The sequence below is a fragment of the Castanea sativa genome, chromosome 1 (genome assembly GCF_040712315.1).
Source record: "Castanea sativa cultivar Marrone di Chiusa Pesio chromosome 1, ASM4071231v1".
NCBI classification, from domain to species: Eukaryota; Viridiplantae; Streptophyta; class Magnoliopsida; order Fagales; family Fagaceae; genus Castanea; species Castanea sativa.
In genome coordinates, this window is record NC_134013.1 from 28864505 (window position 1) to 28936593 (window position 72089).

A 72089-nucleotide genomic window follows, 5' to 3' on the forward strand; every position below is an offset into this window, starting at 1 on the left:
CTCTTCTATAATGTTGGAAGGCACAAAACCACTAATTAGATTGTTATATCATTGAAATTGACACAATATTTGAGTCATCAATGAGAATGATGTGGAATGTAAAATTTTTGTCATTGCACGATTTTCTACTATGGTTATTACTTAGCAAAAAATTTCTCATTGTAAATCTTATGTTAGAAACTTACAAACTCATATCATAGAAGAACTTAAATGTGATGTACCAGTAATGCTCAAGAAATGCAATGTTTAGTTCTGGCTTTTTATGCCGTGCTATACCTTCTCTACTTAATTATGAGTTTCATTCATTTCCTGTGCTTCATATGCCATGTATCTCCTGAAGTAGTGCTTCAAAGATCTTTGAGTTGTAAAGATCCTGAGAAACATCGTGCGACTTTTTGTTGGTCTGCTTTGGATGAATTAAAGATTTTATGTCTAATTAGGATGTCTTGGCTATGGTTAGAATCCTCTATTGAGGCCATGATTTTAATACCAAGTAAGAGCTTAAACATGATTTTAAGGAGCTAAGGAAGGTAATTATTGAGAAAATACTTGTCATGAATATTAATTTTTGTGGCTTGAAGCATAATGATAGTATGAAATTGGAAGCACCACCTCATTTGAGGCTTGTTCCAACACCTTGCTTTTGCCGCTCCTTGTATTTTTTATATCTTGGATTCTGGGCATTATTAATTTGCAAATTGTGCTAAATTTTACAGTTGCTTGTTGCTGGGGGTGGCATGTATGTGGAGGTATTTAACCGAGGGGTAATTCCACTGGCCTATAGCATAATGAAGAAAAACAAAGCTGGGGAATCTAACAATTACTTGGATGGTATCTATCTTCTCTTCACCTACTTCACAAAGCCTGAGTCCCTGTCAATTCTTGAGCAGAAGCTAAAAACAGATGATGATGTTATCCGATCAATGAGTTTCAAAATAAGGAAGAGGAAGTATTAGTTTGGATTGAATCATTTGTTTTAGCTTTGAGAGGATGACCATTAGGAAAGACAAACTTAATATGCACCATGTAATCTCATATCCTGTGGAACTTACTCTCTTTCCCTTCTTATTGGGATTTTTCATTTTTGTAATTATAGTTGGATTGGTGGCAATACAGAATCTATGCAGTTGCTAGAAGTTGCGGATGTGCAAGGTTGTGAGCATATATTTGTGGATATTATGCATCTTATATATGGGTGTAATTATTTTCTAGTTTCCTCTTTCTTCCATGATTGGATTGAAATGCACAAGGAGGCATCTTGTCCTGTATAATGCCAATAGTCTCATTGCTTTGAGTGCTAGTTTGGGATGATCCCCCTTTATTTAAAATGTAGTCGTATGTTTGCCTGTTGTCACATAATCATCTAAATTCTTGTCCTTGAAGCGATTCAGACAAAAGATACCCTTCAATCATCATTAAGGGATATTACAACCTCTCGCAAGGTACATGAAGTTCTGATCTTTTTGGACTATAGTAATTTGTGAAAAATGTTCATCCACTGTGTTTCATATAAATTCATCCTTATTGGCAAGCACTAATCATAAAACTACTTTCATTTGATCATAGTTAAATCATGAGAGCTTCTAGTATCAGCCCCTCCCAATGATATTTAACTTAGATGCCATCTTAGCATGTGTAGATTCAGCATCAGCCACCACCTGACAGTAATTGCATTCACCTTTTTCAACTGCACCTACAAATTTCGATGGTCGCTAACTTCTGGGGATATATTACTGGGAATAAAAGTGAGGGCACTTTCTTGTTTGTTCAGTTAAAACATGTGTTAACTAAGCAGCAACATTTTTTCAATAGCTGTTGGAGAATCTGAAAAAGTGCTGCTGTCTGAAATCTGATCTCATGCCCTTTGAACTGAGCGTCCCTAGACTTTTCTTATTATTGTTGTTTTTGTTGTTGTTGTGTGTGGAGACACACACACACACAGGGGAAGGGGATAAAATAACTAAATACGCTCACACGCCAATACCCAAACTGCATGCGGCAGTTAGTGTTGCGGAGCAAGTGATAAACCTCTTCTCAATATCACATCTTACCGATGTGGGACGACTCAAAACAGTGAGTATCTGAAAAAAAAAAAAACTTGAATTCTAATATACACATATTCTATAAAACTTTGTCCTCCATGTTGATTTAAAAAAAAAAAAGGGTTTGGTTTCAAACCCCAGATCGAACCAATCTAAAAAAAGGCTTATGTTATGTATGAGAAGTTAAATAAGTCTGGTTCCTCATTCTTCTATAGCACATTTTGGAAAAGCTTTGTATGTTATTTAGGTGTAAGAGTCATTTTCACATGTTTGAGAAGATGCTAAGGCATTGTTAAGACAAATTGCACAGTTGGAAAACGTTTCTGCTTTATTAAGCAATGGAGAGGATGACAAAATGTGTAAATTGAAGTGTGCGAGTGAGATAGAACATTATGCAGTTAAGTTGGAGTACCGGTTTGAAACAACATTTTTTCGAAGTACAACTTGCATGTGATTTTTAGGTCATGTGCTAACTGCTAAGGTGTAACGATTCACCAATGAGGAAGAGTGAATTGTTTCAAGTATAGGGAATAGAAAAAGGTAAAGAAAGACTAAAATAACATTGATAGAAGTAAAAAAAAAAAGGATACGTCAATAAAGAGATGACAAAGACTATGATTTCATATAAGGATAAAATAGAATGTTGGAAAATAATAGATGTTGCAAACTTTGATTAGGCAATTGATGATTTATACCCACAAATTTGGGACAAAGTCTTGTTTTTTTTTTTTTTTTCAATATACAACCCTTTGGGTCCCTTTCAATCAACCCCATTTTTAATATGATGAAAAATAAGCTATACTAAATGGACACCTGTTAATAACCTAGAATTAGATATTGCACTGTCTCAAGTTTTTCCTTTTCATGGAATGAAAATCTTTTTTGGATCCAATCTTTTTTCAAATGTTCGGGTACCTTAAGTAAAATAATAGCTCCTTGTCTTTTCTTTACCATTGGAAGACACAAGTCCCCTAATTAGATTGTTGTGTAATGAAACGAGAATCATTGAGTCATAAGTGAGAATGAAGATGTGGAATGTAAATTTTTTGTCATTTCATGATTTCCTACTATGTTTATTACTTAATAAGCAATTTTCTCATTGTAAATATTATGTTAAAAACTTATAAATTCATACAATATGTCTATTAGAACTCAACCTAATGCTCAAGAAATGCAATATTTAGTCTTGACCATGCCATGTTATACCTTTTCTACTCAATTATGAGCTTCATTCATTTCCTATGCTTTGTATACCACATCTCTCCTGAAGTAGTGCTTCAAGGATCTTTGAGTTGTAATAAAGATCCTGAGAAACATATATGGTGTGACTTTTTGTTGGTCTCCATTGGATGAAGTAAGATTTTACATCTAATTAGGATGTCCTGGCTAGACCATCATTTTAATACCTATCTATGATCTTAGGGAATGTAAATTTTGAGCAATTTTTTCTATCTACATAATGTCTAAAAGCTAAATTGTATTATTTATTGTTACTATGCTTTTTTTGAGCCACATCAGTGTAGTTTTTCAATCCATTCAAGTCCAATTTAGTTCACTTTGTTTAATTTGGTCCAATTCAATCTATTTTGGTCCATTTAGACTAATTAGACCTTAGATTGATTCTTTCTGTAGGTTTCCTTTTCAAGTTTTGGAATCAATTTCTCTCTCTTTCTCTCTCTCTCTCTCTCTCTCTCTCAATTTTTGGCTGGAAAAATATGAAATTTTATTATATTTAGACCTAACTCTTTAGTTTTGGGCTAAAAAATACAAACAAAATGGGCAATAGAAATTAAAGATATAGGCCCTAAAAAATCAATAAATATGATATATATTCACAACATTACTTTAAAATTCAAGTTTCAATAATATACGTATTATACTTATATTTGGAAAGAAAAAAAAGTGCTACAATTTGAAACTTATATAATAATTTAAACTTAATGCAACATGTTACATGTGTTTTATGTAATGAAGGCGTACTTTATAAACAATTCCTGAATATGTTCAAATTAGTCAACTGATTATGATATATTTAAAAAAAATCATTTGAATAACATCTTCTTCATTTATGTAAAACAATATTATAATTATGTAATTTAAATATTTTTATTAAATTACATTTTTCACACACACACACACATATAGTTGTTGAATTATGTTTTACTAAATATATATTAAATTAGGTTGGATTATATATATATATATATATATACATATATATAAAAAATTAAATTTTATTGTTGTTAAATGCAAAATACATTTTATGTTTCATAACATAAAAATTGTGGGGATCCGAGGATCGAGGATGGGAAGCACTGTCGTAGCTTTCAGCTGTTCCTCTGGAAGGAGCATCCACGGCTTGAGGAGTGAGGTGGTCTGAGGATAGAACGGGAAGTGGCGGAGCAATCGTAGGGATATAATGGTTGTAGATGGGTGCCTCAAGGGTTGAATGAGATCTTTGTAGGACGTTTTTTGTAAAGTACCACTTGTTTCTCTGCATTGAATGGTTGGCAACAGCTTTATCAGCTGCATTAATGAGAAAATGACTTGAACAATGGATCCATAGCTCAGCAGTTCCTTCCACCACCTTCACCAGGATTCTAGTGGGACAAGTGTCCTAAGGAGAATTGGGAAAATTAAAGATGGAGGGCTAGGATACAAGATGCTATGAAGTATATAAAGGAAGGAGATTCTTAGATAAAAGGGGATCCAGCAAGAATTGAAGAAAAGAGGGGAGGTAACAAAGAGAATAGTAGCTAGGAGAGAGTGAACAGTATCTGCAACAACCAATAACTTTGTCCTCGAGCAAGATTGTAAAACTCCATTCATATATTAAAACCTTAAGCTTTTGGTCTTTCTTTTTCTTTTTGTGACCTCGGGTAAAGCCCACACTTGTTCATCCCACTCTCTATACAAATATCTATTGTTTTGGGCCGAGTTTAGGAAATCCAACATCACTGTTCTTGGTGGGCTTGGGTTGCTTAAATTTCGCGCTCTTACAATTGGCACTGTCTATAGGAAACAAGATTTCATTGTGGCTTTGTCTTGGTAGACCATGGCTAACCCGGAGCACAACAAGGAAGAATATGTGGCTTCACAGAAGGTAAACCCGTTTGTGAATTTGGAACAAAGAAGAGATAGGCATCGTACACCTAATGTTGTGGTAGAGTCATACCATACTGAGTGCACTGGGAGGAGTCATTCAAGGTCAGGGAGTCAGGCGTCCCATGATCATGAGACGCGAAAGTTGCAACGTGAGATAGACCACCTGTGTGAGAAGCTGAGCCTATCACCCCCGTCTAGTGATGGGTCAGGGGAAAGCAGAGACCGCTCGTATCGCCATAGGCCCAGGACTCTGTCCAGTGAGTCTTTCTCGGCCTCTTCCAGCTAGGATAGGCTGGAAAAGAGCAAGTATAGGCGCGGGCAGGGGCCATCTCATCAGGGCATGGGGAACGATGCGATGAGCAAGGCGCTTCGGCAGATCTCTAAGTCACCCTTTGTTAGGAGAATTAACAAAGCTAAGCTCCCTCATCGGTTTTCACAGCCAACTTTCACTATTTATAGCAGGAGGACTGACCCTGTGGAGCATGTGAGCCACTTCACTTAGAAGATGGCGGTTCATTCTAGGAATGAGGCCCTAATGTGCAAAGTTTTTTCTTCTAGTCTCGGGCCAGTGGCCTTGCGTTGGTTTGATGCTTTGGACGAGGGGTCAGTAAGGTCCTTTGAAGAGCTGACAAGAGTGATTAGCGTTAGATTTATAACATGTAGTAAAGTCCCCAAGCCAGTAGATTCCCTTCTGTCCATGCTGATGAGGGAGGGAAAGACTCTCAAGGCTTACTCGGATAGATATTGGGAAACATATAATGAGATAGTTGGAGACTTTGAGGACGTGGCAAAGAGAACTTTTAAGGTAGGGCTCACGACTGAGCATGAGCTGAGGAAGTCATTAACAATGAAACCTGCCCTCAGTATGCGTCAGCTTATGGACCACATTGAAAAGTACAAATGAGTAGAGGAGGATCAGATACAGGGGAAGGGTAAAGTTAAGATGTTCCCCGAGAAGAGGGATCCTTGAGAATGAGGATATAACAATAATCGTCCCAAAAGGGACTTCCCTAATCAAACGCCATCTTCTGGGGCTCATGTGGTTAACTCACTGTTTAAGAAGCCAGTCTATCAAATACTAGATAAGATAAAAAAAAAATGAGACCTATTTCAAGTGGCCCAATAAGATGAGTGGGGATTAATCTAGGAGGAACTAAAGCCTTTATTGCAACTATCATCAGGACAAAGGGCACACCACGAAGGACTGCAGAACTCTATGGGATCACTTAAATCAATTGGTAAAGGCAGGAAAACTCAGTCAATTCTTGTATCAGCCTACGAGTCAGTATGGGCACTCAAGAGCTGGGTTTTAGAAGGATGGAGCTCCTCGGCCGGCATTAGGCACTATTAATGTGATCTTTGCCAGGCTAAGAAGTGATCTTGGGGCCTATTCGGGTGTTATGTCGGTGGTTGGGGGCTCTGATTTAGAAGACCAGAATCAGGCTCCTAAGAAAGTGAAGATGGTGGCTATCCCTACCTTAGGTTTTTCTAAAGAGGATAAAATGGGAACACTCTAGCCACATGATGATGCTTCAGTGGCCATTATAAGGATTGGTGGGTATGATGTAAAGCGGGTGTTGGTTGACCAGGGAAGTGGGGTAGAGATCATGTACCTTGACTTGTACAGAGGGTTAAATCTAAAGTTTGAGGATTTGGAAAAATATGACTCGCCCTTGGTGGGCTTTGATGGGAGGATGGTAGTCCCTCGTGGGATGATAAGGTTACCTGTGCGGGCAGAAGATGAGGAGGTGCAGGTCAGTTTCATTGTAGTTGAAGCCTACTCCCCTTACACCGCTATTTTGGCCAGGCCATGGCTTCATGCTATGGGTGCGGTGTCATCAACTCTTGATTTGAAAGTCAAGTATCCTACACAAGGAAGAGTATAAGAGCTGCTTGGTAGCCAGGCAATGGCAAGGCAATGTTTAGTGTCAGCCATCGCATAGCATCTTGTGGATCCTGTCCTGGTGGGAGAAGAGCGAATCCCGTAGCAGTTAAAGGGTCCCGTAGGGGGACTTGGGACTGAGGTGCCTGAAGTCTTTTCCGAAGGGCTGGAAAGGGTTGTGATTGGGGTCCAAATTGTCGTTGGTGGAAAAGGCAACGCTGGTGAAGTTTTTAGAAGATAATGTTGATGTGTTTGCTTGGAGTACTTATGACATACTCGGGATATATCCTGAGTTTATATGTCACAGGTTAAACATGAATCCAAAAGTAGGAATGGCAACGGGTCGGGTTCGGGCCGGGTTTTTGCATACCCGGACCCGACCCGCGGGGCAAAACCCGAAACCCGAACCCGGCCCGAATAATAATCGGGTTTTTTTATCGGGACCCAGACCCACCCCGCCGGGCCCCGCGGGCCCCACGGGCCCCGTTTAACTTATTGGGCCTAAATTTGGCCCAACCAAAAAAAAAATTTGAAGCCCATTAAATTTAACCAACATTTTTGTGAACTCAAGTTTTTTTCCTAACCACTGATATAATATAAAACTTCCAGTCACAAAATCAGAATTTTCTCAGCTTATTAGCCTGATCAAAACAAGCAACAATTCAAAAAAAGACAAGTTTGCGGATTTCTCTCCTTCCAATTCCAAACATAGGCATAAAGTTTTAACACAGAACAACAAAATTCATGATACCAACACCACTAAACATGAAATCACATAAGCTGAGAAATGAACCAAACTTTAACAGTAGTGAGAACAATTGTAGCGTGCTTCTCCTGCCACTCCGTCAGATCTTTACGCACATTCGACACCGTCGTTGTCACGTCAGACGCCTCTGCTTCCTCTGCAAATTTCAAAACCAAACTGGCTTTCGTTTTCGTTTGGGCTAGATCGGTTTTTGTTTTGAATACCGAAACACATTAGAGAACGAACACACAAGATCAGAAAGAGGCCGCGGGCCGTGGCCGTGCCGAGGCGAGGGCCGTGCGAGGCGAGGCGAGAGTCTTGCCGAGGCGAGGCGAGAGGGCCGCGCGGGCCGTTGGCCGAGGCGAGAGGGCAGGGCTGTGGTGCTGTGCTGAGGGCTGGCAAGAGAGGCGGCTGTGACCTCTGTGTGAGTAGAGAGTGGCTGTGTGAGTGTAGAGAGCAGAAACTTAGGGTTACAAAATCAGAAAAAATATTTATATATAAGGGGTATTTTAGTAATTTACTTAACCGGGTATTTAAACGGGTCGGGTTTCGGGTCGGGTCTGGATTTTTTTGATAAAACCCGGACCCGCTTCGGATTTTTTTTTTAAAACCCATATCCGACCCTATTTTTTATCGGACCGGGTAAAACCCGGCCCATTAGGGTCGGGCTAGACCGGGTATCCGCGGGTCGGATTTAAATTGCCATCCCTATCCAAAAGCAACCCCACGGAAGTAGCCTCCTCGGCTTTCATCAAAGGAGCATGTTGAGGCAGTGATGGTGGAAGTGAACAAACTTAAATAGGTAAGGGCGATCAAAGAAATTTTTTATCTCGAGTGGTTGGCTAATACCATGGTGGTAAAAAAGAAGAACGAAAAGTGGCATGTGTGCGTAGACTTCACAGATCTGAATAAAGTTTGTCTGAAGGACCCCTCCTTATTCCTTAGATTGATCAACTAGTGGATGCCACGGTTGGACATCCTCGGATAAGTTTTTTGGATGCATTCCAAGGTATCATCAAATACCTTTGGCATTATCCGATCATGAAAACACTGCTTTTCGCGCTTCTAGTGGAAATTACCATTATCGTGTAATGTCCTTTGGTCTTAAGAATGCTGGATCCATATATCAAAGAATGCTGACCTGGATGTTTGAGTCACAGATGGGAAGGAACGTGGAGGCGTACATTGATGATATGGTGATAAAGAGCAAACAGGTTTTAGATCATTTGGCAGATTTGGGGGAAGTGTTCTCGATGTTGAGGTAGCATGGGTTGCGCTTAAATGCATCCAAATGTTCTTTTAGGGTCAGTTCGGGAAAGTTTCTGGGTTACATGATAACACACCGAGGAATTAAGGTCAATCCTAATAAAATTAAGGCCATTGATAGCTTGCATCCTCCTCGGAATCCTAAGGATGTGCAAAAGTTAACAAGAATGGTAGAAACTCTCAATAGGTTCATTTCTCGATCAGCAGATAGGTGTCGTCCTTTTTTCAACTTCTCCACAAGTGGAAGAACTTTCAGTGGACCGAGGAGTGTGTATTGGCTTTTGAGGAACTCAAGCAGTATTTGTCGCGCCCCTAGTCCTTTCTAGGCTCGAGAAAAAAGAAGTGCTATATGCCTACTTGACCGTCACGGATTACGCCGTTAGTCTGGTTCTGGTCAAGAACGAGAGTGGAGTACAAAAACTTGTATATTATGTAAGTAAGTCCTTGTAGGAAGCAGAGACACGCTATTTACCTCTGGAGAAGGCAGTATTTGCCATTGTGCACGCCACCAGGAAATTTCCTCATTATTTCCAAGCACATACAGTGGTGGTACTTACTCAGCTTCCTTTGCAAGCCCTCTTACGAAAATCAGACTACACGGGCAGAATTGCAAAATGAGGAACCATGACAGGTGCTTATGATGTCAAGAATATGCCTCGTACTGCTGTGAAGGGGCAGGTACTAGTAGATTTTGTGGCAGAGTTCACTGATGGGGTGGAAGGTGAAGGAAAAGGAGCAATTGGTGTTATGATGGGGAACCATGCTAGGTGCTTATGATGTCAAGAATATGCCTCGTACTACTGTGAAGGGGTAGGTACTAGTAGATTTTGTGGCAGAGTTCACTAACGGGTGTAAGGTGAAGGGGAATGAGCAATTGGTGTTATGACCACCTCGACCTCTATTATTCCCCCCTCGGAAGTGTACATTGATGGAGCAGCTAACAAAAAATGAGTAGGGTTAGGGATTGTGCTGATAACCCTTGAGAAGTTGGTAATGGAGAAATCACTGCGATTAGGTTTCCCGACTACTAATAATGAGGCTGAGTATGAGGCTTTATTGGTCGGAATGGCAATGGTTACGCAGTTGAGAGGTGAAGTCGTAGAGCTGTATTCAGATTCTCGGCTGGTGGTGGGCCAGGTCAATGGGGAGTTTGAAGCTCGGGATGAGCGAATGCAAGGGTATCTCTCTAAAATTAGATTAGCTCAGGTCCATTTCAAGAGTTTCACTCTAAAGCAAATTCCAAGAGGGCAAAACTCTCATGTAGATTCTTTGGCTATGCTGGCAACTTCTCTAGGGTCAAATTTGCCCAGGGTCATTATGGTTGAAGATATGGTTAGTTCCAGTCTTGCAAACAAGCCCTTGGTTGAGATACATAGCATCCAAGTTAGGCCGAGCTGGATGGACCCCTTAATGAATTTTTTGAAGCAAGGTTTGTTACCTGAGGACAAGGGTGAGGCGGAAAAGGTATGGAGGAAGGCTCCCCAGTATTGGCTATTTGAAGAACAGAAGTTATACAAATGTTCTTATACGGTACCATACTTATTGTGTGTGCATCTTGAAGCAATGGAGCCCTTGTTAGAAGAATTGCATGAGGGTATGTGGGAGTCTTACATGAGGGAGGTCTTTGGCTCATAGGGCCCTCACCCAAGGATATTAGTGGCCAAACATACATAAAACTTCTCAGGATTATGTGAGGAAGTGTGATTAATGTCAGAGATATGCCCTAAATATTCATCAACCTGGGGAGTCTTGAATCCACTTTCTAGCCCTTGGCCATTTGCTCAGCGAGGCTTGGACATAGTGAGACATTTTCCCCGAGCTGCAGGAAACCGAAGGTGCCTCCTCGTTAGGACAGACTATTTTACCAAGTGGGTAGAGGCTGAGCCATTAGTTAACATCAGGGATGTGAATGCTAAGAGGTTTATATGGAGGAATATCATCACTAGATTTGGAGTCCCACACACCTTGATTTCAGACAATGGTCTTCAGTTTGACAACAAGGTTTTCTAAAGATATTGTGGGAGTTGGGGGGTTAGAAACAGGTATTCTACTCCTGCTTATTCTCAGGGGAATGGTCAAGCCGAGGCTACTAATAAGGTCATACTGTCTGGATTGAAGAAAAGATTGGATGATGCAAAGGGAAAGTGGGTAAATGAATTACCCCACGTGTTGTGGACTTATCGTACCACACCCCGAAGATCAACCAGAGAGACTCCTTTTCAATGACCTATGGGGCAGAAGCAGTAATCCCTCTAGAGATAGGGTTCCCAGCCCTGAGAATTGATCAGTTCAGCATTGATGAAAATAACCGTTTACTCTCGGGCAGCTTAGACGTGGTTGGCGAAAGAAGAGAAGTGGTTGCAGTAAGGATGACACATTATCAGCAGAGGCTTAAGCAAGGATATGATAAGGGATTAAAGTTAAGGCCACTGGCCCCAGGAGATTTAGTTTTGAGAAAGGTGGTGGGGACTGCAAAGAACCCATCCTGGGGGAAATTGGGCCCCAATTGGGAAGGCTATACCGAATAACGTCAGTAGCAGGGATTGGGGCTTATTATTTGGAACATTTGGACGAGAATGTGGTTCCACGTCCATAGAATGTAAATAACTTACGTCGTTATTAATATTAATGGTATGATGTTCTCTTCACTTAATACTAGTTTATTTCTGCATTATTGTATCTGTGGCTCAATGGCTAATCAATTAATGCTTTGATATCTTTCTAAGTGTTAAACAGAACTTTGGTTATGCCTGGCTCCTCAGACCATGTGCCTTGGCTAAATTAATACTCATATATCTCTAAGTGTTAAACAGAACCCTTACCTTGGGTAAATTAATGCTCTCATATCTCTCTAAGTGTTAAACAGAATATTGGTTACGTTTGGCTCCTCAGACCATGTACCTTGGGTAAATTAATGCCTTTCTTTTTATCTCAGTATTAAACAGAACCTTGGTTGTGCCTGGTTCCTCGAACCAGGTACCTTGGGTACATTAGTAACTGGTCTGTTTGCAGAAGATGACTAAGACCCTTGTCAAAATGACCTAATTGTAGAAATGCCCACAAGCATCACTTAAAGCATTTTTAAGTATATCCATGAGATATTTTTGGGCAAGTTAACCTTGGTGTTAAAAGTTCCTAAGTGTTAAAAAGAACCTCATTCTTGTTCAACTCCTTGACTCACAAACCTTGGATAAATTAACCTTGGTGTGAAGAGTTCCTAAGTGTTAAATGGAACCTCGGTCTTGTTCGACTCCTAGGGTCACAAACCTTGGGTAAATTAACTTGTATGTGAAATTGTCTAAGTACATATTAGAATTATGGACCAAGCTTGCTTTTTCGAGTTACAGGCACAATGCAGATGGGCCTTTTGGTGATCCCAAGTCCAACTTAAGGTAAGTGTTGTTGGAAATTTCTACAAAGTGCCAAAGCGTTGCCTTAAGAGTCAGTTTAGTAATTTTCTTAAACTTCGGGCCCAAGTAGATAGTAAGATAAGGGGAGTTAAGTTAGTTAATCAGAGGTCAGAACATTGTAAATGTTATAAGGAAAGGAAAGTAACTGGAAATACAATCAGATAAGTAAATCAGGGATAAGTGAGAGATTATAGAGTGAGAACTAATCATTTTCATTTAATTTGGAGAGTTGAGTTACATAGGAAGAAAAAGGGAGGGGGGGGGGGAGGGGGCATCAACTAAACTTAAGCCTTTTTACACAATTGGTTGTTTGCCTTTAAGCTTAAAGCTGAATTACGTTGATGCTTCATTCTCTTTTCCTTTCTTCTTTTCTTGCTCCTTCTCCTTTTTCTTCCTCCTCCTCATTTTTCTTCCTCTTCAGTTGGGCCACTTCAGCCACCTCCTCTGATTCCATATCCACCACAGTCACTAGGGTTGGCTATTCTTGCTCTTTCTCTGTGGCTGGTGTGTTAGATGGAGTAGTGGCAAGCTGGGCCGAGGAGGAGGTGGGGGCAGAGCTAGGGTCCACTTGGGGCCAAGTGCAAGGCTGGGGGGTAGTACACTTTATCAGAAGCCCTAAGCTCTGATTCAGTGTCAACCCCAGCTGCATTGAGGGCCTGACCCCATACTTCAAGGCAGAAAGCCCGAGCAACGTCCCTAAGTTGGGCAGTCTTGGTCATACCCGCGTCATAGGCCGCCCGCTCGACCTTAGTCATCTCAGCATCCTTGACCGCTAGCTGTTTCTGCATTTGTTTAAGCTCCACCATGGTTAAGGCCAACTTGTTTTCAGCCTTCTTTTGAGCCTCCAAAGACTTTGCAGCTTGTTTTTCGAAGTTGGACAAGGCAGTCTCAGCGTTTTCCCAAGACTTCTCTACCTTAGTCAGTTGGGTGAGGGTCTCTTTGAGCTTTTGACTAGTCTTGACATGGGCCTTTTCCGCAGTGTTCACCATGCCTTCAGCCTTACAAGCCTAATCCAGACCTTGGTCCACCCATTCTTCAGCCACGAAGGCTTTTTGTACAAACTGTAAGGTTGGTGCATGTTAGTATTTATGTTGTCTTTAGGGAAAGAGGGAAGTGATAATGTACCTTGGCAAGGTCTTTCTTCAGAGACAGGAAGACCTCGTATTTTTTGAAGGACCTGAGCTCCTGCATGCCCTCGAGTAGGCAGAAAGCTTTCTTCAGACATTCTGCCACGAGGCCTGACTTGCCCTTCAGGTCGTCTCTTAAGTTGGATTGTCCATGATCGGGCCCCCCCAAGCTCATCTTGAAGGAACATCTCTAGGCGGAAGGTTCGGGTGGTTGTTCCCCTTCGAACTCTTTAAAGGTACCAGTGGAGGTACCCTTTTTCTGTTGGGCCCTAGTTATTCGAGCCTCTTTGGTTAAGGGCTGTTGAGAGGAGCAAATGACTTCTCCTTCCTCAGTATCTTTAGGGCATTTGCCTCCTTGGCCCCTCTTCCTTTTCTTCTTTACTGCATCACCAGAGGATGCGAGCCCGGGAGCAGGAGTAGGTGGTTGGGGCACCACAGGCATCACTAGGACTGCTGGGGAAGCACTCCTAGCGTGGGCCTTGAGTAGGTCCATGAGGTTTGGAGTTTTTTCTTCGAACACCATCCCTTCAAGAATATCATCTTCTTCTTGGTTGGAGCTAGCTTGGGCAAGACGTGGAGGGTGGTGTAATGTACTAGGAGAGTCTTGGTGGTAAAAGACCTCGAAGTCCTTGTCTGTCACTTCTTGGACAAGTTCAGGGGTGGACTTTTTAGCTTCCTCGTCTGTAGGTAGGGGTTGTTCTTAGGAGTATAGTATTTTGATTACAAGCAAGGATGGAAGCTGAGCGTCTTGAGTCCCAGCCAGAGGAGGTTCTGTTGTCAGGAAGCCGGGAACTGCAACGTTAATCAAAACTAGTCTAGGATCCTTAGCTTTGATTATGTTCTTGGGACTTTGAAAGCATTTTGAGATGGGGTTGAACCCGAGGATCATGTGCACTGCTTGGAGCTGACCGTCCTTGTGAAGAAAGATCTCGGATTTGAGGATGCAATTTAAGTTAGGAAAGTTCACGAGGTGCTTGTTGGGGACTGTGTGATCTTCATCTACCAGAAAACATGCGACATTAGTTATGGGAGGATTATTATAGAAATTCTTATGTAAAAAAAAAAAAAACCTATGTGCATCTAGTGTCTGTGGGAACTCTACCTGGTTCCCCCTTCTTGGTGGGACAATGCAATCCATCATGCCAGTCTCTCGAGAAGATGAGAAAATCCTCGTCCATACCCTTATTTTATTCTGGCATGCATGAAATTAACCTAACGGAAGGAAACCTACATTTGATGTAAAAGTTGGTCCCTTTCCCTTTTTCCCCTTTCTGACAGTTTTATACCCAGTTTACGTCATGCCATGTGAGGTTGGTTCCCATTTTTCGGTTTATCATATCTACACTACCGAGGACTCTAAAGACATTTGGGGTACATTGGGTAGGGGTTAGCCTATAGTTCATTAAAAAATCCCTTGTGACCCTACCCATGAGGATTTCCACCCCACCTTCTATGAAGACGATCGTCGAAATTACTACTGACCTTGGCTCTCTATTCTTAACTAGCCACTCTCTTAACTCACAGTGTTGGAGTACAACATCGTCAAGGATCCTATATTTGGCCCTAAAGACGGCCATGCCTTCGGGAGTATCTACTAGCTTAGCAAATCTAACTATGGCAGTTTATGGTGAAGGTAATAAATAATTTAAACAAAAATTAAAGGAATCTGGGCGCACCTACTTGCAATGGAAGAATCTCTACTCGAACGGTTGTTTCAATGAAAGATCTCAAAGTGAATAAATGGGGTAAATTCCCCTCTAGCTTTTCCTTATATAAAGGTGAAAAATGAGCGGTAAAATTCCCGCTCATAAATGAGAGTAAATCAAGACCGTAGGATTATCATTGTACCATAGAACGTGGGGGGACAAGCAGTCGCCTGACGCCATAAATGTGAGATCGTGGATACTAAAGCGTCAAGAGTGTGTTGATGACAGGTGAAGAGACGTTACCGCGTGGGAACACACTTGGCATGTACGGAGTGTAGGAGTATCACTAAAACTTTACTTTTTACCTCGGTGGAAATAACGAGGTTTTAGGGGGCTAGTGTGGGGACTTGAGGATCGAGGATGGGAAGCACCGTCTTAGCTTTCATCTATTCCTCTGGAAGGAGAGTGAGGTAGTCCGAGGATAGAATGGGAAGTGATGGGGTGCTCGTGGGGGATATAATGGGTGCAGATGGGTGCCTCAGGGGTTGAATGGGATCTTTGTAGGACGTTTCTTGTAAAGTACCACTTATTCCTCATCATTGAATGGTTGACAACAGCTTTATCAGCTATAGTAATGAAGAAATGACCTGAACAGTGGATTCATAGCTCAGCAGTTCCTTCCACTACCTTCACTAGGAGTCTAGTGGGACAAGTGTCCTAAGGAGAATTGAGAAAATTAAAGATGGAGGATTAGGATGCAAGATGCTATGAAGTATATAAAGGAAGAAGATTCTCATATAAAAGAGGATCCAACAAGAATTGAAGAAAAGGGGGGAGGTAACAGAGAAAATAGTAGCTAGGAGAGAGTGAACCGTATTTGCAACAACCAATAACTTTGTCCTCGGGTAAGCTTATAAAACTCCATTCATATATTAAAACCTTAAGCTTTTGGTCTTTCTTTTCCTAACTGTGTCCTCAGGCGAAGTCCACACTTATTCATCCAACTCTCTATACAAATATCTATTATTTTGGGCCGGGTTTAGGAAATTCAACATCATTGTTCTTGGTGGGCTTGGGCTGCTTAAATTTCGAGCTCTTACAAAAATAATAGTAAAACTTAAGAAAATAGAAAATACTTTTAAATAACACATGCACTATTTAACTTACAAATTTTACATTATATTTTTATAAAATAATTATATTACATTTTTCCAAGCATCGTGTGAGTTTGTGATTAGTGAATTTTAATTTTTGCAGCTTAAAGCATGTTGACAGTATGAAAATTGAAGCGCCCCCTTATTTGAGGCTTATTGCAATATAGCTATTGCTTTTCCATGTATTTCTTACCTCAGAGATTCTGGGCAACTAAAATGCTTATTGTGCTAAATGTTCCTGTTGCTTGTAGCTGAGAGTGGCATGTATGCGAATGTATTCAACAGGGAGATAATTCAATTCTGGGCAACTAATTTGCTTATAGCATCCTGAAGAAAAACAAAGCTAGAGAATCTAACAATTATGTGGATGATATCTTTGTTCTCTTCACCTACTTCACGAAACCTGAGACCCTAGCAATCCTTGAGAGTACCTTAAAGGCAGATGAATAAGGAAGAGGAAGTATTAGTTTAGTTTGAATAATTTGTTTTGCGCTTTGAGAGGATGACCATTATCATTAATAAAGAAAATTTTAATATGCACTCTATAAACTCATTTGCAATGGAACAAACTTTCTTTCTCCATCTTGTCCTGTATACAATGCCAATAGTCTTGGTGCTTTGAGTAGGTTGGGTTAGTCCTGGTCCCCCTTGCTTTAAAATGTAGTTATATACTAGCCACAGACTCATGTGATGTGTGGGAATATATATACATACATACATACATACATATATATATATATATATATATATATATATATAAATACACACATACTATGCAATGGGTGTAGTATATAAAATGTAACACTTACTTCAAGTGTTGTCAAATTTTTAAAAAGATTTCTACAAGTATACTTTATCTTTTTATCTCTACAGATATATCATTAATGATATATCTATTATTTATCTCTACAAGTATATTCTATTATTTTTTTGTTTGTTTAATTAATATTTTTTAAGGTGAACCATATCCTTCTAATTTATGTTGTAATGTATTATATTTGCCTAATATACAACTAAAATTTATTAGTTTCAAATTTATTATTCAATTTCTCAAGCAATAAGGAAATTATCATGATAATCAAAATTCATCACAAAATTACAATGTTATCTTAACCAAAATTAAAATGAAACCAAAGGTATAAAAGATAGGCTTTATAATTATTTATTATTCAAAATTTTAAACAATTGGTAGACATATTCAAATTCATAGTCATGTAGACTATGTTTTGATAAAAAAATCAAATTCCTATTTTCAAAAAAAAAAAAAAAAACTAAGTATTAACCCAAATCAAAATTTAACCAAAGCTATAAAAGAGAAAGAGAGAAGACTTTTTCATTGGAAATTGAAACACAATACCAAAAACCATAATTTATAAAATAAAAAAAATCAACCTTTTAATTAGAGTTATAAGAAAGAACAAAAATTCACCAAAAGAAAGGAGAGAGAGAGTACTCACAATTTTTTGTGTGGAAAAAAAATGGATTGAATAGAGGAAATGATATCAAATTTATACAAAATAAAATGGGAAGAAGAATAGCTAAAATAAAAGAAAGAAAAAAGGATAAATGAAGTGTAACGGTGAAATAGAGAGTAGTGGGGGAGGTAAAGACGCAAAAATGGAAGGGAAATGTTGGAGAAAGTGTAACCACAGGTGTGAACTAATAGTTAGAAGAAGATGATTTTGTTGTGAAAGTAGTGAGATTTATTGCATACATTAATATATATATATATATATATATATATATATATATATATATAGAGAGAGAGAGAGAGAGAGAGAGAGAGAGAGAGAGACTTAATGTTGAAAAGAGCTTTTAATATATACAATAGACAATTAGAGTTTATGATGCTGTGTAGTGCATCACATTGGCCAAGAATAATTAAATTTGCAATACACAATCAATAAAATGGAAAACCACAAATATATATACATACACACACACACACACAGACACAGACACAGACACATATATATATATATATATATATATATATATATATATATATATATATATATATAGTCGCTAACCCGTGCGATGCATAAGATAATTAAATAAAAAGATAATTTATCAACCTCATGGTAAAGAAAAAGCTAAAGAACCAAAAAGAGACTAATTTGTCCAAGTAATCAACCTAAGTGGCATCATAGCTCATGTATAGAAGTCGTTGTTGCATTTCATGGCTGCATACTTGTTAATAATGGAAATTACCTATATAAAACTAGAAAAGGGTCAAATGAAGACAATATGAAAAACATTTCATAAATAACTTATTGATGAAAGGTATAGAGAGGAGATTCATGTAAGACACCAATGGAATTTGAGTCAGCATCTCATTGCAAAATGGAATTTGAGTCAGCATCTCATTGCAAATGAAATATAGCTCTATATTAAACTAAAAGTAAAATTTCAATAATTCTCTTTCTCTAAGGCTGCGTTTGGTTGGGTGTAAAATATTTTCCGAGTGTAAAATAATTTCAGGTGAAAGTATTTTTGGGAAAGGAAAATATTTTTAGGTGTTTGGTGGCATTTTAAAAAATACTTTGGAAAATATTTTCAAGTGTTTGGTAACATTCTAAAAATACAAATTTTTTATTGATTTCTCACATCTTCTCAACCATTTTCTCACATTCCAAACAAATTTTATAATAGAAAATTACAATCCATCAACTTCTAAACAAACAAAAATCAAAACAACACCATGGTCAAATCATTCGGTCCAACTGAGAGAGGGAGGTGAGACAGGGAGGAGGAAGAGAGAGATCGGTGGGTCACCGATCTCGCCGGCGCGATCACGCGCATCGATCTCGCCCGGCTCGAGCTTGACGGCGTGATCTCGCCCGGCGCGAACTCGACGGCGCGAGATCGCACCTCAATCTCGGTCGGCGCGAGCTCGACGGTGCTAGATCGCGCCTCGATCTCGCCCAGCGCGAGCTCGACGACGCGAGATCACGCCTCGATCTCGCCCAGCGCGAGCTCGACGGCGCGAGATCACGCCTCGATCTCGCCTTGCGCGAGCTCGACGGCGCGAGATCGCGCCTCGATCTTGCCCGACGCAAGCTCGACGGCGGGCCTTTGGGTTGAGGACGACGATCTTGGCTTCACCGGCGATCTCCCTCTAGCTCTCTCTCTCTCTTTTCTGGTGTGGGTCGTTGCTCTCTCCCTCTCCTTCTCTGTTTTCCAACGAAAAACTCTATTTGAAGGTAAAATAGAAATGGAAAATGTTTTCTGGGTGGGGAGGGATTATTTTACGGTCAATGATACTAATTTTCCGTTTGACCAAAATTTCAGGTGTTGCCAAACACCCGCAAACGCGTAAAATAATTTCCTGAAAGTGTTTACTGTCGAACCAAACACAGCCTAAAAGGTTATCAAAACTATAAGTAATTTACATCAGTTTCAAATAGAAATTACTTGAAGAAACAACTACTTTGAATCATTATCTAAAAGAGGAGCGACATAAAAACTAAAATAAGTCTCAAAGATGAAGTTTCTCGAACATATTTTAGCACCAATGTCCAAGTTCAGCTCTATGTATGGCAACCAATTACTCACTCTAGTTGAAAGCACAATGTTTGAAAGAATCTCCCAAGTATTTTAGTCACTTACAATTTTCATCTACCTCCCTAGATCACTAAACTATACATCTACCTACCCTAACTTCAATATTGAATACAAAGACAGAGCCAAAAAGTCTCATAGGAACAATCTGATTTATTTTTTTAAAAAATAAACCATTGAAGATTATTTCCTAGTCCATTAGCAACATAATTGATAGGCCAATTATGTATTGACCCCTTTTAATGAATTAAGCAATTAATTAGCCAAGTTAATTAATTAATCCAATTAACATGCAAAATGCGTAGTACAAACAAATCACCAAATAACTAAATGCAGTGGAAATTAAATTTGACACAAGTGATTACGAATGGGGAAAACCACCGAGACAAAACCCTACTGGGTGAATTTAAGGTCACCACTCCCAAAAATCTACTATTATCACAACAAGCGGTTACAAGTAAAGGAATTCTAGTACCTTATACCAACCTACAGTTGAACCCTTACCCCAATACACAATTGAACTTGTTCTATAGTGACAATCTCTCCTTGTATTGCATGACTCCTAGTACGTGACTAACCAATCGATGCGTGGATCCCAATATGCGGCTTACTCCTTTGCACGAATCCAAGTACATGACTAATAAGATAGCAACCTTTTGATTGTTGTAGTTGATTTGCAACAGCTTCACATAGAAACACCAATAAGATCTTCAATGTTGGTGCAAGAGACTTTGCTTGGTTACAGAACCCAAAGGCGTACAAGAAACGCAGTAAGAACTCTTTCTTCTGCAGGAGGAGGCTAGGGTTTCAAAAAGAAAACCTTATGAAACTTTTTAGAGTTAGGTTTTTCTTTTTCCACCCCCTTTAAATAGGAGCTTAATGTGCTTTCTTATTCCAAATAGGTTTACACAAACCTTGGGCTTTTCTAGTCCTATGAGAATTATACAAACCTATAAACAAATAGCTTTTTAGAATAAAAACGTTGCTGGCTATAGACTGAATCCCGTAAGCTCGAATAGATCGAGACATCTGTCTAGGTTTAATGAATCTCAACAGATTGAGCTTCTGTCGAGGAGGTATCGAGACCTGCAGATTGCACTTTTCTTGAGCAGTTCTTGAGTAATCTTCATGTCTTCAATTTAACCACTTGTAATGATTATCTTGAACCTACTTAGATTTACCCAAATATAAGTAAAGTGTGTTTTGTCAAAGTATATGCCAATTACATAAAAATATATCCCTAACAATAATAATATTAGCTATACCAGAGTATTCAATGTTCTTAACTATAGAGACATTAACACAGTTAACACTGTTTCAAGTGCTTGAATGAAGGAGAAAAATTGATATTAGCAACCAACTTTAAGTTATAATAAATTAATAATAAAAAATGACACATTTGTACATTATAGCAATTTCTGCATATGTACATTAGTCATAGTTTGGAACCTAATTTGGTGTATATTAGCCAAAGAATTGTAATGTCTTATAAATAAAAACTATCATGACCATAAGTATACAGTTCCATCTGATAGCTTCAAGTCTTCATTCACTAAGTTTTAGCTTTAGCACTCTTAGAGAATATAGATAATTGAATTCATTAGAGCAGATTGCTCTATCTAATAGCATGCACAAATAAATTGGGATGATAAATTCATCCAACAACCTGGTCTTGAATCTTAGTCCCACATTATTGAAGTCTATATATGTCCATGTGTCATCTTTTCCAGAGAATATGTGAGATTTGAAGAAGTCTCATGCATTTGGTTGGGATTGGTGAAAGTTTTGGTAGCCTATCAATTTCTATAAATCAATCAAGGTATGAAGCGATTGGTCAAAGTTTTGCTTGAGGCAACTTGTATTTTCAAAATTTGAAACCAATCCAAAATAAGAAAGATTTGAAGCATTCTCACAAAATAATAAAATCAACATAGAAACAAATCAGGATTAATTGTTAAAAAAAAAAAGTACTTGAAGAGTTTGTGTGCTTCTAAAAGAAATATATTTCTTTTTTAATCAATCAATGCTCCATAATTGTAAATTCATCCACAAAAAAAAAAAAGGTAGTACTTGAGTTTCAAGAAAGGCCTCAACCTCCATTGCAACAGGGGCCAAGACGTTACAACTACATGACCACCCTCCTTATTTGCCTTCCACCTAAAAGTTCTCCATGTATAAGGATTCTAGAATAAAACAAAAGATTATTTAGGAATTTTCTCAAATAGATTGTGTATAAAAATTTAAGTTGTTCTATTGCCTTATATTCAGAAAAATCATATAGAAGAAATAGAAAAAAAAATATTGTTAAAAATGAAGGCTTCAGATCTTCCACCATACTCACACTTACACATACTAATCATTATTTTTGAAAACCTATAAAACGAAAGAATGTACATGCCTCGATTCTGCTGCAAAACCTAAAATACCAAAGCAAACCACTATAGATAGTGTAGCACATGATGTAGCATCGATATCATCCTAGCAATCCAATTATCTATTTGATCCATTGGTCGTAGTGGTTGGCCATTGAATTTTTGAATATTTGTAGAGTCCTTGCTAATATCATAATAAATTTAAAATTTGATTGGATTGGTCATGATTTCAACCATTTTGCTGCATTACCTTTTCTAAGTGTAAAATGTTACAAATCTTGTAATGCATGGGTTATATTGCCACCGTAACATTGTATTTTAAAATGAATATGATTTGCATTTAATCTTTTAATACTGGAAAAAACTTCTCTCTTAGTTGCTTAACTATATATTATATCTAATTACGACTAACCTAATGGATATTTATATTTGCTAAATTATATGTTATAATCTGAGTTCAACCTCCTCAATTTAGCTGAACTAAAAAAGTCAAAACACTAAAATTATACAAATTTAAAGTATATGCACCACAAAAAATTAGATAGCAAGTAATCAACACCAATCCAATCAAATATGGTGATGGAAAGTATTTTTCTTCACTCATCGTATGCTTATCCACTTAGAGCCTTTTCCTTCTTCTGGTAGCAAATCTAAGTCATGAATGTGTATGGGATAAACAATATACAACCACTTTAAAAGGCTTAGACATAGAAACTTACCCCAAGAGAATAAACTTCTGATGGGATCATTGATTTCATAACTTCTACTTCTAAGAACCTTCCTCATGGACATGCAAGGCCCCAAATTTTTTGGGTTTTACATGTTTTCAAAAAAATAAACATTCTTAAGGAATGTTATAGAGACAAATCATTATGATCTTTTGCAATTCAGAATCAATTGGAAGTGATTGTTTCTTACATTAAATTTAAAAATCATAAAATTATACATAGACAGATTGGATATTGTACTTCCAAGCTGATAGACTTAATCGGGAAATTAGAAATCTCAAGTGAGAAGTTCATAGACTTAATTAGCAAAACAGATCTCTCAACTCGGAGTTGCAACAACTGAGGCAACTAGGGTTCGAGTACCAGAATCGGCAGAGAACAAATTTAAACTTTGTTTGAATAAAGGAAAAATTAAGTCTTTAATAGAAATGGAATGGAAAGCTCTATTTGTATAGAGGATAGAATTAAGGAAATGAAGGTGATATTACTTGAAATTGATTTACTTAATATTGAATTAGTGTAGGATATCTGTGGCTGTCAATACATGAGGTGAGCTTAGCCAAATAGGCAGTTTGCTTAGCTACAGGCTATTTGATTGGAGCATGGGCTTTAGGAGATGATGGCTAAAAGAAATTGACCGTTAACCTTGATTTTTTGGGTGCAAATTGGTTACATATGCATAGCAAAAACAAAACTAATGTCTGAAGTTAAAAAGGTGACCATCATAAGTACGATGCTAGGCTGGTGGCATTGAATTTCAGCCTCTGTATATTGTCTTATGTTGGGACATAAATTTAGTCTGTTTTTCATGTCAGCAGTAGAGTGTTTGGTGGCTATATATGTTGTTTTACATTTAATAGAAAATGTTCATAAAACTTGTGTAATCAGTCTTTTTTGCATTAATAATTTTCATCAAATCAATGATTCCAGATTTTTTGGTTTTACATGTTGCCAAAAAAATATCAATTAGTCAACAAATTACTTGAATGAGATTCAAGAAGCATGAAGTAATTTTACCCAAAAAAAAAACAGGGAGAGCCATTAAGGCATATTGCAAAAGCAGAGTTTAAAACAAATAAAATTAAATCAAGCCCCAAACAAAGTAATGAAGAAACAAAGACATTAAAAAATTATAGATTCAAAAAATGTAAGAACTATCACATCTATCCAATACAGACATATATGTCTAACCAGTTAATTAAAAAACCCAGCAAAAAGGAGAGTCATTAAGGCATATTGCAAGAACATGGTTTAAATTGGTAAGGATTATGTTGTAATGCAACTCGTATCCCAACAACCCACCCAACCAAACTTTAAATCAAATAAAATTAAATCAAATCGCCAAAGAAAGTAATGGAGCAACAATGACATTAAAAAATTATAGATTCAAATAGTGTAAAAACTATCACATCTATCCTATATACACATATACGTTTGACTAGTTAATTAAAAACCCCAGCAATCAAAAATTCAACATCCTAAAAAAAAATCAAGTATAAAGAAAAAGCAACATAACAATCATCCACACCACAACACTACATGAAGAAATCAGAGCTCAAGATCAATTGGGATTTAGAGATATCTGAATTGAATCATCTAACTTTTGTCAGTATTAATATATTGTGAGGAGAGGAAGAGATGAAAGAAGGAAGAGAGAGAGACTGGCGTTAGAAAGATGAAGTCTGAAGATTTGAAACTGTCTTTGGAAGGGAGAGAGGCTGGCATTAGCAAGTTGAAGGGATGTTGTTTAAAATTGAATCCGTGAAACACAAAGGGTTGCCGTTGAAAAATTGAAACTCTGAAGGGTTGTTGAATCTGTGAAACACAAAGGGTTACCGTTGCTAAAGGTTTTTTTTTTTTTTTCAAACCGTTAAATAGTAAACCAAAAGGTGGGGAGATTGAAAGCCCGTGAAACATAGGCTTGGGTTTGGGCTTAATGGTGCAATTAAAACTACAAAGATTGGGCTTTATAGTGGAGATAAGGCTGTGAATTATTTTCTTTTTAGTAATATTTTAAATTTTAGGAAAATTATTTTTAAATTGTTGGACAAATACAAAAAATAGGATAGAAATGACATGGCTGCTGACATGACTCAACATAAGCGTATCGACATTAAATGCTTCGCTTCAGCTTTTAGTAATATATAGAATATAGATATAGATATAGATATAGATAGATTTGTTTGTTGTCACATAATCATCTAATTTCTTGTCCTTAGACCACTGGGGGAAGCTATTTGGACGAAAGCTACACATCAATCATCATTAAGATTTAAGGGTTGTGCCAATGAGCAACAAAACTGATGAATTCAAGGTGATTTGGCTCGATCTTGTGTGGGGAATATGACAAACCAAGATAATATTAAGAAAAAAACCTGAAAACTCTTTTTTTTTTTGAGTAAATCCTGAACTCAAGTGAAAAAGAATGCTTTTTTTTTTTTTTTTTTTTTTGGGATTAATGTATTCTTTTGTTTGTGTCCTTGGTTATTTGGCCTTTAGTGATAGCTAATATGAGCAAGCCTCGGAGTTGGGACTGAGGTCTGGCGATGTTAAACATATTAACCTTTAGGGTGTTTGATTTGTGTTTTCAAACAATCATTTTTAGTTTTTAAACAACATTATACGTATTTTTACACACTTTTTTACCTAAATGTATTTTCACAAATATTTTCAAACAACAATTTTTAATTTTTAAACATATGTACCAAACGAGTCCTTAACCTATGATATAAGTTTTTGTCAAAACCAACTATTTGTAGGCTGTCTTATACATACTAGTCATCACCCACCACAACAAAGGATCCTTCCTTCATACTCCAGCGATGATACTAAAAGTTCTCACAAGGTATATGCAGTTCTGATCTTTTTGGACTCTTAGTAATTTGTGACAAATCTTCATACACAGTGTTTCATAAAGATTCATTCTTCTTGGCATGCACTAATCATAAAACTACTTTTATTTAATCATAGTTGAAATCATGAGAGCTTCTAGATTAAGCTTCTGCCAATGATTTTTAGCTTTGATGCCACATTAACACGTGTAGATTCAGCATTAGCCGCCACCTAATAGTAGTTGGATTCACTTTTTTTCAATTTCAAAACAAATCTTCACAGTTGCTAACTTCTAAGGATTACTTCAAAATAAAAGTGAGAGCACTTTGTTCAGTTAAAACATGTGTTAACTAAGCAGGAGAATCTGCATAAGTGCTGCTGTCTGAAATCTAATCTCATACCCACTTTCTGATAGAGACTTCACAAGCCACCAGCAGCAGTAAGGCCTCCTCAGTTCAAGTTTGGGACACTAGACACAGTGGAGGAGCCAAGAAATTTGTTCAGAGGGAAGCTAAATAATAGATATAATGAAACTGTTAAGTAAAAAAAAAAAAATTATTTTGAACATTTTTCATAAATTGTGCCCTACATTCTTCATTATACTAAACATTTTCTTTCCTTAAAATATACATAAATTGTGAACATTTTTCCCATAAATCACTCATATTTTGAAACATTAATATTAAATTTTATGAATTAGTTATTCAGTTAATTTAAAAAGGAAAAAAATGTCTGAACAATCAAGTCTACACTACTAATAAACTACACAACACTATTAATATTACATATATATGGTTCTTACATAACATTCACTTTTCATGTATCAAGTTTCTCAAAAAAAAAGTTTCAATAACACATCCTCTCAAAAAAAAAAAAGAAGTTCCAATAACACATACATTCACTCACGAGCAAGATCAACAACACGCCAGCACGTTAATATTATTATTAATATATTATATAAAAGTTATAAACAAAAAGGTAAAAAAATCACAGCCACAAGTTATATATGAAATCAGCAGACCCACCACACAAAAGAAACTCAGACAAGTTTAATCCTTTAAAATTTAACTGCTGAAGTACAGCAATACAATTGTAGAGCACACGGTATAACAAAGGCAGTAAATCACAATTAGTGTCTTTGCTTTGCATTACTTGGTGTCCGTAGCCTTCACAGGTTAAACAAAGAGATAGAAATAGAGAGAGGGAGAGATACCTGTGGTGCTTTGAAGGAGCTAGAGTCAATGGACGACCAAGGACTCGTGGCAAGGCAACTGGCGGCGCGATGGGTAAGATTTGTTTTGGGTCTTTTTTTTTTTTTTCCAAAGATTTTTGGGTCTTTAAAAAAGAAAAGAAAAATTTATGTTGATATTTTTGAAGGATTGATCCATGGCGATTTGGGATGTATTAAAAAGGAAATTTTGGGTTTTCTTTAGGTACTTGGAAGGCCATGGGCTACGAAATGGGCTATATCTTTGTAGTAATTATTTTTTTTTTTTTTTTGCACTAATTAAATTTGTTGGGTTTTTCTAAACTACTTAAAAATTTTGAGGGGCAATTATGCATTCTAAGGTCTAAATTTTAGATTTTGAAGGACCAAATTTTGAAATTTGAGAGGGGGCCAGTAAGTCATTTACTGTATAAATTCCAATTTTTTTCCTACTCTAATGGAAAATTGGAAATGCCATTGCCCCCCCCCCCCTAGCTCTGCCTCTACTCAGACATCAAAGGGCATTCTATATATAAAAGATTATAAAGAGAATAAGTTGCACCAAATAGGATCACAAGATAAAATTTGATACACTATAAAATAGTGCAGATATGTGAGAAAAGTTTGTGTTGGTCTCAAATCTTGTATCCTATGAATTATGATGCTTAATGCACTGCTTGTTTAAGTGGCTAATTTAAAGAGTGAGTTCGTACATAAGACACAATACAAGATGCTTTGCACTTGGACTCCATGCCACTATGCCTGCTCCAACTGTTGATTTCAACTCAAAATGTTGATTGAATTCTTAATATACACAGATTCTATAAAACTTTGCCATGTCTTGCGAATACAAATATAATTATCTTCCAAATTGATTTAGAAGAAAATTTCTTTAACCATAGCAACCATTAATAAATAATCATATAACTAATTTAGATAACTTAATAACCATGTCATAAAAATTACAGTGTGAATGGAATATTAATCGAATGGGAAGAAAACTTTATTCCGCAGTTATATAATGTAGGAAAAATAATAATAATAATAAAGAGAACAAATGGCTGGAAATAACTGACAAACTTTATTTGAGTAGTTGATGACTAATGCTGGATTAAGGAATTAAACAATTAACTAATGCAGGATTGAGGAATTGAATAAGCACAATTGTACGCATGAGCACTTGATAGCCATGCTTTATTGATGCCTCAGTGCTTGAATTGATCCCGTGTTTATGTAATGATAAAAAGTTCAAAGGAAAAACATCATCTATTTGGTGCAATGAATCGCAGAATTTTCTCTTTCATTTCCAGGACGAATAAGTTCTTTAGCTATATTATACTTAGTAAAGAGAAAAAGGCTGGCCCTAATAGCCACTCAAAGTGTAGGGCACACCCTATCTTTTTCCATGTTTCTGTCCCTCACCGTAAACTAAATTTGGGACAATATGTTATTCTTATTCGATTTCTTTTTTCTTTTCTTTTTTTTCCACTTGAACATGTTTGCAGTGATTTTACAAATATTGGACACATAGTAGAATCATTAACATTTAGTGTTATATATGTTTTTTTGTTCCAATAATAATAATAATTGAAAAAACACATATGACACCAAAAAACCTGATGTTCATAGGGGAACATACACGCTCAAGTATCTACTAATGGCCTTAGTTGCTCTTATACTGTCAAACCTATAAAGTAGAAATGAGTCAATTTATTGAAGTTGAGTTAAGCCAACCTTTCTAACCCAAGAACGGATCCACTAAGAGGGTCAATATTGCATAAATTATAATCATCAGGTTAAGAATAATCAATCTAGATATTCTTTGACCTAAAGCAATTAAGATTCACCTACCACTTTCACAAACTTTTTAGCAAGCCAAATATCTCTTAACAAGACATAATTTTGCAGAAGTTAGATCGTGGTTACCAACTGCTTTATTGACTAATTTAAAATCAGTCAGACAAGACCTATTTTTCTCTGTTTATAAATATCAACTAAGGAAATTTAAGATTAGCATTGGTCTAAGCACTAAAAGAGAATTCATGATTATGTTGGGCCCAGGCATGAAGGACTAAGACAAACGGGCCTAAGTGCTTGCTGTGGGGGCCTATAATTAGTGGAGAGTCATGGGCTCTTCCCATCACAGAAAGGGGGAGAATATATGCCATCGTGTAACTATGATCCCAAAAGTGCTCTTTGTTTATTATATTTAATTAACAAAGTTTAAATTAACTGCTAGTGAGCGTTTCCCAATACAGCAGTAAAGCAATCCTTCAGCATCTCTCTCTCTCTCTTCTTTGTGCTGCTGGGCATATTTTTTTTTTATAAAAACACTAGAAGATTCTTCTGCATAAATACACTGGCCAAGGCGTTTGCATCTCTTCTGTATCTTAAAAACTCAGATGGGTGTTCCTCAAACTCCAAATCCTCCACACCTTTCTCCGGCACTTCAACTTAAACTTTACCAAGCTTTCATATTCTCAATTCCTATCCTATTTTCCATTATTCTACTTCTCCTGTTTTACTTGTTTTACCTCAAGAGGAGAGCTTCTACTCTCTCATATCCCCCACCTATACTTTCAAGAAGTCCTATTCCAGCTAGTGCATATTTTACCTCAGTAAGATCTCTCTCTCTCTCTCTCTCTCTCTCTCTCTCTCTCATACACACAATAGTGCATACCCTACATGCAAGCACACATACAAATAGAAAAACAAGTACAATATGGTATCATGTGTTTTTTTTTTTTTTTTTGTATGTGTCATTGAGTAAAGGTACTTTTTTGTTTGATCTTTAATAATAAGCTCACTGAATTACCCCAACATAGACAAAGAAAATGTTATTGTAATGTATGGCATCTCTACTGTGATGATGTCAATCATGTACTATAAAATTTGACAGTACTCGTCCTGATCTTTTTCAAAGTTTTCAGGCAATAAAGAGATTCACAGATATTAGAGTTATACATGATATATAGCTTCTTTTTCAAGCCACTATTTGTCTAATTCTCTTTTGCTTCATATTTTCTACAGCCTTCTCAAGTGGGCTTGAAGGGGGAGATCAAGGATAAGCTTCCAACAATCTTGTTTGATGAGGAATTAAGGACAAAGGAATCACAGTAAGTATTTTTTGTTTTTCCTTTTACCTTTCAGATTTCCCCTATACTTTAATCCAAATAAGATTAGAAAATGAATATCAATTTTACATAAAAAATTTTAAAAAAAAACTTACAAAGTGAGTGTCATATAAATAACATAATAAATAAATTTCTTAATTATTATTTTTTTGTTTTGTATAAGAATTGGTGAACTAGCTGTTAATGTAAGAGTTATGTGGTTGTTGGGCAATTCTTATAGTAATTAAGGCTCTCACAAAAAGAGTGGGCTCCACACTGCTCTAGGGTTACCTAAGTTTTTTCCGTAGTTGTTAATCAGTTATGCACTATAGCACGTGCACTCGATGGCCTCAAATTTTTCACATCCGTCAACTTGAAAAGCCCCCTTCATAATAGATGAACGACTGAGAATGACCACTAAATTTTTTTTTCCTCTGTGAACTTCACAAAGGACCTTGATAGTGACATATCCTTGAAACCCCTATAGTCGTTACAGCTTCCAGATAGAATTCAATTCTTTTTCACACGAGTATCACTAATGACCTCCACTATTTTCCTAAAAAGTGCGTTTTAAATATGACACGATAACAGAGTAGAATATATGAGAGATGACATGTTTGGAGGTTATTAAATATGAATAAAGTTGAAAATAGAATTGTGCATTTGATTTCAATGTTCTTTAGAAAAAGTACCCCAACTGGATAAGATCAACATCCATTAATGTGCTATATGCAGGGTTTTTCTTTTAGGCATAGGAAGATCTGACTTGCCCTCCATGTCAGGTTGCATTTGATCATTATCTCTATTTGTTGCATGTTTTAAATAACTTTCTGCCAACGTTATCACTTCACCTGTGTAGATGATCATGAAGACTGATTAAGTCAATATAAAGTCCAGCAAACTCTGATTGCTCTTGGATCTCAATTTATATACTTGGTCTGCAAATTGCAGCATAAGTTCTCTAAAGTGCTAAAATGCCAAGGTTGAACAACCACAACAATTAAACTTAGTCTCAAAATGCCAAGTTTAAAAGTTCATTTTTAAAAACGAAGAACTATTTTTGCTAAACAACATATTACTAAGACCTCAGAATTGGCCGGCCCTAACTAATCTATTTAAAGATACATGGCCGACCCAAAAATTTGGGACTAAGGTTTTGTTGTTATTGTTATTATTGTTGTTGTAACATATTAGTAAGACAGAGGAATGTAAGATCAACATTTTGGAAAAATATTAGCAATTTTTCAGTTGAGGTGTAATTTGAACTGAATTTAAGAAGATTTTATGATATATTTTTCACAGATGTTGTGTCTGCTTGGGAGAATTCGAGATCAAAGAAGAATTGCTTCAAATCCCATCGTGCAAACATGTGTTTCATGTTGAATGCATTCGTCACTGGCTGCACTCAAATTTAACTTGTCCACTTTGTAGATGCTTGGTCACCCCAACCAAACTTGACAATCCAGCTGCTCCACCTAGTATATCCGAGCCCCTTCAGCAAGCTAGCACACCTTCCAACCAGCGCACACAGAATGAATCATCAGAACAACAGCTGCAACAACAACAAGCAGACAGAGCAAGCTCAAATCTCATTAACATTCCAATAGAACATACAACAATAGCTATTGAAGGATCGCCGAGTGAGAATACACGAATAAGGGAATCCGGCAGCTTACCTGACTTGTCCAATTGCAGGGAGAATGAGATGGCTCATAGTCCAGAATCAGTAGTTCTCCATATCCGAATGCAATAAATTTATGAAGCCTTCTTTTTCAAGTTGGAATAAAGTGATTGACTATACACCAGTTCTGAAGGCAAGCAGACAGGTCCATGCCTCTTAAAACATTCACATTTTTTTTGCTGTGTTATTGCTGCTATTCCAACTTTATGAAGGCGGCTATAGTTAGTGTTACTAAATCAGAGGGAAGATTGGTATAAGTTTTGGAAAGTCTCATTTGAGGTGTGTGTAGTAATTTGCTATTTGGCTTGAAAGAAAAAAAGAGTGCTAGTGCGGGCACAATGATCTTGAGCTCTTTTCTGTTGGGGTAGCCTGATCAAATACAACAAAGTAACATAAATACTGAAAAAAATATAAATACAATTTTACGCCCCCAACAACTTATGCAACGGAATAATTGGATTAATTGAACAAATAGCGTGTATTCCAAAAAAAATATTTTACTTAGCAATTTAATCACAAATATAATTACAAGATCTAAAATTAATGATCATCGAAAGAGTAAAAGACAAAAAAAAATGATAATCACGTGGAAAAGCAATTAACAACCTCTTTGGATTTTTTTTTAATTAAAAAAAACAAAAACCTTATCCAAGGGGATCCAACTTGTAGAAAATTCACTATAGAAGAAATAGTTACAAATTTACGACCAATCATAATATACAAAACTTTTGCGACCTAGAAATTTCTAGTAATACAACCTCAACAAACTCCCTACTTGCTTTCTTACTGCAGTGGCCTCAAAACTTTCAAAATTCTTCTACACATACTCTCTCCACGAACAAACTTTATCCACTACATAGAAATTAATTTAAAAAAAAACAACAATCCATTGTCAAAAAACTAACCATGCATCTGCTTTTCCACTGTAATGGCCTCAGAACTGTAAAATTCTTCTACATGAACTTTCCTCACTAACAACCCTCGTCTGCAACACCAGAACTAATTTGGACAATAACAACAACCCCTATTGAAAAACTAATTCTGTGGTTTCAAGAGTAACAATTTAGGCAAAAGAGTGAATAGATCACATGCTTATTTTATTTTTTGAAGGAATAACTAGAAAGACTTCTATATTGGCTTGTGCTAACTCTATATCTACCTTGAAAAATGTGCTTGTAGAAAAAAAGTTACAGGTTTATGTGAAAGTGATAGACAAATCATAGTCTATCACATGATATATAGAGAATGATATGATAAAAGGTATAGTCATAGAATTACTTTATCGGACTAGGTTATTTAAGACGGGTTATGTGTGTGGGTTTCCTTAGTACATTTTAGTTGTCATTCAATAATATGCTCTCAATTTTGAACATTCTATTCAATTTGTCACATATTTAGAACTTGGAGACTTTACGAGCCCCTACACAAAATGTGACCAGATGATAATTCCTTTGTTGCCAATAATGGCACAACATGGGTGATGAATTCTTCAAGAACTTTATAAAGTAATCGATGAATCCAAACAAGTGGCGTACGAGTCCCCTTATTATTCACATTTTGTGATCATTGCACCATCAGTTTGGATCATTTGTAGGAAAAAGTCAAAGAAATCTTTTGTCGGCAAGCCCCAAGCATGAGAATCACACAAGAGATCCCTGACATGCAACACATCTATCAGTTCACACAAGCCTTCTTAAATTTGATGCTGTTACTGATATGTCAATATTTGAAAGTTAATAATTCCAATTGAAGAGGTGGGAAAAAGAGAGGCCTAATATGGCTTAATAACTCATGAAAAAAGAGGCTCAATAATTTCATTGATAGTTGCGGGTTCTAATATGCACAACTAGTAAAATTTCTTGTCATTAAAAAAAAAAAAAACCCTCATTGATAGATAGCTAGGATTGACCATATGATCAATTAAAAAAAGCTGGTGTGCAGTTTATCACACATGCTGTGAAAGTGTGAATAGAGGGCCTTCTTTTATTTCTTTATTAGAGATGTCAAAGCAAACTGATATAGCTTCCAAGTGATATTTGAATATTTTGTAACTCTAATTGTAAACCCTGCGTAGTCCTGTTTTAATGTTTAAGAAAAAAAAAGAAAAAAAGAGAAAAGAAAAAGGCATTTTCAGTGATACTATTTATCTAAATTATTTCTTTCTCAAAAACAGAAAAGAAAAAAAGAATGTATATATATATTGTAAGGACTAGAATTATGGCCCAATACTAGAATGTATAAAACAGTGTAACCCAATACAATAAGCCCAATACAATAGATTTGTAAAAGAATGGGTTCTATGAGCCAACTACAATGCAAAGTAATTTCAAACTTGAAAATAATTGGGCTAACACAATTAATATGAACACAAGAGACACAAATTTAGCATAAAGTCTTCCTCGGGCAAGTCCAAGGATTGGTTGTTCATTAAAAGTCAATGCTAATCTTTTTACAATGAGTTTCAATTTTCTCTCACTCTCCTTTTCTTGTGTTAAGTGTGCATCCCCTTTTTTAGAGGAGTTCATTGCCTTATATAGCCCCTCCCATTGCATTTCAGCCCTCCATTTGTATATTTCAAGGGGATTGTTTGGATGCTTATCCCATCAGGACCCTTCTGGAGATGGTAGAGAGATTTGTGAGCTGTTGAGTCACTATTCAGATGTATTTCCCTCATTAATGTGGTCAGCTCCGTTGGTGTAGAGTATTGAATATGGAGGTGATGACCACCTTCCCAAATATTTACTTTTTCCATTGCTTGCATGACTTTGGTGTCTTCCGTAGTGCTTCACTTTCTGCTGCAGGGAACCAAATAAGGTTCTCCCGAGGTGCACTTGCTCCTCAGACGACATGTCATTCAGTCTTTTTTCCTAGGACCTCTTACCCAAAGTTTTAGCCTGGTTCCGCGTGGTCTTGACACCCTTCTCTCCTCGATCCTAGCTCACATGTCAAATTTGGGTTAACACATGTGTGGGCCTTTGATTATCCTCGGTCAAGGCTTATGGGCCTTAGAGTGTCCTCGGATCATTTGTTCCCCCCCCCCCTCCCCACACATACACATATATTAGCCTCTGAGCACTCGCTCACATGCATGTTCAGAAGTTTTTCTATTTTTTTGAGTAAAAGTTAATAATTTGCATCTATTATAATTTAGAAATATAATTTTTTTATTTTTCAAACAAATAAAAATGATAAATTTTAAAAATAAACAGTAACTATAATTTTTTTTTTTGAACTTGAAGGAAAAAATCCTAAATTTTAGAAGTTCTCTTTTTAATTCAAAATAAAATTTATTATTTGACATTTATAATTCTATTTCTAAACGAAGTTACCCTTTATTAATGAAAATATTTTTAAATAAAAAAAAATTGTAATTAAAAGAGGGGAATCCTCATATATATAGCAAGCATCTAAGTCGTTTAGATTTGCATAAAATGCACTTAGAAAGTGGGAAACTTCGAAAGGCCATAACTAAAATATATGGGTTTAAGAATTTGTGTGAGAATATATTAGTACATAAAATGATTAAACCCAAACAGGATTCCTATTAATAGTGTGTATATATATATATAAATTATTTTTGTTTATTTCTCTATGGTAGCCCAAACAAAGGCCACCAACTTTTCCAGGACACCTCTTCTGCTGGTATTGGAGTAGTTATAAGAGATTCTACAGGAAAGGTTTTTGCTGCTCTCTTGGAAAAGATTACGCTGCCTCCAACAGTTGATGATGTCGAAGCTTTGGCATGTTGGAAAGCGATTTCTTTTGCATTAGAGATCGGGCTGTAGCATGTGGTGTTTGAAGGGGACTCTCATACAGTCATCAGCTATCTTAAGAGTCAAGGCAGGTTCTTCTTGTCTGGCATCTTTGGTCATGTTATTGAGGATTCCCACGTTTTGGCTTTGCAGATCAGTTCTTGTTCTTTTTCCCATGTACGTTGAAAGGGTAATGCTGTGGCTGATAAACTAGCCAAATTAGCAAAGCATTATGTTGAACCCCAGATTTGGTTGGAAGACATCCATAGTGATGTTGCCCCTCTTGTATTGTTTGACAATAATTTTTCTGTTGATTGAATAAAATTCTTGACTGGTTTCTCAAAAAAAAAAAAAAGCTCCATACTTGAAATTGCATACAAGTAATGAAGTTTTCCACTAATTTAGCAGCAAGAATACAAACCCAATTCCTAATTTCTATTCCTTAAAGGAAGAGAAGCTGTGAAGCTAGAACGTAGAGAGCCAATGCCAGACATGTAGAAATTGTAGTAATCTTGAGTGGCATTCTTCCTTTATCTCTCCTTAAGACCATGGCTTCATAGATTGGCATGGAATTCACCACTACAAAACCTGCGATAAATATCTGCACAAATTATCCCTCCGAATTGCTTCCTTTTAAAACTTGCATGAGCCCCATAAAGAATGAGACTAAGTTGATTATTGCTGCCATTGTTATTGGCACAAACATGGGCGATGGGACTCCAAAGTCAAAAACACCTTGGTCATATCTTTTGCTTTGTTCATCATCAACAAATTTGTTGGTCAAACTAAAACCGTATGTGGAAATGCCTAGACACTTGAGAAAGTACTCCAGGGATGCAAACAGGTTGCATGAGAGTACTCTTATCATCCACATTCTTTGATCATTCCACCACCTTTGAACTGTTCCACCCTCTACTATAAATTCAAGGAGATCACTTCCATAGGCTCCAAGGAAAAGAAACACGTACAAGAAGAACCATGGCTCCGATAACTACAACTCATTTCTCAATTAAGTCAATTCATCAATTGAAAAATAACAATCAAGTAATGATGGGAACACGACTTTTTTCACAAGTTGTTAATGTGACAGGTTGTGATTGGAGTAATTTTACTTTAATATGGCTAGGACTGGCTCAACACATTTTTGGCTTAACACATTTTGGGCCTTAGACAAAAACTTCAAATGTAATACTTTCTTATATAAATAATTATTATTTTAATATTTATTTATTTTTTGAAATACTTTTCATCCAAATTGTAAGCTATGTTTAGTTTATCACTAGTAACAAATTTATCCAAAAATAATTTTTAAGATTTAAAAAAAAAAAAATCATACATAGGTGATATGAAGCATGATCTATAATAGGAAAGTATAGTTTACGATTAAAACCTAAATTATTAGAATTGGGATCCTAAGCAAGATCAATAAGGGTCCTTGTAGATCAAATTGTAGAATCAAATTAAGAATTGTAAGATTCTAATTTATGGCAAAAATAAAGTGAAAAATACTGGTAATAATGATTTATTTTAAATAATCATTGAACTAATCAAAGGAAAAAGGATAAATTTAAAATAATAGTATAACTTTCACATCCTTTCCCTACTAACTAAAGAAATTTATATATTTCTCAATATGAAAAATATTTTTATAGATTCATCACATGAGTATAAACATTGGTAACAAATCTAATTTTAATTTCATGTACTGTTGAAGAAGTAGTGTTTTGTTCCTTTGGAGGAGAAAATGAAAATGATATTAAATATCATTAGAGATCGATAAGCTCAAACAAGTATCAAAAAATATATACAGTAATTATGTATAGCAACACTACTGGTAGACAGCCGAGAAACTTTAATTACCTATTCATCATAATAATTTTTACAACAATTGAGTTGACACTTCGCAGGGTTTTATTAGTTCACATTTAGACTCATCACTAACTTTCTATTTCTCATTTACCATTCAAAACTTGTCAACTTGGCAGTTGTAAAATGTGTGGTAAAAATTGTTGTAACTCTAAGCTAATTGATGTAAAAAAATTGTGGAGTTTCTTGTGTTCTTATTTGCACCATATGTGCCAAGCGGCACACTTATCACAATGTAATTTCTACTTACCCTACCTTCTTTACCTTTCTCGTCTTTATTTCTCATATAGTCAGATCTTCATAGGATTTCACCTTCCAATATGTCCATCTCTTTCTTGATTCATTTTCCATGAGCAGGTATACAAGAATCATTGTTATGGTTTTTGTGGTTATAATTGATTTTGTAAGTGAACCCATTGGCTTTTGACAAACAAGCTCTCTCTCCCTCTCTCTCAACCATGAGATGATAGATTTTCAAAAATAATTTTTATTAATTAAAATTTTTATATGTAGCATAGCATTCAAAGAGATGATAATTTTTCAAAAATAACTTTTGTTGATAAACAATGCATTATATTGGCCAATAGAGCGAGCCTTAACTTTTTTCCCCTAGGTGAGGTGCCTTAATTTTTTTTTTTTTTTTCTTTCTATATTGCACGGCTAATTAAATATATCTTGTTGGTGAATAGGGGTCTTCTTTTACTGGGGGAGCTAGGGCCATTTATTGTCTAAAAGTGGCTTAAGGGTTAAATTGCTCTACACATGGCCCAATCTCTTACACTATTTTTATTATATACCAATCATAACAGGACACACTAGTAATTGTAAAAAATTGGCCTCCATAGACATATTGATATAAAAATAATAAATCCATTAACATTAATGAATGACATAATCTTGGCACCAACACTTCAAAAGTTTAGCATATGGACTATATTTCAAGGACTTTATTTCAAAGACTCTAACATTTAAGTAATTATATGGCTAAATTATTCTATCCAAAAAAGAAAAACCAAAGTAATGACATGAAATTTGTGAAGTGTTTAGATACATACCTTTGGGAATATACTAACTTCATTGAGAAGAGCTAGTTGGGGGAGGAAAGCATATATGATGTATGGAATAAGCCAATTGGGTAACAGAACATAATATGCATAAGTAAGGCCCATAATTAGGCCCATGGACCTAGTGCCAAAGGTTATGGGGCTATATTTTGAGAACCCAACTTGTATACCACCAATGGCCCATCTTTGGCATTGGATCAATCCATCAATAAGGCTGATTGGTGCGTCACCCAAAAAGGCTGGCCTTTTAGGATTGCAAAATATGGACCTCCATCCATCACATTTTTGCCAATAACCCGTGTAGAAGTCCTCAACCAATGATCCATATTTGAAGCCCATCTACGTATTGCACAATGAATTTATTGATCATCTATTAGTTATAACTAGCTTGTAACCTCATGCATATGCATGTATAGTGAATACATTTAAAAATATACAATAAAATGCATTATATAATTCCTAGATATATAATTTGAATACTATTGATAGTCATTTTTATATTTTATTAACCCTTTAAAATTTTTTGTAAGGATATTATTAGGTATAAAATATAAATTGTCTATATTTTTTTTAAAAATTATTGTGAAGCATATTTTTTTTTTTATGATTCATTTATTCTACTCTTTGATTTTTGTACTTAATAATTTACTTGGATGAATATTTATGATATGATCCTACAGTTGATTCTAAAATTAAGAAATAAAACTCTTTAAGAATAAAAAATTTAGGACACATGCCACAAAATTGGAACTTTAATTTAGAATTCTAATTTGAGTTTCTCTATTTATATATATATGTATGTATGTATATGCATATAGATATATAGATTACAATGAAATGTGACTTTCACTCCTTTAATTAAGAATTGAATCCATGTAAGATGTTCAGCATTTTCTAGATGAAAATAAGATTTCGACCCTAAATTTTAATTATTATATAATACTTAGTTTGCAGTTGGATTAGTTTTTTGCCGAAAAATTTATTTGTTTATTTATTAAAAGTTGAAAAAAGAGTATGCGTGCAAGGAAGTGATATCCCAATTTTAAACTAGATTATACCTCTTGCTATTCATGAGACACCTCGAAAACCTCAAAAATCGACCAATAGAATGATGGATTGAATTTAAGACTAGTGAGTTTACGCCATATCCCAAACCAATAAACTCACTACCTGAGTTCCCTATGGAAATACAAAAGTATAGTTATACTTAAGAAAAGTGGCGATTTAATCAATCATACATAAGCAAATGATTAATTTTATTTTAAAGGAAAAACTAATCAAAAATCACACTAATCAGTTATAAGTTATAAGCTAGGTAAATATAAACAAACTCATAGGCTTACCTCGAACCCCCATTTGGTATTGTTCTCATAATTGCATCCTGCAACCTTGTGTGCCAAATCCAGAATTTGTTGGGATTGGATGGGATTGTTCACTAAATTGTATGGGCTAATTTCTGTGATTTCTGGTGAAATAAAAGTTGATGGGCCTCCAAAGAAAACCCGCCGATTGAAATAGCATCCGGTTCCAACATAATTTGGGCCCAATAGTCCGTCCATACCCATTGCATTAGTCTGAAAAACTTGTTTATATTCACTACCATAAGTGTCATTCTTGTTGATCCCATGAAACATTTGAGGGAATTGAACATATCCTAATTTGGACTGATGTTTAGGATCTGATAGATAACACAATGTACGAAGAGGTGTTTGTGGATCATTGGAGTATGTATCACAATCCAAAGTTAGGATTATAGGTGCATTGGTCATGGCAGCAGAGACTCGAAGCTTTAAAACAAAAAGCGAAAACAAGTAGCAACTGATGAACAGAAACACAAAAAGAACTATAAAAGAAGTAGTAGCATGTGTAACATAGGACATTTTGGCTCAAATATAAGAAGGCTTACCAGGACATTAAGGGCACCAGCCTTGAAATGGTGGGATGAAGTTTTGCTCTTTTCTCTAGAGAGATAGATGAGATTTGGCATCAAATGATCTGTGATATCTTTGTTTTTGCTACTCTCTAATAAGACCTGATCATGGTACAAACCAATATATTAGATGCCCACTAAAGTTTTAATTACCTAAAAATAAAAAGGAGTTACTATTTCAAAATGGGAATTAGATGCCCAAAACAAATTTTTTTGCTACTTTTTTGGCTGAGCAATTGTTTCTATTACCAATTCCTATCCCAATGCTGTTCTATAATACGTGATGACCCCTGGATTAATTTCTTTGGAATGAATAAAAGGGTCTATGGATACAATTTTTTTTTTCACAACAATTGATGTAACCTCTTATAATTGATGTATAATAAAAGTAGTGTTAGTGATTAGTTAATGTGAAAATGATAACTCTGATTATAATTTGTTACCTTCATAAGTTATAAAAAAAATTATTAAAGTAATTTGTATCACTAACATTGTCTAAGACAAAAAAGAAAAAAAATGCTTAACAATGAATACACTGATCTTCTTTAACACAAATAGTAAACCCCTTGATATAAAACAAACCTCAATGATAGTGGAATGATCTTGTTGTGTAAATTCATCTGTCCATTTGCTCAAAGCCCTGCGCTCTGACACATCAGTGACATATTCTTCGCTAACTTTCCCAAGCACAAGAACATTCTCTATCCTAACTTTCATCCTTTCATACATTACCTGTAGGATTGTTAAGAACAAGAATGTGATTAAGCTGATGGTTAGGGTTATTGTTTGATAGAACTCTTCAATGAGGAAATCGTATTAATTTTACAAAAGATCCATGAATAAATCTTCCCTACAAATTCTAATTTTAAAGGGAAATCAATAAGTTTTAGAGGAGATTCTATTTCCCTCCCATCTAAATTGGCCATTTGTGCAATAATAAGTGTCTTCTTTCAAAAACGATAGGTCGTGAGTTCAAATTCGAGAATTAACCTTTTCAAAAATATAGGAGTAAGACTGTCTACTACTTCTCTCAAATCCCTCAAAAGTATGAGTTTTGTGCATTAGGTATGAATAATGCTTAATTCCTAGTGCAATTTTGTACAATCATTTAATCGAATGAATAAATGATATGCACATATCCTACCATCAATATTACAAAAAAAAAAAAAAAGGGTTCGATAATATTGTATGTTTTATTTTATTTTCACTTCATGCCTTTATGATATATCCAATAGATATGTGAAGGGTTATAATTTTCTTTCTCCAATGTAACCATCAAGTTATCTATAAAATGGAAAAGAAATATGCACATAGGTTAAAGTAAGGGGTTCAATCCGTTTCTCACTCATACCCAAAAGTGCATTGTTTTAAGAGGAAGGGAGTTATATATATATATGAGAGAGATCAAATATGAGATATGTCCAATAAATTAGAGCAATACTTTGTATATAATATTTTCCAAAACAAATTTCAATTTTAAAATAAATAAATTGTTATTAATTCTCAATAGGTGAGTTAAAAATGTTTAAAGTCTATGTTGTGTATCCAAAAATTAGGCCGTAACTTTAGAATATATATCACTGTAAGTTTCTTTAAAACCTTCTTCCCTCTCTCTATATGTGTGTTAAAAATACTTAGTATTCTAACAAAAAAAAATTCTTAACTATCATTGCTTTTATTATCTCTTATTTAAGGCTTGTAATTGTGAAAAAGTTTGTAAAAAATTTTGTTATGCTTATTCAAAAAATTAAGGCTAAAATGAAAATTACATCCTCTCAATTTGTATAATATTCATTTTAGTTCTTTATTTTGCTTTAATTCAATTAAGTCTTTTTAATTTTAAATTTATTCAATTTAGGTCTTCTGTCCAATTTCGTTAAAAAATTAGTATCACTTGAGAAAGTACTCCAGGGATGCAAACAGGTTGCATGAGAGTACTCTTATCATCCACATTCTTTGATCATTCCACCACCTTTGAACTGTAGCACCCTCTACAATAAATTCAAGGAGATCATGTCCATAGGCTCCAAGGAAGAGAAACATGTACAAGACGAACCATGGCTCCGATAACTACAACCCATATTAATTGAGTCAATTCCTTAATTGAAAAATACCAACATGGAGGGGACACTTTTTTTATTCATTACAACTTGCTAAGGTGGCAAGTTGTGGTTGTAGCAATATTACTTTTACATGGTCCCAAGAGCGGAACCAGAAATTTAGTTTAGGGGCCAACATATGAACCAAAGAAATTTAGAATTCAAGAATGAAAATTATGCTAAAATCGAAAACAAAATATACAGTGAAAAATAAAACTAGTATTTATTCAATATTAACAATATGTTAATAAAGAAAATACACAAAATATTTGTTTCTTCATACATTTTAAATCTATCAATTTATCAAAATTGAATTTAATGTTATTTTAAATTCTTAGAATAATTTATAATTGATTCTAACTATGTTCTCAGTAATTCTCCTTGCAATTTATAAAATCAAGTAGTTTTTTGAAGAAAAAAACCATATTCATTTTTATTTCGTAGTCTTAATTTGTAAGAATTTATTATTGAAAATGCATAGTTATAATAGATACATAGAAACGAGAAGAGTAAATACAAGTTATGACCAATTTATGTAGGTTATTGATATTTTAATTCTTGTCAATAATTTGACACAATTTGGAAAGAAAAGATGAATAAAAAAAGAACTTTTGTGTGCTTTGAAAACATGAATGCACACACATATACACACATATAGCATTCGTATCAACTCATACAATTTTTTTTTAATATCTATTTTAGCATAAGATTTTTTTTTTTTTTTTACATACTCACTTTTCAAAACACTTCATATTAAAATTGTCTATTTTACACTAAATTTTATTAAAATATCTATTTTTCTTGATTTTTTTAATTGTTTATATTTTTTTCACACACAACAATTACAATCCATTTTCTTCTTTCATTCTCCGAATATGTAAAGAAAGAATAAAAAACTAAATGCAAAATAAATAACGTCATTGTAAATTTAGACAGTTACTATAAGTGCACAATTGTATCCGGATCTAAAAGCGAATGTTGGGCTCAGGTCCAATGAGCCTTATACAATGTAATTTGTAGAGTTTAGGTTGAAATCTAGGTTTGGGATGTTGGAGGTTTGATTAGCAAGCTAGAATGTTACAATCTGTGCAAGTGATAAACGAATATGACAAATAGATCTCCTCGAACGTAAGCCAATGACGATTTGTATAAATATTCTCTTTCTAGGCCAAAGCTTACAATTCTTAGTTCTCTTTTTTGTTTGTCAAAGCCCCCCCTCTTTCTCTTTCTTCACTCGTCTCCTTATATACTTCTTCCTCTTCACTGTTCATCTACGTGTCATATAAATCTTCCCCTTAGATACACTCCCATTCACCACCTTCCTGAAGTCTTTTTATAATAACAGGAAGGTCCAATTCTATTGTTCAGAGGTCACTTCCCCATTAATGCGGTCAGGGAGATAGATGCAGGGTCTTTAATGTGGAGGTAACAGCCTTTTCCCTAGATATTTCTATCACATACTTGCGTCTAGAGGGTGCTTGGATCACCCTCTTACCCATCGGTTTTTCCAGAATTCTGCCTTTAATCTTCTTGACGAGTCTCAGGGTCATTGCCGAGCCAGTCCGAGGAGACATTCCTCCTCGAACAACTCCTCGAATCTTTATAATGCATACTGACTTGTGGGCCTGGAGGCCTTAATCAAAAACAAACTGATACTTGTCAATAAAGCCCAAAACCCAAATGTTTATTTGGAAATTTTTACCTCCCACAGTTACCATAGCAAACTTCTAAATTTACACATTATACAACCACTAATATGGGTCATTTTTAGGCAAAAATGTATAAAGTTTACACATTTTTCTATTATACTCTCAATGATGTGAGTGCGCTAAGGCAAGAAACTAATTTAAATAGAAATAATTCTTAAAGAATAGTCTCTCTCTCTCTCTCTTAAATTTTTTGATGAATTAAGAAAAGATTTTTTTTTCCTAAAGTTCTTCAGCGCTACCAAAAAACGTAGAAAACAATTTTAAAAAATGTTTCAGGTTAAAAAGTTTTCATTTAAGGTAGAGTCACAAGTAACAGACTAACTTACCAAATTTTTAAGCCTTTTTGAACTAATGAAATTTCAAGAAGATAAATTTTAAATATTTATTATATAAAAAAAGATTTTAAGAAGATGGGGTGAGGCGTTGGACTGGGCCACTGGGGGGGACTTGGGTCCACTACAATAAAATAATTTAATTTTATGAAATTAAAAGGGCTTGCGTTGGGTAGGAGCCATGGCCCGGGCCTCTCGTCCCAACGTAGGTATGTCTTGTGTACAAAGTTTCAATAGTTATAATAAGGAGGGAGATTTGATTCATGGATATTTTGAAGATATCAACTATCAAGAAGTGCCAACTAATTAAACTATGAAGTTTTTAACATGTACTGAGTAATAATAGTGAATAATTTTGTGTCCTTTGACTTATTGATATAAAAACAATAAATCCAATAATATTAATAAATAACATGCACTAACACATCAAAATTTTAACGAATAAAGGTGAAAAAAAAGAAAAAAAAAAGAAAAGAAGAGAGGCGCATAGTGAATAATTTCAAAGACTAACATTTATGTAATGACATGAGTCACATGACTAAATCTTCTTTTTTTTTTTTTTTTAACCCAAAATAATGACAAGAAATCTGTAAAATGTTTAGATACATACCTTTGGGAATGCACTAACTCCATTGAGAAGAGCTAATTCGGGGAGGAAGGCATATATGGTGAATGGGATAAGCCAACCGAGAACCGCACAATAATATGCATAAGTAAGGCCCATGATAAGTCCCATGGACCTAGTGCCGAAGCTTATGGGACTATATTTTGAGAACCCAACTTGCATCATGCCAATGACCCATCTCCGGCCTTGGTTCAACCCATCAATGAGGCTGATTGGTGCATCACCCAAAAAGGCTGGCCTCTTAGGTTTACAAAATATAGACCTCCATCCCTCACAGTGTTGCCGCTAACCCGTGTAGTGGTCCTCGATAAGCGATCCATATTTGAAGCCCATCTACGCAATACACATTAAAATTATAGATCTTCTATAAGTTATAATTAGTTTTTTTTTTTTGTTGTTGAGGAAAGTTATAATTAGTTAATTACATCTACTCAAAAAAAGAAGAAGTTAATTACATTGCTAGAATGTGGCTTTTTAGGCTTGCTTAATTAAGAATTTAATCCATGTAAGATATTCAGCTTTTTCTAGATGAAAATAAGAATCCGATCCTAAGGTTTTTATTTATTTATTTTATTTTATTACATGATACTTTAGTAGGATTAGCTTTTTGTTGAAAAATTTATTTGTTTATTTGTTGAAAGTGGCAAAAAGTATACATTTATATATTTTTTTGATATAAGAAAGTAGTATCTTAGCCTTTAGCCACTCTATTCCATTCACAACCCATGAGATACTTTAGGAACCTAGTAGACTATTTAATGTGGTGGATTGAACTTGGAACTTCTGCGTGTATGTCAAATCCCAGACCAATGAGCCCACCACCTAAATACTTCCATAGGATACAAAAATATAGTTATACTTAGGAAAAGTGATGATTTTATAAATTGAACATAAGCAAATGAATAAGCTAACAAAAAAATAAGGAAAAACTAATTGAAATGCATACTAAATTGCATAACAGATTCATTACTACCTTTTTTTTATTTTTAGAATCAATACTAACTTTGATGTGCTAGGGGTATAGAAACAAACTAATAGGCTTACCTTGAACCCCCATTTGGTATTGTTCTCATAATTGCATTCTGCAATCTTGTGTGCCAAATCCATAATTTGTTGGGATTGGATGGGCTTGTCCACTACATGGTATGGGCCAATTTCTGTGATTTCTGGTGAAATAAAAGTTGATGGACCTCCAAAGAAAATCCGCCTATTGAAATAGCATCCGGTTCCAACATGACTTGGGCCCAATAGTCCATCCATACCCATTGGATTAATTTGAAAAATTCGTTTACATTCACTACCATAAGTATCATTCTTGTTGATCCCATAAAACATTTGAGGAAATTGAACATATCCTACTTTGGATTGAAGTTTAGGATCTAATAAATAACACAATGCACGAAGAGGTGTTTTTGGATCATTGGAGTACATATCACAATCCAAGGTTAGGATTATAGGTGCATTGGTCATGGCAGCCGAGACTCGAAGCTTTAAAACAGCGTGGAAAAAAAAAAAAAAAACTTTAAAAGAAGTAGTAGCATGTGTAACATAGTGCATTTTGGCTCAAATATAAGAAGGCCTACGAGGACATTAAGGGCACCAGCCTTGAAATGGTGGAATGAAGTTTTGCTCTTTTCTATAGAGAGATAGACGAGATTTGGCATCAAATGATCCGTGATATGTTTGTTTTTGCTACTCTCTAATAAGACCTGATCATGGTACAAGCCAATAGATTAGATGGCCATTAAAGTTTTAAGTACCTAATGATAAAAGGAATAACTATTTTATCATAGGATTAGATTCCCAAAACTAAATTGTTTTACTACTTTTTAGCACCCCAATATTGTCACAGAGTTGAAAAAAAAAAAAAACATTGTTAAGAATGAGTACTTTTTTTCAACACAATAATCCCTTGATAAAATAAGAGTAATGCTATGGACACATAAAAATACATAATTTTGTACCATAACTCATTACGTGATGAGTTGTGAGTGGTGGAAGTGTATCCCTTCATGGCCTAGTATCACACATCTACCTATTACAACTCGCCACGTGGCGAGTTATGGTACAAAATTATACATTTTTATGTGTCCATAGCATTACTCATAAAATAAACCTGAATGACAGTGGAATGATCTTGGCGTGTAAATCCATCTGTCCATTTGTGAAAAGCTTTATGGTGAATAACTCTTCGCTAACTTTCCCACGCTTAAGAACATTCTCTAACCTGACTTTCATGCTTTCATACATTATCTGTAACATTGTTAAGAACAAGAATGTAATTAAGCTGATAGGAGCAATAGTATTAGGTAATGTAAAAAAAAAGATATTTTGGCACATCAAAAAGTTACATTTTTTATTTTAACATGCCACTTTATAAAACATCACATATTTTATTCTTTTACTGCGTTATTTAAATATTTTTCTTTATTCTTTTTTAAATAATATTTTTAATAGAGGAGAGAGAAAATTTATTAAAAAATACACTAAAAATGAATACAACATATGCCGTACAATTCTATTATTAGAATTGTATTGTAACAAATTTGAAATTTGACACATCTCATGAGGTATGGTTTGTTGTTTTGGTGTGCTAAATTCTAAAAATTTAACATTTGGCACACTTGATGCCAATGCTTGTCATTGTGTTATAGAACTTTTTCAATGAGGTAATCCCATTAATTTAAAAAATTAAAGATCTATGAATAAATCTTCCCTACGAAAATAATTTTAAAAGGGAATCAATAAGCTTTAGTTCAAATGAAATATTCTCTCTTTATATGAGTAAGGTAGAGGTTATGTTTAAGAATCTCCCAATTAATAGTGGAAAGATTAGAATTGAAAAAGTGAAATAAGAATAATCATAGTTAGAAAGATTGATTTACTAGAGGTCGAGCATTTGTGCAATGACAAGTTCCTTCCTCCAAAAATGATAGGTCGCGAGTTCAAGTTCAAGAATTAGGTTTTGCAAAAATTTGGGGATAAGGTTGCCTACCATAATCTCTCCAACCTTTTCAAAAGTGCAAGTTTTGTGCACTAGGTATAAATAATACTTAATTCTTAGTGCTATTTATGCAATCATTTAATCGAATGAACAAATGTCATGTACATATCCTAGTTGTGATGTATCCTGCCAGTCTGCCACTAATATTACCCAAAAAAAAAAAGGGCTCGATAATATTGTAAGTTTTATTTGATTTTCACTTATCTTTGGTGTTTAATTACTTAGTATATCTTTATGCAATGATTAGAAAGAGAGAAATATGTGTCAACCAGCACTTTACAGTATTTCTAACATATACGTAAAAGGTTAAAATTTTCCCTCATAGTGTAACAATCAAATTATCTATAAAAAAAATTAAAAAATTAAAAAAAAAAAGAGTTGAAATATTCATATATAGGTTAAGGGGTTCCATCCCTCTCTCACTCATAGCAAAAAGTGCATCATTTTGAGAGAGAGAGAGAGAGTACTCCACACACAATATTATTCGTAACAAATTTCAGAATAAATGAGTTGTCAAAGTTGTTATTGATTCTCTTTTGAATTCATTACTAATATTGCTTTATTATCTCTTTCTTAAAACTCGTGATTGTGAAAAAATTGTTACCAAAGGATTATTCAACAAATTAATGGTCCTTTTGGTAACAGTGTTTATGTATTAGTTTTCAAAATTATGTGAAAATTATGATCTAAAAACTGTAGTGAAAAAAAAAAATGTATTTTGAGTATTCATAATACAAAAAAAAAAATGTATTTAGTATAATATATTTATAACATTTTTTTTTAAAATGTAAACACACATAATTAAGTGCATGTGTGTGTGCTCAACCGTTGGTTTGTTTCTTAAAAAAAGTGTTTTATATATTGTCAAAATCATGTAGGTCCTACAATTTTCAAATAAATTACAATAATTCTATTTTGCTCCTCAAAACTATTGCTAAAAATTGAAAAACAACTATGATGTGTAATTAAAATACCGTGTTAAAAAACTTATATGACTCAAATACTCTTTACTAAACACTATTATCAAACATGTTTTTTTTTTAATAAAATAATATTTTGGTCCTTGAACTTTACAAAAAGTTTGTTTTTGGTCCTTAAACTTTAAAAAAATTCTTTTTTCATCCCTAAACTTTGTAAAGAGTTTTTTCAATAGTTTAGAGGCAAAAATAGGGATGAAAAAAAAAAAACTTTTTTAACAGTTTAAGGATGAAAAACAAACATTTGGTAAAGTTTAAAGACATGTATAAAAAAATTTCAATAGTTTAAGGATGAAAGCTGAACTTTTCAATAGTTTAGGAACAAAAAAAGAAATTCTTAAAGTTTAGGGATGAAAAACAAACTTTTGATAAAATATATGGACCAAAATAGTATTTTACCATATATATATATATATATATATATATATATATTGAAAGAGGAAAATTGTGATTTAAACTCTTTTACTAAAATAGGTCCAATAAAATCATGTTAACCATGGTTTTAAAAACCGGACCGAATCGACTAGTTTGACCAGTTCAATTGGGAACCGGCCACTAATCCAGTCCGATTATGACTAAAAACCATAAAACATTTAAAAATTAAGAATAATTTGGAACTGGCTGGTTCAACCATAAGAACCGAAAACTAGTATGGTTGAATCAGTTATTGACCGGTTGTGTTGGAAACTAAAACTATACATTTTTTTTCCCTTCAAATCCTCCAGCATAAAACTCATAAGAATGATGATCCAAACTGTGAGAAGGAAGAAAAACTCAATGAACAGAGAGATAGGTAAAGAACTAAAGATTAAAATGTGATTCTCTTTTTTTTTTTTTTTTAGGTAAATATGAATTACCTTGACAGCATCAACTTTATGGAATTTTTTATTTTGCAGCAAATATACTTTGAGATTGAGAGTGTGAGAATGAGATTGTAATGTAAGAGACTTCAAAGTTAAATAAAAGAGGATAATGACTTTAGTTTTCGGATGGGACAAGTTTGAAAGGAGGAACGGAAGTTTGAAAGAATGGATAGATGAAGTATTAACGAAGAGAAGAAATAGGTGAAGGATTGAGATCAGGTGTAATATCTATTATACCTATGCAATCCACCCAATTTCTCTTATAAACTTTTTTTTACATTAACTTTTTAAATTTCTTTAATATATTTCACTTAATAGTTAAGAATGAAAATTGTTTTTTCAACTTGCAAACTTAACCATTAATTACAAGGTGAATGACTTTTTTTTGTTTTTTGTTTTTTGTTTTTTTTTTTTGTCTTGTCGGTCCTTTTTTCTGTCGGCAAAATGACGTGTAGTCAGGGACCAAGAAATAGCGGCAAGCCTGTCATGTACTTTTTTTTTTAATTTCTTCTTATTGGTTTTAGTACATGGTGCAAATTTGGTTTTTTATTTTTTTATTTTTAAGTTCATGATGCAATTAGTACTTGGGAGTTCTTTTTAACATTTGAGATTCATTTTTTTTTTTTTTTGAAAAACTATCAGGTTTCTCTAGAATATGCACTATATGTCTCTCCTTAAAAGGGAAGACAAATGTTGTTTGCACCTGGCTTTTTATATAGAAAATGGGGTTATTTGATTAGAATGAAAAAGTGAGGAGATAAAAGAGATTTTAATATCATGTATTTATATTTAATTGAAAGCTGAAAAATTTAAGGTATAGAAAATTAAGTTTGTATCAAATTTCTTTTTTTGAGAAACAAGCTAATTGTTTAACACACACTTAATTACATTCTCTCACCAACCTCAATTTCATTAAGTTTAAGACTATTGGAAATTTAACCTTATACTTTTTCTACTTTGAAATCAATACTTAAACTTTTAAAAATTATATCCATTTAAATTATTGTTTGATTGTGAACTTTATATTCATACCATTTTAAATGTCCAAGATTCAATCTGAAATTAAGGAAACAATATGACTAAATTTTAAATATTTGAAAAAAAATTTAATTTTTTAGGATTTAATATGAAACTTTAGAAATTATATGTTAATTATAAACAATTTATAAAGGATTGAGTTTTACATATAATTGCTAACAAAAAGAGAAATTTCTTTGGGAAGCACAAATAATCCACCTGGAAATTTGCTCAAAACTTGCAACAGGAATTATGTACAGATATAATTCATGTCATGTTAAGCAGTGTAACATTTCTATATAATAATAAAAAAATTTAGTTACATGAATCTATTCCTTTCCGAGAAACATAAGTAACATGAATCTAACTCATTAAGAAAAGGAAAATTTGGCTAGAGAAAAAAGAAAACGTGAGGCATTAGTAAAATTTAGCTCAATATGAGTGTAGCAAAAAGATTTAGGCTAAACTTATATACACTTCCTTGACTTTTTTAGATTCCATAGTTAGTTTTAAACATTTGATCAATACAATTATATGATTAATTTAATTATCTTTGGGTAAGATAATACTGACAATAGAGTCATCACAAAGTTTTTTTTTGAGAGAGTTTCATCACATAGTTGAATTTAAACATTTAATTAGAAAATAATATATCATACCCACCTCATCACATGCCATTTGCACGTGAGACTTTATATATATATATATAGTGAAATAATGTTTAAAAGTTAAATAAAGATTATGACTTAATTTTTAAAATCAGTTGATAAAAATTTGAAAGCATGAAACTTAAGAAACTTTTTAAAAAACAGTAAATAAACTTGAGAAATTATAACAAAGTTTTGGGCCTTTTGGCCCAAATGTTTTTCTCAATACTATTACCTTAATCTTTTCAGCATCGGATGACCATGAGTGCTTTGATGCAAAATAGGCTTCTGGGCTTCTATCTATTATGTTCGTCTTCCTACAAAATGGTAACCAATGACTTGCAAACTTTGCAGCTTCCATACAAGCAAAGAGAGTGAGCTGTGAACCACCATCATCTGATACATAGACCGAAATCTTCTCTGTTGGATAGTCATAAGCCATGACTGATAAGGCTGTGCTCACCAACCTTATTGGTGGTTCCTTGTACGGATCTGCTGTGCAAATGAACACGTCTAATGCTGGAAAATCCGATTTCTTCACGACCTTTTCAAGGTTTTCAGGGAATTCACTGCCATAAACAACGGCCACTCGGAAACATTGCTGCATGACCCAAATGATGGCAAGGATAATATTAGAGATGAACAAGGAGAGGGTGATAAAGAAGGAGGCTAAGGTAGTGGAGTGGATGAGTTTCTGTGCATGGTGATAAAGATGGGCTAAGATAGCACAAGTGTAAACTACCATAAACACATGGTTAAAGGTTGTGCGACGTGCGTGTCTAAGTGTGTGAAGGGGAGGGGTGGAGGTTGTGGAACTTGTGTTGAGCCCTCTCAGTCTCAGATCCTCCATTTTTGTGGTGGTGAAGTATTGTGTGCAGGGATAATAATAAATATCTAAGAGCAACCACATCAGCTCTTTTAAAAATTTCCTCTATTTTACACAAAAAATCTACCTTTTCTATTTTACACTATCACTTTTACAAAATACCTACATCAGTTCATCTATTCTAACCCATCTTTTAATTAAATAATCAACTTTATCAAATTTTTTATTATTTCTCTTTTAACTACCACTATACATACGCACCTCATTCTCTCTCTACCCATTCTGAAATTGCTCTCTCTCTCTCTGTCTCTCTCTCTCTCTCTCTGTACCCATTTTCCAGATCACCTCTCCGATTCGAGCTCCGACCAACAATCCACCATAGCTCCGACGAGCTCCGATCCGACGATCCACCACAGCTTCGAGCCACGAGCACTGATCCGATGATCCACCACAGCTCCGACGAGCTTCGATCCGACGATCCACCACAACTCCAAGCCACGAGCTCTGATCCGACGATCCACCACAGCTCCGAGCCACGAGCTCCAATCCGAGGATCCACTACAGATCCGAGCCACGAGCTCCGATCTGAGCTCCGATCCACCATCCACAGCTCCGATCCGAGCTCCGACTCACGATCCACACTCCGATCCACCATCCACACTCCGATCCGAGCTCCGATCCACCATCCACAGCTCCGATCCAAGTTCCGACCCACGATCCACACTCCGATCCACCATCCACGAGCTCCGTGTTTGTGTATCTCTGTCTTTTTTTCTTTTTTTTTAGCAAGTGTATCTGTGTGGATGTGTTTGTGCGTGGGGATGAGCAGTTAACTGGGAGAAGAGAGAGAAAAAAACGAGCGAACTGGAAATTATTAAAAAATTGGATAAACGAGCTACAGTACCCGTGTAAATTTACATGGTACTGTAGCAATTTGAAGGAGCATGTAAAATATAGACGGTTATGCGCGAGCTGATGTGGGCTGTTTTTTTATAAAAAATGTGTAAATTTGAGCATTTCTTTTATTATACACCAACTGATGCAATTGCTCTAAGATGGGTACATTTAAACAGCTTCAGAAGAAACGTGGAGCAATTAATGACTGTTACTTCTATCAAGGATGATGACATGTATACAGGTTCATGAGTGATCTACTACTCATTAATCAAAGGGTCTTGTTAACGGGTGCTGTGCAGCACCCGTTAATGTGGTATAAAATGACAATAAAATACTCGTGTTTGATGGAGAGCAGCCAAAAGTTGAATGTGTTAGGTGTGTGCTAGCTTTTATTGAAAACTTAAGTTATTTTGCACTAAACTAAACTTTTGACTTTTTCCAATACTTTGATCTAACCGATTGGCTTTATGCCTTTATCTCAGGAGTCACTAACTTTTTTTTTTCTTTCCAGAGGAGTGGAGATTCCCATTTATTTATTTTTTTTTTAAGGGCAATGCTAGGCTCCCATTATTTTTAAAACAAAACTATAATGAAAACAATTTTTTCATAACAAATTTTATAATAATTTTTAAGTGGTCAATTAGATGTGACAAATTCAATTTCCCATTATTTTTAAAACAAAAATATAATGAAAACAGTTTTTTCATAACAAATTTTATAATAATTTTTAGTGGTCAATTAGATGTGACAAATTCAATTTCACATTATTCATGTATATATTCCTTTTTTTTTTGTCACATCTAATTGACCACTTAAAAATTATTATAAAATTTGTTATGAAAAAATTGTTTTCATTATATTTTTGTTTTAAAAATAATGGGAGCCTAGCATTGCCCTTAAAAAAAAAAAAAATGGGAATCTCTACTCCTCTGGAAAGACAAAAAATAAAATAAAAGTTAGTGACTCCTAGGATAAAGGCATAAAGCCAATTGGTTAGATCAAAGTATTGGAAAAAGTTAAAAGGCATTTTAGTCTAATGCTAAAATAATTTAAGTTTTCAATAAAAGTTGACACACCTGACACATATTCAACTTTTTCTGCTCTCCATCAAACATGAGTATTTTATTGTCATTTTATACCACATTAACGGGTGACATGTAGCACCCGTTAACAAGACCCTTAATTCAAATAGTTCAATAAGTTTATAAAAAAAAAGTTCAATAAGATCTCGTAAAAAAAAAAAAGTTCAACAAGATTTTATCTTCTTTCTTTTATTTTAATTTATTTTTCTAATTATAAAATTTGATAATTATAGTATTCATTAATAAACATTTATTATAATTTTGTTTATATAAGAAATTATCTTTTTAGTGGGTATATAAAATTTATCCATTCTATGTAGCCATTGACAGGAATTGAGTCAGAACTTTGAGTTAGGGGTGGTTTTGCTGCAATTTCAATCTCTCACTTTTGCTACTACTTAGTTGCTAAGATTTTTTTTTTGTGGGTAAGAACAAAATTATTTTTGTTTAAAATTTTTTAAAGGGCAGGGTTCTTTATTTTGGATAAAATTGGTTACTTGAACTTAATTTTTTAAGTTTTACTATTAGTAATTTTTGTTATTGAGCTATATTTTTTGAGCTTGTATATCTTGTTTTAAATTTTAGATTTAGATTTTTTTTTATCGTCACTAAAATGAGAAAAATGCTAGAGCTACAAGCCTACAAGCTTTTATTATTATTATTATTATAAATTATTCATATAATAAGTGGTTACTAGTAAGTAAAAAAAATGATGTGAGTGGTGGATCTATTATGCAAACCAATAAGAATTTACAACCAAAACAATTTGTAAAAATGTTTTAAAAAAGTTTGTGAGCATAGCATTACGCTTAAGAAGAATCAATGATATTGTTTAAGGGAAATAATATGTAATTTTATAAAACAAAATAGCTAAAATTAGTACATGTATATATAATAATTTTTTTTTAAAAAAAATTAGGGGGCTTGCCCCCTAGTCCAATGATAGCTCCGTCCATGGCCATTGATAAGTTCATAGATTTGAAGACAAAACCTTAGTTGAAAGTTGAAACGGTGAAAGACTAAAGGATAAGAAAGCAAAGTACAAAAGAGAGAGTTTAAAGTTAAAAAGGAGGAAGATGAAGAAGAAATTAAGGGTGTGTTTATATGGAGGTGAAAGAGGGTAGATGGAAAACTTTGGAGAGAAAATGAGGAAGGAAAAATTTTTGGAGGGTGTTTGGTTGAGAGGGGAAAATGATGGCTGAGCCCACAAAAAAGTTTTCTCTTCAAAATGGAGAGAAAACTTGGTGGGGAAAAATCTTATAGGTGAAGGACAAAAATGCCCATGTGCAAGTTGCACGCAGGCTTCTTCAATACATTTTTTTTTTTAATTCCAATTTTAATAAGTTGTTAAGTGTTTCTTTTGTTCAATGTCTCATTCCAGTTTTTATTTTTTATTTTTTTATTTTAGATGTGATTTTTTTTTCTACACATGATTTTTATTTTTTATTAAATTTGGGTGATTGTATTTTTTTGGTTGTTTGTTACTTTTTTGTTTCAATTTGGTATCATTTTTTAACAAAGATATATGAGTAAATTTATATAAACTCACTTTTTCTATCCTCCCATTTTTTTCACTCCTTCAACCAAACGGACCTCAAGGAGGGGGAGGAGGAGGTGGGGTAGGTAGGATTGGAGAATGAGAATATAATGATTAAAAGTTGTGGACCTGGAAGTGCCGCGTTTTGGGTTTTAACCGCCTAATCTTTAGAAATTAATGTCATCAATCATAATATGTTTTTTGATATATTTTTTTATTATTTGTCTTATGTTACTGCTATTTACCGATCACAATTATTATCGCATCAATTTACAAAATGTTATGTTATAAAATTTGTAGTATCTTTAGCATTTTGTAGAACATTTAGTTTAGTATGTATATAACAATAATTTTGAAACATTACACTAGTTTTGATCAGTACCAAAATATATTGTTCCCTTAGTTAAATCGAATTGATCTTGGTCAGGGGCAGCTCCACATAGAGTCTAGGGTGGTGACAGGACCACCCTGACCTGGGAAAAAAATAATTATTATGTATAAATTTTAAAAAAAATTATGATTTGTTTTATCCTTAAAAAAACTTTTTGACCACCTTAAATATTTTTTAGGCCCAACATAAATTTTGGACAAAATTTGGCAATAAACTTAGTTGTAGACTAAGGCTACAACTCCACTTAATATTTTTTTTTATTGGATGTTAATTTTGACAAATCCACTATTTAATTACATTTTCTTTTTATATTCTCCATACTTGCAAAATTTCAAGAAGATCAAAAATAAATGGCTATGTCATCAATCAAATGTTTAAATTTCGAGATTTTGTAGTTTAAAATTATGCAAAAAAAATAAGTTTATTAATCGAAAAAATAAATAACATCTTATTGGCATGAAATTGACATTTAAAAAAAAAAATATGGACAACATGCAATTTAACGGTTAGATTTTCAAAATATGTAGCAATGTTAATTTTTTTTAGTAAGAATTGTAATTTTAGGCTACAACTAAGTTTGTAGCCAAATTTTTTTCCTTAAACTTTAGTCCTCTTGACAATATATTAGGTCCTTATAAACAAAAAGAAAAAGTTCAAGAATTTTTTTTTAAATTAAAACTTTGAGAGAGATGTAACTTGCAACATTAATATAATGAGACATTCCTGTAACAATTTCAAAATAAGAAAATTTGTACAAGGAAATTGTAGGACTTTATGTGTTTGCGTGTTTTTTTTTTTTTTTTTGTCAATATATGAAGTTCTCTTTTTATTAAATCTTGTATAATTTAAGTTTCTTAATGACCACTCTCAAAAAATTTCTTGGAACTGCCACTGGTCTTGGTACAAAATTGACTCCCTGCAATGTACAACATGTGTCTGACAGAATGTCTTACTTATGCATTAATTTAAGTTAACTTCATGGTTTGTTCCTCTTGGTTTAATTTTTCTCTTGGTTTTTTTTTTTCATACGCATTTAGGCATACTAGGCTATAACATAATTGGTATTTTCAGTACATTAGAAGTTTCATCATAAAAACCCAAGTTGCAACATTAGAATAGTATTATTCTTGTTTACCAAAAAAAAAAAAGAATAGTATTATTCTTTTCTCAAAAAAGGAATAGTAGTCTTCTTACAATGAATTTTTTTTTATATGAATTATATGATTTGTATTAATTTGCGTTTGCAAAGACAAATCAAACGATGGAAAAAAATATATAAAAATTTTATAACATTTTAAACCATGACAAGTAATTGCAACTCATTTCTTAACTGAGTCAACTCATTAATTGAAATAGGACATTCAAGTAATGACTAGGAGAACTTGCTAAGGTGGCGAGTAATTGTGATCATAAATAATAATATTACTTTCGCTTGTCCTCCTCTTTGACACAAATTTTATTATGTACCAATCACAAGTTATGTCAACCATTATGAAAAATTTTGTGTCCTCAAACATATTGATAAAAAAAATCCATTAACTTGAATAAATGACATAATCTTAACACTAATATATATATGTGTGTGTGTTTTTCAAAAAAAAAAAAAAGAAGATACTCAGTGTTGTTGAGTCGTCCCACATTGGTAAGGTGTGATATTGAAAAGAGGTTTATCACTTACTTCGTGACACTAACTGCCGCATATAGTTTTGGTGTTGGTATGTGAGTGTATTTCCTTATCTCATCTCCCTTCTCCTATAAATATATGTGTGTGTGTGTTTCTCAAAAAAAAAAAAAAAAAAAAAAACCATAGTTTTAAAAACCAAACCAAATTTGCCTGGTCGAAAAAGCAAGTTTAATAAAAAACTGTAGGCTTTGATAATGAAAATTGGTAACTGGTTTTGTTAAATATAAGAAAGTTGAGAATCAATGACATTTTCATTAAGTTAGCATCAACTACAATGACAGCGGCACCAAAAAACTAGACTTGGAGTTCATTGATTTGGACACAAAGGTCAATGTCGCCATCTAGATCTCTAAGTTGCAAGCTTGCAGTTGTTGGCTACATTGTGATTCCTTCATCGATAGTATCTACTTTTTTAATTGTAATGGGTTTCTCTCTTTCTCTTTCTCTAATGGGTTTTACGGTAGAGGTATTCGTATTATAGAAATATGAGTGGTGGCCATGGTTTTAAAACCCGGTATGATCAAATAACTTATTTGTGCCCTAATTCTCGATTCAACCTTATTTTTAACCGATTTTATATCGATTTTGAGGGATTTTAACGGATTGGACTAGTGCTTGGTTCTCGATTGAATTGATTGAACCGGTCGGTCCGGTCCAATTTTTAAAATAGCAGTTGGGGTTGTTGTTTTGTTATTTTATTTTAATATATTTTAATGATATGCAGTCAATTAGCTGGCAAGCATTGAAGAGGGTAAAAAATGTTATAAAATAATGAACTTCTAGCAACACTTTGGTTTTGGTGTTTTATTTTTTTGTATTTTTTTTCTTTTTCTTCTCTCTCGATTATTGTTGTTTGTAACTTACTAACTTTGATTGATGTTATCTAAAAAATAATCAGTTATATTAAATATTTAGTTACTTTAAAGATATAAGAATTTGTATCTAAACATTAAAATTGCTTGAATTTCTTATTAAAATAAAATAGCTTCAATTTAATTTTGGAGTCCAACTAATTCCTTTTGACAACATATAGAGACAAAAGTTGTGATAAAAATATATATATTTTCCTAATGTTAATATGATTATTTATAATCTTTTTAGTTTTATAAGGTGTGAAAACTCACTTAAAATTATTTATATGCCTTGGATAAGTTTTTAATAAATATTTTGAGTGATTTTATTTTTTAAATTATATAATTATTAATTAAATTATTTATGACATTACCAGTCAAACCATCGATTTTTCGACTCTGGTTAGATCAGAAAACTGCTAACCACTATCTTTTTTCAATTTTTTGACTGTTTTGGTTTTTAAAATCATGACTAATACATCAATATTTTAATGAATAAAGGTGAAAAAACATCCTAGCATTTATACTTTGTTTCAAATACTAACATCTATTAAAGACATTGACATAACTTTGTCATTCTAAAAAAGACAAAAGAAATGAAAGAAATGACATAAAATTTGTAAGCAAGGCCCATAATCTGGCCTATGGACTTGGTGCCGAAGGTTATAAGACTACATTTTGACAACCAAAAAAAAAAAAAAAAAAGACAACCAAACTTGCATGGCACGAATGACCTGTCTCTGGCATTGATTCAACCCGAGCAATGAGATTGATTGGTGCATCACCAAGAAAGCTGGCCTCTTAGGATCACAAAATATTGACTGCCATCCCTCACATTTTAACTGAAAACTGTATAATTGTCCTAGCTTAGAGCATCTTCAATTGTATATATAAAGACAAAATATTGCCTATAATAGAGAATGAGATCATAAAATTAGCCTCCAATAGCTTCTCTATATTGGGATTTTTTTTTTGCTCATGAATAGTAACTCATCAAATCTGAAGGGCTACTATTCATTCTTCAAATGTTTTTTTTCTATTATAATAATAAGATATTGAATAAAAAAATGTTGGAAGATGTATAGTTGTTAAAAAAAGAATAAAAAATGAATGAAGAAATAATATTAAAATGAGATAAATAATGTGATAAATAATCTGTTGGAAAGTGTATTTGAAAAAATGAATAGATAATAGCTAAATGTCACCGTTAATTCTCCAAACAGTACAAAAATTTAGAGAATCTGCTGGAGATACTCAAAATATCTATTCGTACGTATTTTTTTTTATTCTACGTATCGTGCATCAGATAATTGGAAATTGTGGATCACTTGATCAAAATCCACTCATGAAGAGCTGTAGGAATAAGAAGTCGGTTGTTTTAATCGAATATATTCTTGGTGTATAAGTGGGACATGTATTATCTCTAGGTTTACTTGTGCCTCCCAAAATTGTCAGAGAGAGGCTTTTTTTATTTAGAAGAAAAAATTGCAAGGTATTAAGATGATTAAAGTTGAATAATTATTTTATTTGTAAAATGTTTCATTAAATAATAAATAACACTCGATTAATACAAAAAATTTAGCATGTATGTTAAGGACAATGAAAATGTGTAATTCAAGATGTGATTTTGAATATATTAAATTAATTAAACATTTATTTTTAATTAATTTAATATATTCAAAGTTGCAAGTGCACTTGATCTTGTCCATATGGGACTACTACTACTACACCCAATGTGGGACTAACATATACTCATACAACATACACTAATATAATCCAATCCAATTAACAAAATTTGGGGTATGTAATAAATTTTATAGTAAGTATGTATCATCGTTTTCGTTTTGTTTTAAAAAATGACATTATTTTATAAGATTTATGTAATAAAATTTGTATTCTTTTTTATTAACTCAAAACAAAAAGAAATTTATGGCATACTGAAGTTCTAATACTGCAAGCAATCACATGACACAAGTCTCGACGGACGATAACTGATTCTTATTTCTCCTATCCAAAAGCGGCGAGTCAAATGACGGTAGAGCATAATTTTACTTGAACCTGAACTATTGATACCTCTACCCTAAATGTACAAAGTTCAAGTAAATAATAATTCAATAGTATTCATATGTCCGTTTGGATAGAATTTATTGTTGAAAATTGAAAATTGAAAACTGAAAACACTGTAGCAAAATAATTTTTAAATATGTGAATAGTACCGTGGGACCCATTTTTAATGAAAAAGTTACTGAAAAGTGAAATTTGTGGGTCCATGAACAGTGCACAGATGCACTGTTCATGGTGGAATTAGTCAACAACTACGGCTGAAGAAAAAAAAAAAAAAAAAAAACTCTAAACGCTGAAACGCAAAATGCAGCCATGATAAGTTGAATCCAAACGCCCTCATTGTGTTTGTCACTTTGTTACCCTGCCATAAACATTAATAAATAAAAATTTGAAAATATTGATATGTCTGAATATTGTATAAGTTTATGCTCTATTAATCATAACTTACTATGTATTTATTTGATTTTCTTAACAAAATAACCAAAGTTTAAAAATGAAAAAAAAAAAAAATCAAATCAAACTCATGACAAGTTGTGATTGATAAAATTAAAGTGCAACACAAAAAATAGGACAAATGATTTATATTCTTAACTTAATTTAATTTAAAAGTTGAATGATGTAAATTTGATCCTGATGAGCCCATAAAAACCATTAAGGTCGTCCATCTTAATGGATGATCATTGCGTCATTAGTAGGCTATCAAAAATAGACGAGTAACTGTCCCACACATTTAATAACGACCATCAAAGGTCTTAAACTCTCTCATCAAGACAAAAAACGTTACAATTAGGGTAATAATCACCCTCATTTTTGTCCAATAGCTATCTAAGTCACCTATAAAAGGGACAATTTGTCCATTTGCTAAGGTATGTCAAAAATACTACTAAAACACTATCTGTATAGGAAATACATGGATTGATACTAACTTAAGCATCAGAGGCTCTCCCACCGGGTACAACCCGATGGTCTCTTCGATCTATCTCTCCTTTATCTTGTAGGCCCTATAAGATTGTCTAGTGCTCCGGATTGAGCTAGTGACCAAACTAACGATTTTTGCATCATCAGTTTGGCGCCGTCTGTGGGGAAAGACAAGTCATTGTTCTCTTCCCGTGACAAAGGGTCACTTAGTTCATTCGAAAAATATGAACACCATGATACCGTAGTCAGTATTGGTCAGCTAGATGGAATGTGGTGTAAAAATCCTCTAATAGAAGCAAATCTACCCGCGACAAAGCAGTCTTGCAGTGTCTTCCAACCCAAAGGGACGAGCACATGAAATTTGGAGGCCAAATCAAATCACCTTGACGTGATTTCGCAAAAAAAAAATGTCATCGTGTTACTGTGGGTCGATGATCCTGGGCACAAACAAGATGGTTCGCGTCAAGAACCAAAGGTAACTCTTATACCTTTATTCAAAAAAAAAAAAAAAAAAGAAGAAGAAGAAGAAGAAGAAGCAAGAGCAAAGATAAAATTGTCCTAGAGATACATGGCCTAACCCACTGAGCCATTCTATGAGTATCATTGCTCAGGTATGTTCATGAGTTTATTTTCCAAAAAGTTATTTTTCTACGTGATACTATTACGTGTTGCATAAGATTTTAAATTCCTAGATTACTCCAAATAAGTCAACCATAATAATGGTGGTCCCAAATCACAGCCTTGTCTTTCTATATTTATTTTAGATCTCCTCAATTTGATCATACCGAAGTTGCTATATATGGTGATATATAAATGGAAGGAATGGGAATCATAGCTTCGGCTAAAGGCTTTATAAAATAACCAAAAAAAAAAAAATTAAGCTACAATTGATGAGACTTATTGTGTGTATATATATATGAATATATACTTCAATACATGCTTCTTAAGAAAAATACAGTAAACCCAATGTGGTGCAAATTCCATTTTGATTATTTACAATTTCACATATACTGTTCAATTGCATGTTTGATGTTAGACATCCTTGTTTGGCACATAATTCACCAATGTTGGTATTGACACATATGGTGCCACTTACCAGTTTATCCCCCCTTTTCTTTCCTAAATGTATGTACCTTAAATAGGAAAGATGAAGTAAACGTGTTATTGTCTTGCAATTGGTAATAAATCTCAATGCTTGAATATTAGAAAACATTTATTATCTTACCAAATTATAATTTTGGACATTAAATGGCAGGGTCAAATTTTATTGCCATTTCAAGTTATAAAATAAAAAATAAAAACCCAATTTCAAGCATAGAAACCGGACCTTCTCAAAAAAAAAAAAGGCATTAAAATCGGAATTTATTCTATTGTCTTTTTAGAATTTAGAACTATATTAAAGGATTTCAAAGATGTTTTAAAAAAATAAAATAAAAGACAATAAACATGTACATCTTTCTACACCTCTAGTTTCTCAACGGAAATTAATGATGGACCATGTTTAAAGCAGTCAGTACTCAAACGTATGACTTGAAGAAGCGTATACACTTATTAAGGTCATTATTGGAGAACAATCAAGATTATTAATTTGTTAGTATTTTTTGGAGAAAAACGAAGCTAGTAAAGCTCAAAAAAAATGGATCAACAAAAAGCTCGACATGAAATAAATCATCCAGCAGAAAAAGGTCATGGACATGGACCTGCAATAATTGTTGAGAATATTGCAGATGTTTCCCTAGCAGGTTAGGTCCCTATACTTGAATTTCCTCTTATTTATATTATAAAATTACTCGCTTTACTTAGAATAGAGCAAATTCTAAAAGTATTCAAACCACAATATGAGGAAAAGATATTACACCCTCCTTTTAGCAACTTTATTTATGGGTAAGCTATTTCCCCACAGTAGTTGCTATTGTCTAGATTATTTCTATGTTAAGGGCCAAGAGTTGAACAATTGTATGCTTTGTGCTTGTGTGGTTAAACATTTATTGACAGATTTCATAGTTAACTGATAAAGGGAACATATTTCATAAAAAGAAAGCAAGTGAGATGGTAGGCTATTTCTGCTTGCTTTATTGCTACAAAACTTGGCAACCAATGTGCACATGCATGTCATCTGGGTTGGAATATGTACAATAATTTATTCCCTTATTTGTTTGCACTGATTTCCTTCCGTGAATTATATGCAACCATATCATGACATTCTCTTATCATTTCATAAGGTTGCCATCCTTTTAAGTATATGTTATGCTATATAATCGACAAAGGTAAAATGAGACACAAGTTTCTCATAAATGGCCTCTATGTCGTTTACTTGTAACCATCTTGGCTTGAGGTGTTAATATATACCTATTTATTATTAGCGAATTTTCTTTTCAAAGAAATTTTGAAACATCTAATTGATTATGGAATTTCATATCTTAAAAATATCGCACCTAAGATGATGGTATTTTTCATATTTATTCCTCCAAATTGAATTGCTATCACCTTGCTCTATGGAATAATCTATCCAACTAATTATTTATTTCATTCTACTCATTTATTTTAAAGAGTAGCAGTGCCTTTTTGGGACCACTCTATAAATTTATACATATTGTTCTATCATGAACATACTACCTCATCTCTATCCATACATATTCATAGGCATTGGTCTATAAGTTTCTAAATTTTGTTCTAATAAATTAGAAATGAAATTTTATGAAGATTTCCATTTGGGACTAAGATTAAGCCCAAAGGAAGAAAAATACAGGTACAAACCATAACAGACCATTCTTTTGGTCATCATCCAATAGCGAATGCACCTTTCATGTTTGAACGGGGGCAAACCCTCTAGATATCTACATCTTCAAATAGCAGGAACAAAATATAGCAACGATGCAGCCTAGTTCTTGGTCCCTAAGGTCAGATTTAAACATTTCTTTTCCTTTTTTAATTCTCCAAGTATTTGCAACAACGATTAGGCATAATGACAAATATCATTATTGCCAAATAAAAAACCTAGCTATTTAAGAAATTTAAAATTGTTTACCATGATAAATATAGTGACAGTTTATCATAATGAACACACTGAATTCCAACACTCTTTAAACACTTTGCCAAGTGTTATTCAGTTGCACGAGAATATGGTAATAGGTATGAAAATGATCGTTGGGAAGGCAAATTGCCAAATTACAAGATTAGTACAAACATGCACAATTTACACAAAAGACTAGATAATTTTATGCTAAAGTTAAAAGGCTTGACTAGTAATATCTGCTCTAGCTAGTGTGACCTATTTTAGACTTTTGATCACTAACCGATCAAATGATCTTAAGTCCATCCATTTCTTTTGCTATTCTACTATCACCAAACAAAGAAAAAAATTGGAAATGGTTGAATTGCATATAGAGCATGTGCTTCATACATAAAATAAGACAATTCTATTCGATTGCATGGCATGGCATTAAGTGTGGCTTTAATCCTCACTAAGTTTTCATACTCTTACATGAAATGATATTGTTTGGACGTAAGCTATATCAATTCACCCAAAATTTTGTATAATATATAAACCTATAAGAGGTTTGCTAGATTACTAGCTTCAGATATGCAAAAACTAATGTTCCAAATTTTCTAAGGGGATGTCATGATTTGACAAAGAAAAACCCTTAAGAAGAAAATAGAGATATAGCTAAAAATTGTGAAAATTCCATCTACATCACAAATGCCGAGTTTAACTCCTGTAAATTATGGGTTATACAAATGCAACAAAGAAGAGCTCTATAAGTAAGAGTTCAATAACGAAGATTTCGTTAAGAAGACTACAACAATGAAAAGGCTAAGGTATGTAAAAAATAGCATTGAGATTCAAGGTCTTCTATTGAGGTAAATCATTTCTTTCTTTCTTTTTATCCATGAGATCATTTTATTGAAACTAAATAAATATCAAGCTTGCATGATTATTACAAATGTGTATGAAGAACATGTTCAATATATTGCTATAAAATTGTTACAATTATCACAATCAATATGACTATATTATTAGTAGCATATGTTTCATCGTCATGAATCTAAGAAGTTCTATTAAGTTTCCTAAACTCAAAATGCTAGATGATCATGTTCACAATATGCTCATGAATTTAAGTCTAAATAAATTTCCACTATCTCCATCAAGTCACCAAAATCTTCTTAAAATTGCTTTGAAAATCATGTACGGTGCAAGCACCTAACAAAGACCAGTTTAAAGAAGCATATAGTCAAATAGCTTCTATTTTTATACTTCTCTATGATTTATATAGAATGCACTTTGTCTTGTATAGCATGCAATTGCACATTTGTACATTGTCATATAGCTAGCACTATTGAAGTGATTTAAGGGTACAATTAAAGAAGAAGGAAGAAGAAATTGCTATTACAAACGGCAATGATCATAGCCATCAAAGCACGCCGAAAAAAAAAAAAAAAGGTTCCAATCATGATAGACCATTCCTCTAGTCGTCAACAAACGAGAATTATACTTTTCACATTTGAACGGGGGCAAAAATGTGGCCTAGTTTTTACACCTTCAAAAAATTGAAACAAAATAAGTCTTAGACATGAGGTATCATGTTGAGCTAAAAAAAATATCTTCAAAAGAGAAGAGCTCGTCATCTTAAAATGGGAAGAGCTTGTCAAGAAGATCCCAGCAATAAAAAATCGAGGTATGTGACAAAATAATATCATCATTTAATGTAACACATTTATCTCTCTCTCTTTTATATTCGTCTATAAAAATTTACACCTAGTAAGGTTTCATGCAAAAATTTATGCATTACTAGATAGATCACAAAAGAGGTAAAACTCTAGGATTACAAAGAAATAAGAAAAAAGTCCACCTAGGCTATTGGTAACTTATTATTTATATATGAGTTGTTCTAAAATTCTTGTTTAATGAAGTATTGGCAAGTGCATGTGCTACTTAATGCAGATATCAACATGGCCTCAAGAAGGTCCAAAACGACATAGCGTCAAGGAATCTTTCTAGCAACAAGTGACAAGATTCCTTAAATGGATGAAAGTCACCAAAAAATGGTTAAGTGATAAGATTCCGCCAAGACGGATGTAAATTACTTACAAAGCCTAAGTGACAAGATTCCTTAAATGGATGTAAGTCACCAAAAAATGGCTAAGTGATAAGATTCCGCCAAGACAGATGTAAATCACTAACGAAGCCTAAGTGACGAGATTCCTTAAATGGATGTAAGGACAAGATTCCACTAGACTGATGTAAATTGCTGACGAAGTCTAAATAACGAAGCTTCATAACTGGATGTAAGCCACCTAAAAGTAGCTAAGTGACTAAATACCCTTGGACGAGAACAAGTAGACGAGGATTCTCACACAAACGCAAGTCACATGCAAATCAAAAATATCAAACGTGACAATCAGAAAATGAATAAAATAAGAAGCATCAAAGTTATAAAAAATGGTCATCTAAAGAAATTAGCTTGCTCTTCAGTAGTGATAAAAAATTATCGTCCGAAGAAATTAGCTTACTCTTCAGCAGTGATCAAAAATTATCATCCAAAGAAATTAGCTCACTTTCAAGATCAAGTTATGATCCCTTGAACATCCAAAAAGACCTTCAATAGGCAGATACTAAGAAGTTGTTACAAAAATACTACCATTCCTGAAGAAGAAAGTAGTTAAAGATAAAGAAGTTTGAATTTAAACAAGTCAAGAACATTCCCTAAGCCTGATCAGCATAATACAAAATCAAACTTGGGAATGGGGGGCAACTGATGAGCCCATAAAAACCATTAAGGTCGTCCATTAAGATGGACGATCATTGCATCATTAGTAGATTATCAAAAATAGACGAGTAACTGTCCAACACATTCAATAACGACCATCAAAGGTCTTAAACTCTCCCATCAAGACAAAGAACGTTACAATTAGGGTAATAATCACCCTCATTTATGTCCAATAGCTACCTAAGTCACCTATAAAAGGGACAATTTGTCCATTTGCTAAGGTATGTCAAAAATACTACTAAAACACTATCTATATAGGAAATACATGGATTGATACTAACTTAAGTATCGGAGGCTCCCCCACCAGGCACAACCCGGTGGTCTCTTCGATCTATCTCTCCTTTATCTTGCAGGCCCTATAAGATCGTTTAGTGCTCCGAATTGAGCTAGTGACCAAACTGACGATTTTGGCATCATCAGATCCTATCATTATCATGTCAATAATTACTCTCCTTTTTTCTTTTTCTTTTCTTTCTTTTTTTTTCTTAATTTTTTATTGTTATGAGATCAATCATTACAAGCTATTGTACAAGATTTGAGTGCTCAATTATTGAGCGCAAAGTCCAAACCCCCAAATGGTTATGAATCTCAGTAACTCACAAAATACCCTCTAGCTAGATTATACATTCTATGACAAATTGCAGAGATAGCAATAGCACCCACTTGAAATTATCTTGATTGGATATAAGTATTTTTTATTTTTATTTTATTTTTTATGACCAGACAATTTTATTAAGAAAAACCCAAACTACAGAGACAGGCCTGTCTCGCCCCTCACAACAAAGTCAGAAACAAAACAAGGGGGCTATTGCCGACATCTAAGTGGCCCGTATACTCGAATTTAATTTCATTGATTTGATTAAATAGTTTCATTTCAGGGCGTGGGCCAATTGAAGTAACTACAAGGGTGTTCTGTCATTGAAAGTTTTTTTTTTTATATAATTTTTTTCAAAGATAAAAATTCTAATTTAATATAATTTAAGTGTATATAAGTGTGAAACTCTCTCCTGAAAGCTTGAACTACAACTCTTATCCCCTACACTCCACAAACACTTATACTTGTGAAGTGTCATTGAAAGTTGAAACCACTTTTTTTTTTTTTTTTGGAGAGAGTTAAAACCCTGCTTAAATAGTTACTTTACCTAGGACTGAGAGAATCAATTCATTAGTGTATGAATGGTGCCAAATTAACAATAGGATTTATTTTTATGGTTAGGATTTTAATTTTTAAAGTTAATAATATAAAGTATATATTGTGTCATTTAAGATTATGTGATACTATATGCACTTTTATTTTATTTTATTTTATTTTTTGAAACAAGATATATTGCTGAATAATGTGAAACATATTGCTAAATGACTTACATGTCATATAAATTAACAGAGGTAAAAATGTTCCATAAGTTAACTTGGTAATTAAGACTATAAAAGAACAAAAATTCTCTCCTTTGTAATTTGCCGATTGTAACACAAAGTTAAAAAGTTTCATTCTTATAAAAAAAAATGGTAAAGCTTTCACCTCATTCAATAGCAATAATTTTGTTCCATTTGCTAGGTTATTTCAATAGCACTAGTAGATTTGTGCAGAGTAAATGAAACCAGAGCTCCCAATTTCAATTAATTCCTAAGAGTATGTGAAAATAGCACATAAAGAGCCAAGGCTAGAAATATTGAAACGGAAGTTGTTTTAATTGGCATCCTTCCTTTATCACTTCTCAAGACCATGGCTTCATAAATTGGTGCAGAGTTCACAACAACAAATCCTGCTATGAACACTTGCACAAACAGCTCCTCCAATTTTCTGCCCATAAAAGCCTTTGTGAGCCCTCGAACTAATGCGGCTAGGTTGATTATTGCTGCCATTACTAGTGGCACAAACATAGGTGATGGTACTCCAAAATCAAAAACCCCTTGTTCATATCTTTTGCTTTGTTCATCATCAACTACTTTGTTAGTCAAGTTGAAACCCGTGGTGGAAATGCCTAAATGCTTGAGTAAGTACTCAAGGGATCCAAACAAGAAGCATGAGAGTCCTCTTATCATCCACATTCTCTGATCATTCCACCACCTTTGAATTGTTCCTCCCACTAAGACAAATTCAAGAAGATGTTGCCCATAAGCTCCAAGGAAAAGAAACACGTACAAGAAAAACCATGGTTCTGATACCTGCATCTCATGTTCCAAATTTATTAATCATTTAATGAGTCTCTAAATCTATAATTTTACATGCAACACTAAAATTTTATCAATTGAGCTAACTAGAATTCATATTGTAATCGTCAATTAATATTGGTACTTAAATGTCAAAATTTGAGAATAAATTATATGAATGTGAATAAAGGTGAACAAAAAGAGAGAGACATAGTTTTGTGCTTGTTTATTTTTTAGTTTTTTGAATATAAATTGTTTGAAGCAACTGACCTAGATAAAGTAAAATTTTAAAAAGTTATACTTTGAAAAAATTCGGTTTCAAATTGTCAAACGCAAAAGCTTATGTGAAGCCTAACAAATAAAATAATAATTTAACATAAAAGTTTACAACATGTTTAGGTATAAATATACATTTGGGATTATATATATATAAAAAGAATATACCCTTGGGAAAATACTGACTCCATTGAGGAGAGCAAGCTGGGGGATGAAGGCATATATGGTGGTTGGAATTGACCAACTGGGCCAAAAAGAATAATGTGCATAGGCAAGGCCCATAAGAAGGCCTATGTTCCTGGTGCCGAATATCATGGGGTTATATTTCGAGAAGACGACCTCAAGTAGACCAACGGCCCATCGTTTGCATTGATTCAAAACATCCAAAAGGCTGATTGGTACGCCTCCCAAAAACGCTGGCCTCTTAGGATTGCAAAATAAGCCCTTCCATCCCTCACCTTTTAGCCTATAACCCGTGAAGAAGTCCTCGACCAATGAACCATATTTGAAGCCAATCTATGAATTTCGCATGGATTAATTCAGCGTCTCATTGTATATGCGAATGGGTATACCCCATTTGATTAAGTAATAAGCTTTCACAAAATAAAACAATATAATTAACAAGTTTACCTTATAGCCCCAGCTTGTGCTATTCCCATAATTGCACCCTGCTACTTTGTGTGCCAATTCCAAAATTGGTTGCGACTGGATGTGCTTGTCCACAACATGATCTGGATTTAATTCAGGGATTTCTGGTGCAATCAGAGTTAGTGGACCTCCAAATAAGGCACGTCGACGAAAAAAACATCCAGTTCCTACATAATTTGGACCAGATAATCCATCCATCCCCGCTGGATTAGCTATAAACAAGTATTTATGCTCACAAGCATAAATATCGCTTTCATTGAGTCCATGAAATTTTTGAGGAAATTGAATATATCCTAGTGTAGACCGAATTTTAGGATCTGATAAGTAACACAACACACGGATAAGGGTTTGTGGATCATTGGAGTACATGTCACAATCCAATGTCAAAATAATGGGTGCATTGGTCATTATAGCTGACACTCGAACCTTCAATAAAAAATAGATAAATAAACAACAGTAATAAATGAAAAAATTTCAAGAAACGTAGTATGGTGCAATTTGGATCATGTATAATATAAGAAAGCTCACCAGGGCATTAAGGGCTCCAGCCTTAAAATGGTGGGGTGAAGTCCTGCACTTTTCTCTAGAGACATAGATAAGGCTTGGCATCAAATGGCCTGAGATGTCTTTATCTTTGCTATTGTCTAACAAGACCTGCCCATACTCCAAATTTTCATATTAAATACCAGCTGAAGTTTGATTGTAAACACCAAACAATAGATGGGATTTGCTTTTTCAATTTTACAGGGGAGGAAAAAAAAGAGTAGTTCTATCCCTAAAAAATTTGTGACACTACTTTTTGCCTTTTTGGCCGCTCGAAAATTACTTTCTAATTTTTGATGACCCTTATATTACTTTGACATGAAATTTTTAGCTCAAAAAATTGACCTCCTAGGCCTAGTGTAACTGTATAAGTTAATAAGTAACAAATAACCTGAATGACAGGGGAATGATCTTGGCGAGTAAATTCATTTGTCCATTTGGTGAAAGCAGGGCGCTCCTTTTCTCCAATGATATAGTCATCATCAACTTTTCCCCTTTCAAGAACATTATCTACCTTGATTTTCATGCTTTCATACATTATCTATAACATGGTCAAGAACAGCAAGTGGTTAGGCAAATAGTTAATTAGGGATATTGGTATAGTCTTCTTTCATGAGACTAGCAATAATAATATTCCATAAATTCTTCAACAATAAATCTAGAGAGTCAATTTTTTTTTTTAATAATTATTGATGTG

General features: G+C 34.0%; 4 protein-coding genes and 2 pseudogenes across 5 annotated transcripts in view; 3 read left to right on the plus strand and 3 right to left on the minus strand.

The window, feature by feature from the left end:
- The window catches only part of LOC142621733 (small ribosomal subunit protein bS6c), a 3379-nt gene extending 2168 nt beyond the window's left edge, over positions 1-1211 (plus strand). The window contains exon 2 of the mRNA XM_075795084.1: positions 717-1211. Coding sequence (XP_075651199.1) covers positions 717-956 — 240 coding nt within the window. The 3' untranslated portion in view covers positions 957-1211. The remainder of the gene's footprint in view (positions 1-716) is intronic.
- Positions 1212-11262: 10051 nt separating this feature from the next.
- Positions 11263-11568, plus strand: LOC142624303 (uncharacterized). The gene has a single exon (XM_075797836.1). The coding sequence runs from the start codon at positions 11263-11265 to the stop codon at positions 11566-11568; it is 306 nt and encodes a 101-aa protein (XP_075653951.1).
- Positions 11569-29340: 17772 nt separating this feature from the next.
- On the plus strand, positions 29341-32215 carry LOC142621996 (putative E3 ubiquitin-protein ligase RHA4A). The gene is made up of 3 exons (XM_075795398.1): positions 29341-29695; positions 30108-30193; positions 31493-32215. Exons 1-3 carry the CDS (start codon positions 29480-29482, stop codon positions 31941-31943), a joined length of 753 nt encoding a protein of 250 aa, XP_075651513.1. The 5' UTR covers positions 29341-29479; the 3' UTR covers positions 31944-32215.
- Positions 32216-36051: 3836 nt separating this feature from the next.
- On the minus strand, positions 36052-52636 carry LOC142644178 (cellulose synthase-like protein G3; annotated as a pseudogene).
- On the minus strand, positions 43546-47480 carry LOC142644187 (cellulose synthase-like protein G3; annotated as a pseudogene).
- Positions 52637-69199: 16563 nt separating the features above from the next.
- The window catches only part of LOC142641172 (cellulose synthase-like protein G3), a 4418-nt gene continuing 1528 nt past the window's right edge, over positions 69200-72089 (minus strand). The window contains exons 2-6 of one of the 2 annotated variants that reach the window (XM_075815576.1): positions 71784-71933; positions 71378-71503; positions 70832-71275; positions 70370-70717; positions 69200-69940 (exon numbers count right to left, since the gene is read on the minus strand). In XM_075815576.1, the coding sequence (XP_075671691.1) occupies positions 69392-69940; positions 70370-70717; positions 70832-71275; positions 71378-71503; positions 71784-71933 (1617 nt within the window). In that variant the 3' untranslated portion in view covers positions 69200-69391. The remainder of the gene's footprint in view (positions 69941-70369; positions 70718-70831; positions 71276-71377; positions 71504-71783; positions 71934-72089) is intronic. The other variant, XM_075815584.1, reaches the window with a different exon arrangement.

Coding starts and splice junctions, on each gene's coding strand:
- LOC142624303 (XM_075797836.1), top strand. CDS start 11,263: ATGACCTATGGGGCAGAAGCAGTAATCCCTCTAGAGATAGGGTTCCCA.
- LOC142621996 (XM_075795398.1), top strand. CDS start 29,480: ATGGGTGTTCCTCAAACTCCAAATCCTCCACACCTTTCTCCGGCACTT. Junction 29,696..30,107: donor CTAGTGCATATTTTACCTCA/GTAAGATCTCTC, acceptor TATTTTCTACAG/CCTTCTCAAGTGGGCTTGAA. Junction 30,194..31,492: donor TTAAGGACAAAGGAATCACA/GTAAGTATTTTT, acceptor TATTTTTCACAG/ATGTTGTGTCTGCTTGGGAG.